This window comes from Mobula birostris, chromosome 5 (assembly GCF_030028105.1).
Source record: "Mobula birostris isolate sMobBir1 chromosome 5, sMobBir1.hap1, whole genome shotgun sequence".
NCBI lineage: Eukaryota > Metazoa > Chordata > Chondrichthyes > Myliobatiformes > Myliobatidae > Mobula > Mobula birostris.
In genome coordinates this window covers 153,655,530-153,727,618 of record NC_092374.1, presented here as the reverse complement: position 1 = coordinate 153,727,618, position 72,089 = coordinate 153,655,530, and the positions used below count along the sequence as shown (strand labels likewise).

Genomic DNA, 72,089 nt, shown 5'->3' with positions numbered 1-72,089 from the left:
TCACCCTCCTCATGGAATGCATGGGTTTCCTCCAGCTCTTCTGGTTTCTTCTCATAGACCAAAGATGTGCCGGGTTGGTTAGTTGGTCATTGTAAATTGTCCTGTGATTAGGTTAGGGTTAATCAGAGTTGTGGGGTTGCTGACGCAATGGACCTAATCCATGCTGTATTACTAACTACATTAAAAATTTTTAAAAAATAATTAAAATCCATTCCAAACTAGATGTGCTGCATAACTTTTCAGAGAGTTGGTTCGGAGATGAGTTCTGTCCGATCAATTGTAATTTTGATTTTTTTTTGTATTAGCTTCCTTTTGTTCACTAACAAATAATTAGCATCTATATAGAATCTTAAATACAGAAAATTGCCCTTGGATGTTTCTTAATGTGTAATTTTTCTGTTAGAGATTTAGCACAATAACAGGCCGATTCAGCCCGGTGAGGCACGCCACCCAGTTACACCCACCTGACCAATTAACCTCTTAACCTGTGCATATTCGGAACATGGAAGAAAACTGGATCACCCGGAGGAAACCCGTATGATCGGGGGAAAACGTACAAATTCCTGACAGACAGCAGCAGCAAAAAGAAGAACATTAGCCCCACAGATGATAATTTATCATAACATTTGAACGTGGAAAACTTTTGCAGGCTGACCTTAAGATGAAGGATTAGATGTTCATCAATGATTTGAACTGAGATTAGTTGGTAGGGTGTGTGAGGGAAAGGTCAAATGAAATGTGCGAGATGGGCGATTTAAATAGAGATTGGTGGGTGCCCAGTGTGAGCTACCAGTAGTGGCCGTGGAGGCATATACTCTTAGACAGGGGCATGAATATGTAGTGAATGGAGGATATGGACCATGTGCAGAGAGAAGGAGATGGGCAACATTAGCTTAATTAGTTTGGCTCAACATTATGGGCCAAAGGGCTTGTTCCTGTGCTGTATGTATCTATGATTTTTATGAATTCTCACATCTGGTTAACATCTGGCTGATTGGCTCTTTAGCCGATCACCTAGGGAACAGGAATTGTGTTACTTTCTGGGTGTAATTTCTAGACAGTGCCTTATTTAAGCTATCTAAACAAGGAGGTCTGATTTCTCTTTGAATGGAGTGTTCTGTAAGATTTAATAAGAGGATTTTTTTTCTAATATTTTCTGAAGTGGTTATTTACCTCCTCTGCGATCTCTCTGGAGCTCTAAGTGGAAGTGGTGAAGGCGGGGACTGGTACATTCTTTCCCACTGTGGTAGGAAGTTGGCGAAGACCGACAGAAAAAAAATCTGGGAAGAGGTGGCAGGAATTGTCAGCTCCAGAATGAGCAAATCCAAAATCCATGCAAAATTTGCTTTAATGGTGTAATGAGAATTGATAAAGATGACTACAGTTTATTATTTCTCTATTTAGCACATTAAGAGATAATCGTTTCCCTCAGCTCCGGTGCTCTGAGCAACTTTTTCCCCTGCATCCAAGAGTTCGTCACCCATCGCATGATCGTGCCATGTCATTATTATTTTAAATTTAATATTATTCCATCTCTTGTTTGTTACCTTCTGGTTGCCCACTAGCACCACGTTCATCACAGATGCTAAATGCAAAATTGCTTTTGGGTGAAACTTTCCCCACCTCACATTTCAGTCTATTGATTTCCATTTAACACCCCATCACCTGAATCTCATTTATTTTCCTTCTCTACACACACTCCGTGGCCATTTTATTAGGCAGTGGTCTCCAACCTCCGGACTGTGGACCGATACATTGCAGTGAAGAATGAAGTGGTGCAGCGGTAGTCGGAACGCACCCAGCACATCTTTTAAAAAAAAGCCGAAATAAACAAGCTAATTAATTAACAGACAGAAAGATGAACATGTACACTAAAAACAGAATACTGCAGTGCTACTTTTATTCTATCCTGACTTATGGAAGTGAATGCTGGACCATTTCCCCAACAATGGAAAAGAGACTAGAAGCAGCTGAATTATGGTTCTACAGGAGAACGTTAAAAATATCATGGACCACACACACATCAAATGAAGAAGTTCTCAGAAGAGCCCAAGCAGTTCGATCACTCATACCAACAATAAGAGAAAGACAACTCAGATTCCTAGGACACATCATGTGGAAAGCTGAACAGGAGTGGGAACCGGTGTGACCTTCTGCTGCTGTAGCTCATCCACTTCAAGGTTTAATGTGTTGTGCATTCAGAGATGCTGTTCTGTACACCACTACTGTAATGCATGGTTATTTGAGTTACTGTCACCTCCCTGTCAGCTTGAACCAGTCTGGCCATTCTCCTCTGGTTTCTCTCATTAGCAAGACAGTTTCACCCACAGAACTGTTGTTCACTGGATGCTTTTTCGTTTTTGTTCTTTTGTGTACCATTCTCTGTAAACTCTAGAGACCTTTGTGTGTGAAAATCCCTGGAGATCACAGGTTTCTGAGATACTCCAACCACCCCGTCTGGCACCAACAATCATTCTATAGTCGAAGTCACTTAGATGGCATTTCTTCCCCATTCTGATGCTTGCTCTGAACAACTGAACCTCCTGACCATGTCAGCATGCTTTTATTCACTGAGTTGTGCTGCATGATTAGCTGGTTATTTGATTTAGTGAGCAGGTACAGGTGTACATAGATAAAGCAGCCACCGAGTGTATGTACAAAGATCAGACAAGTGGATTTTCCTTCACACAAGACACTCACTCAAACCTTTTCTTTATGCAGCAAAGTATATTTGGACATGAGCAAGGCTGGAGAAAGTACAATGAGTGATAAGACCCTATCCAAATTGTAGATGTCTGCTCTTTTGATCAAAGGTCCTCTGCAGTTGAATACAGTGCAGGTTTCAAGACCATGGGGAATAATTCACAAATACTTTCAGGCAATTCTGAAAAAAAGTGCATCCCACTCTCTGTTGACATAACATTGGGCGTTTGATGGTCTTGTGAGGAGTTTTTCTTTAAATGGGTCCCAATGTGTTTCTTCATTTTGTGGCTGCCTGCAAGGAGGTGAATCCCAAAGTGTATACTGTATACATACTTTGATAATAAATGTACTTTGAACAGCAACAAGTTACATTCTGAAGCTTTCTTAAGGTAATAGCACACACTGTTAGTGCCAGGTAACTCTCTTTTTAATGTCCTCCACCCTTCTTGGTGACAAAAGCTTCCCAAGGAAGGTATGTCAGAGGACAGGGATGACACTGAAAATATTTGTCCTATTCAAGTGCACACACATAGCTTTGCAATCTAGCAAACCAGCCGTTGAGTAACAAAGATGGGCAACTATCTGAAATTATGAGGAGCAGGTTGTTGGGTAAACATTTGTGAATTAAGATATTCTCCTGGTTCTGCGGAAACCTCAGTACTTAAGTTATGAAAAGATAACTACTTGTCTCCTGTGAATAGATATACAATTTACCTAAAGACTCATCAAATATTTTAGCATAGTGGCTACACAGTAAGTAAGGAAGAATTACGTTCAGCCTATATACTGTTAACTAGCAAGGCATGCCCAGTCTGCACATACCCTCGGAGACTACTGCCACTTTCAGCAATATCTCTTGGAGCCTCTCAGTGTCTTGGTTTGCATCTTTCATAGGGACATCAAGAGTTCAACTACTTTTGTTTGTGCACCCATTTTTAACTTTCAGCTTTCATTCATTCCTATAATCACATTCATTTTACAGGCAATGCTATTCATCTCATTCTAATTATTCTCCCTAGAAGACCCCTTTCAATTGTTTATTGAAAGACTTTAGGATTTGTGCTTCCACTAATTTTTTCTGAAAACCTTGTTCATGGCTTTGATCTTAATTTTGAGCAATGATGTAAACCTGCAATCGTCAATCACCATCAGAATGGAAATAAGACTCAGGAAGGATGTAATCAGAATACAGACTTGATGTCAGCCACTTAGCAAAATTGCACAATCAAAATCTAGCTCCATATGTTGATGAAGAGCTTCCTGACAACAGTCCTGTGTGCTTCATGTCCCCTTTATCCCAGATTCAAGTACTCACAGTTCACTCTAAATTAGGTCATAACCATCTGTTAATATCAAGGCGTTGAGACGGGCACATAGCTACTAAATATGCATTAGCTCTGAAATTACTTGCAAACCTCAGTAAGTAAAAACTGGACACAATGTGAGCTCAATTGGACTCTTCACCTCTCATCAATAATGTAAAGATGGGAGGTGAGAAGTACTGATCTGAAGCAATTCTTCTTTGCCATTACGTAAGTGCCATTGCAAAGAAGGCCTGACAGTGCCTTTACTTTCTTCGAAGTTTATGCGGATTTGGCATGTCATCCAAAACTTCAATGCACCATGGAGAGTATTCTGACTAGTTGCATCATGGCCTCGTATGGAAATATCAATGTCCAAGAATGGAAAATCCTACAAAGAGTAATGGAGCACATCTACATGAGGTGCTGTCACAGGAAAGCAGCATCCATCATCAGGAACTCCCACCACCCGGGACATGCTCTCTTTCACTGCTGCCATCTATCTTCCTCCTGCGTTGTATTCCCTGCACAACACAATCCACTCCCTCCTCTGGCATCACCAACTCTCCTCCCTCCTCTGATCCCAGCTCTAATCCCTGTCATATCTTCACCAGTCCCTCAGACCTTCCCCTCGCTGAGGTGGAATGGTCTGTCCTCTGCAAGGGCCTCACCTTTGTCCCACTTTGCCTGTACCTCAGTGAGTTCCATACCCACCATAATGCCGAGCTCTTCTTCTGTCGTCTCTGTCTTTGAGCCTTCTTCTATGACAAAATTCCTCACCTCACATTGATGTCCCCTTCTCCCATCTCCATCCCTCCTCCTCTTCTTGACACTCCCCTTTGGATCTTTTCATCTCTAATTGCCAATGAAATGTCAATTGGCTCAACTTCAGCACTTGTCTCTCCTCCTTGAACCTCTGAACACACTGCCATCTACTCTCTCAGCATCAATCCCAACCTCACCATCAAACCCACAGACAAAAGGGATGCTGTTGTAGCGTGTGGGACTGACCTCTACCTTGCTGATGCCGGGTGGCAACTCTCAGACACATCTTCTTGTTTACCTTTGAAAAGAACCCCACTCTGGACCATCAGACCACTGTTTCCCACACCATTACTAACCTCACCAACTCTGGAGATCTCCCATCCACTGCCACCAAACTCAGTGTTCCCTTACCCTGTTTTGCTCGTTTCTACCTCTTGCCCAAGACGCACAAACCTGCCTGCCCAAATAGGCCCATTGTCTCTGCCTGCTCCTGCCCTACTGCCTCACCCTCAACAATTTCTCCTTCAGCTCCTCCCACCTTCTCCAAACTCAAGCAGCAGCCATGGGCACCTGCATGGGCCCCAGCTATGCCTGTTTTTCTCATTTGCTATGTGGAACAGTCCACGTTCCCTGCAAATAGTTCTCAACTAGTTCTCTGCTACATTTTATGGAGAACATAGAGGAACACATTTCTTCAAAATGCTGGGAGGTTGTGTGATGGTGATGGAGAGGAGTATGCTGGTGGATTTCATTGGATATGTCAAAGAATATGAAGTGGAATGTGAGAACGGGAAAAGGTCTATCATGTTTCTGAAAGGGAGGGGAATAAATACTAACAAAGGTCTGTTTCTCCTCCAGAACTAGGCAGAGAGTTGTGTCAAATTAGTGTAGAGAATCCTTTGTTGAGAGAAAAAGAGGCCACCCCCGAAGCATTGGTGGTAACACAGGGAGGATGTTTCCAATAGTGGGGAAGTACAGGACCAGAGGGCACCGCGTCAGAGTACAAGGATGTCTCTTTAGAACAGAGATGAGGAGGAATTTCTTTACCTGAGGGTGGTGAATCTATGGAATTCATTGTCACGGATGACCATGGAGGCCAAGTCATTGGTATAATTAATCAGAACGGAGATTGATAGGCTCTAGATTAGTAAAGGCATCAAAGGTTATGAGGAGAATTAAGGAGAAAGGGGTTGAGAGTGATAATTCTGCTATGTCTTATCGTCTCATGGCATTGTAAGAAGATTAAATAGCCATTGCAGGAGATTGGTGAGGGAGAAAACATAAACAAGGTGCTTTGGAAGTTGGGGGAGCTGGTAGTAAATGCTGGTTGTCAATCCATTCCCCAGGATCAGGGTAAGACAATTCCCTAAATGGAGGGGTTAGATCTAGACACCAAGAAGGTGGGGTATATTAGAAATTGACAGTGGAATGCCTGGAATGTTCCCATTTGTCATTGAGTACATTTAAAGTGGAGGTCAATAGGGTCTTGATTAATCAGGGCATCAAATGTAATGGGGAAAAGGCAGGAGAATGGGGGTTAATAAATCAGCCTTGATGGAATGGCGGAGCAGCCTCAATGGGTCAAACGGACTAATTCTGCCCTTATATCTTATTGTCTTCCAATGACAACTGCTTCATGCATCCACTCTGAGCTTGTCAATTTCATAAACTTTACCTCCAACTTACACCCTGCCCTTAACTTCATTTCTGACAGCTCTTTCCCATTTCTTGATGTCTCTTTCTCCATCTCCGGAGAGAAATTGTCTAACCTGCCAACATCTTTTCTAAACCTACCAATTTCCACGGCTATCTTGACTATACCTCTTCTTACCTTGTCTCCTGTAAAAATACTATTCCCTTTTCTCAGGTCTTTTGTCTCCACTGGATCTATTCCTAGGATGAGGCTTTTCTTCTTTCAAAGAATGGGGTTTCCCTTCCTCTACCACTGATGCTGCCCTCACTTGCACCTCCTTCATTTGCTTCACATCTATGCCTAACCCATCATCCCACCACCTCAACACGAATAGACTTCCTTTTGTCCTCACCTACCACTCACGAGCCTCTAGATCTAACATATGATTCTCTGCAACCTCCACCATCTTCGACAGGATCGTAGCACCAAACTCTTCTTTACTCCCCACTCCCCCTCTTCCAAAGGGATTGCTCCCTCCATGATACCCATGTCTATTTGTCCCTCCCCACTAATCTCCCTCCTGGCACCTAGTTCTGCAATTGACAGAAATGCTAAACCTGCTCTTTCACCTCCTCCTTCACCTCCATTCAGGGTCCCAGACAGTCCTTCCAGGTGAGGCAACACCTCATCTGTGAATCTGTTGTAGTCAGCTATTGTATCCAAGGCTCCCGATGCAACCCCCCTACACTGATGAGAAATGACATAAGTTGGCAGACTGCTTCGTTGAGCACCTCCGCTCCACCTGCCAAAAGCAGAATTTCCCAGTGGCCAACCATTTTAATTCCCATCCCCATTCACTTCCTGACGTGTTGGTCCATGGCCTCCTCTTCTGCCACGATGAGGCCACTCTCAGGGAGGAGCAACTCCCCATATTCCGTCTGGGTAGTCTTCAACCAGATGGCATGAACATTCATTTTTCCTACTAGTAAAATACCTTTTTTCCCTTCTCATTTTCTTCTCTTCCCCACTCAGGACTCTTACCTTTTCTCTTCACCTGTCTATCACCTCCCAACCCTCTACCACCCCTGGTGGCTCTCTTCCTTTCCTCTCTCCTATAGTCCACTCTCCTCTCCAATCAGACGCCTTCTTTTCCAGTCATTTGTCTTTTCCACATCTTGCCTCCCAGTCTCTTTCTTCATCCCCCTCACCCACCTGGCTTCCCCTATCATCTTCTAGCTTGTCCTCCTTCCCATCACCCTACCATTTTAATCTGGCATCTTCCTCCTTCCTTTCCAGTCCTGATGGAGAGTCGCCATCCAAAATGTTGTCTGTTTATTCTTTTCCACAGATGCTGCCTGACCCACTGAGTTCGTGAAGCATTTTGTGTGTGCTGCTCTCGATTTTTGGCATGAGCAGATCTCTCATCTTTATGGGTTGCAGATAGGGTTGCCAACTTTCTCACTCCCAAATAAGGGACAAAAGTAGCAGTCAAATACCAGACACTTGTGTTTATCCCGAGAAAGACTACCATGACCATGAAGCCTTGCGTGGGCACCTGTGTGCGCATGCATGACATGCGCATATGTGACGTGCGCATGCGTGTACGTGTCGATTTTTCTTTCACTGATCAGTTTTGGCTTAATCTTCCCAATTACACTGTACATACATTATTTCTACTTTATATAGGCTGTGTATTTATCATATCATGCTTTTACTATATGTTAGTGTTATTTGGTATGATTTGGTAGGTTTTTTTTTGGGTCTGGGAACGCTAAAAAATTTTCCCCATATAAATTAATGGTAACTGATTCTTCGCTTTACGCCTTTTCGGTACAAAAGGTTTCATAGGAACGCTCTACCTTAGCAGGGGAAATACGGGACAAGGGCTGTCCCGTATGGGGCAAACCAATTTAGCCGAATATACAGGATGTCCCGGCAAATACGGGACAGTTGGCAACCCTAGTTTTAGAGTCCTTGAATTGATGAATGTTTGAAATGCTACTCATTGTTTGAGAAGTAACATGGCTAGGCAGGTGGTAAACAAATGCATCTGTGTCTAAGATAATTGATGAAATAATGAAAAGGTTGCTAAGTAATCAAAATATTATGCAGTGAGTTACTATGATCTACCTACACTACTTGCAACGGTGATGTAACACTTTCATTAACTTTCAGTAGATAATTGGATTAACGTTTAGTTACAAAGCCACAGTAAAAGAGCAGAACATAGAACTAAAACTGTGCTGTATTATTGCATGATTCCTTGCTTCACTGGCATTTTAGCTTATGCCTTGCAACCCTGCAGTTATTTGACAGCAATCTGCAATCTAATTGTACAGCTGAAGCAGCTTCTTGATGAGTTTGTAGACCCTACTTATTTTTGCACTACCTATATAATTCAACTAGTAATATATACAGTATATATACTTACTGTAATTCACAGTTTATTTTTCTATTATTATGTGTTGCATTGTAGTGCTGCTGCAAAGACAACACGACATATGCTGGTGATATTAAACTTGATTTTGATTCTGAAACAGTGAGAAAGGGAGCACATTGAAAATTCTGCCTCGATAAAGTTACTTGGATACAAAGTATTACAGACTGCTCTGGTCCACTTCAGCTGCCGCTTCTCCCCAGTCAATATATTCGTCAAATGCTGAATCACTTTCCTTGGAAGACTGTACTCTGTTAAGGGTTTTTGCAGTGAATAGAGAAGATCACCATTTTGCTAGTTGCATTTCCCTGCTACTGACCTCCAGCTTTCATCACTGCTTTTGGCTTCTGTGATTGGCAGTCACCTAGGAATAAAGGGCAGAGGTCAGGAGCATGACAGCACAACCCCTGAATGTCCCAGAAATTAAACACCATGGCAAAACTTTAATTTCCTAAAAGCAGACTGGACATTGGAAGCTATTTTTTTTCAGTTTACCACTACCCATGATTCACTGATTTTTTGGAATGTCCTTTTATTTACAGTATTCTGTTGTTCTACAGCCCACTTTGGCCTAGTTTGGAAAATGCTCCACTTTGCAATTCAGGCCCTACGTAAGGGGAGTTGCAGACATACAAAACATAGCTTGAATCTGCTGCGGCTATAGTGTGATTAAAAAAAAAGTGCATGAAGAAGAATTTTTTAAAAAGACAATGAGATCATTTCCACCAAAACTAGAAAGGAATTAATATAAGTCTCTGAATCAAGGAGAAAATTTAAACATAGATGCAAATGAATTCTGCCAAAGTTTGAGACAGTTTCCTGCATTTCCTCCATTGTGTTCTTCCCACACATAATCCAAATAGTCTTGCACCTTTTCAGAAGCTGATTGATATTTGTATACATGCGTGGTCCCTTTGACATTGTGTTTGCTCACACCATCACTTTCACCTACTACCCCCATTTGGCAGCCTGCTGGAGTTCTTCTTGCCTTGAATACCGGATTCCCCAGTATTCATGCCCAGTCATTAGCACCCAGTCCCCCACTGAAATTATGAATGAAAAGGCTTGTTGTTCTTTACAAATAATGCAGGCTTCCTCTGTCAGTCAAATTCAAATGCCACTGGCTGCATGACAAAGGTCCTGTATGATGGACAGCTCTCTCAGCAAGCCATCAATGCACAGGATGTTTTGTTTTATTAGCACAATATAGGTAGACCCAGTTCAGCTATGTCTGCAGTCTGTCAAGGACCCCTTAAAAAAGGGCAGGGAAGGATCCAAAGTCAGTTCTGCCTGAGCAGCACTTATGAACTTTTTCTTTCCCCCATGGAGAGCCACGTATACCTTCAGCAAGGCAGCTCAGGGAAAGAAAAGGGCAGACACCATTTATTTGGTTTTGAATGCTGCGCTGTGCAAGAGAGTGGGTTATACACTTTGCAGCAACACAGGTCCCAGCTGGGAAGACCATTGTCCTTGGCTCCCTCTTCAAACTGGGGGAGGGAGGAGCAGGGGTAGGGGGGTGGGGCGGGGTGAAGAGGCAATTGACAAGTTTATTGTTCTGACTGGAGCCCCTGCTGCTTTAAAACACTCTGAGGGCTCAGTCACATGTTGTCAATAAAAGTTGTCAGAGCTGACGAGTGAAGAAATGCTGTTCAGGAAACAGCTTTTACCCCTCATGTGGACAGGCCTCAGTGACTTCTCCTGTAATCCGTCTGCCACAGCCACCCCGGCCAAAAATAACCTCGGAGCCATAATTTACGCTCGTTTCCTGAACCATACAAGTAACAGCTGGTTATCTTTCCACTTATACTTTCTCTAAGTGACACAGTCAGATTTACTTTGGGATCCAAAGAAAAGGCTTCTTACACCTTTGTGACATAACATTTAATACCCAACCCCTGTTTTAAAAACTATTTTGTGTTTTAGTTTGGATTTCGTCATTTAGAAATGCGCTTCAGTTTGAAATGTTTAGGACATACTGCATCGAGGCCCAAGCTTTGCATTTGCAAGGCAAAGTTCAGAATCGGAATCAAGTTCATTATCACTGACATCATGTTGGTTGTTTTGCAACAGGAGCACATACCATCATTGCTGCCCTAAATGCCAGAAACGGGCAGGCAGTAAGGAAGTAAGTAACAGTAGTACAGCCGAGGACATACACATATAAACATTTATGAACATAAATTATATGGAAGCCTTCTAAGTAAGACTAACTTACATAGCCAACTTCTTAGGAACAGCTTCTCCCCCTCAGCCATCAGATTTCTGAAGAGCCCATGAACCCTGAACACCACTCCACTATTCTACTTTTCCATTATTTCTTTTGGTATCCTAAAGCCATTTTTATGTCTTGCACTCTACTGCTAACGCAAAAGAATAACTTTTAAGACAACGATAAAGAATCTGATTCTGACCCTAATTGTCAACTCCCTTCTCATTCTCTAAAGTGCAAAGTTGAAACTTATCAGAGTACGTACCTGTCACTGCCCTGAGATTCTTTTTTAGCGGGCATAGCCTGTCATTCAGCTACGCTAGGGGCAATTTATAATCAGGCACCCTTTGAAACACCACGTGATACAGAGAGGACATGCAAACATTCTGCCGATAGCACCAGCGGTCAGCATCGAATATGGGTTCGTGAAGCTGTGATGCAGAAGCTTTACTGGCCAAGCCACTTGCTGAGATTTGGCTTATAACCATATAACCATGTACAATTACAGCACGGAAAGAGGCCATCTCAGCCCTTCTAGTCCGTGCCGAACGCATCCACGAGGATTCTCTCCATCTCTTACAGAAATCAGAATCAGATTTAATATCACTGACATATGTTGTGAAATTTGTTATTTTACAGGCACGGTACAATGCAATACATAAAATTTACTACAAAATAACAATAAGAATATATAAAGATAAATATATGGTGTCAAAAGAGAGCAAGATAGTAAGGTTGAGTTCATGGGTTTATGGATCATTCGGATATTTGATGGCAGAGGGGAAGAAGCGGTGGCTAAGACACTGAGTGTGTATCTTCAGGCTCTTGTGCCTCCTCCCTGAAGGTAGTAATGAGAAAAGGGCATGTTCTGGATGGTGGTAGTCATGAAGGATGCTGCTTTTTGAAGATGTCTTTGTTGGAGTGGAGGCTAGAGCCCCTGATGGAGCTGGCTAAGTCTACAACCCTCAGCAGGTTTTTACTTCTCTGAGCTTTGCAGCTTAGATATGCTATAGAAAGTGTTCTGATGGGCTGGTTTTCAGCCCGGTATGGCAATTTGAAATCCTAGAAGCTTGAAGGTCTTAAGACCAGCTTTATCCCAATTGCTATTGGACTGCCAATCACTTTTTTCACATGCCTTCTTCATGGTGCTACACGCACAAAACGCCAGAGGAACTCAGCGAGTCAGGAAGCATCTATGGTAATGAATAAACGGTCAGTGTTTCGGGGCAAGACCCTTTTTCAGGACTGAAAAGGAAGGGAGAAGATTCCAGAATAAAAAGGTGGGTGGTAGGGAAGGAGGATAGCTGGGTGGTGATTGGTGAAGCCTAGTGAGTAGGATAGATTAAGGGCTACAGCAGGCAGACACAATGGGCCTTTCCGGACAGTCAGGTTTGTGGATCTTTGGTAGGAGGCTGAAACGGGCAGCACAGGACAAGGGAACAATGAGATTGCTGGCAGTAGACGTGAGAACTTTAGAGTTGATGTGGTTGGTGATGGTGTTGGTGTGAAAGACAGTGGCCTGATAGCCCAGAGTAGATAGTCCAAAGGGTAGGTAAGAGGAGGTGTCTGAGCATTACCATTGGCCTCAGCAAGAATGAGGCCAGTTCACCTTACTACAACAGCACATACTTTGCCTGCGGGTTTGATGGTAAGTTTGGGATTGGTGCGGAGAGTGTGGAAGCCTCTGCTTTCAGAGGGGATAAGGTCTGAAGAGGGGACAGGAGTGCTGAAATCAAGTTGACTGATGTCTCAATGACGATTAGAGATGAAAAGATCCAGAGCAGGCAGAGAACCAGAGTGGGGTGTCAAGAAGAGGAGGAGGGTTCGAGACAGGAGAAGGGGCATTGGTGTGTGGTGGGAAATGCTTGCCAAAGAAGTGGGCTCAGAGATGGCAGCGATGGATGGAGAGCTTGGTGTTATAGCGGGCTTAGAACTCATGGAGGTGCAGGCCAAGGGTTACAAAGGTAAGGCCCTTGCTGAGAACAGAATGATATGCCTCAGAGAACAGAAAGTCAGAGGGAATGGTGAAGACAGGGAAGGGATTAGAGCCGGGATCAGAGAGGAGAACAGAGTATTTTTTTTCTCTCCCCCTTCACTCTTCTTCAATTCCCTACTCTGGTGTCTTACCTCTTCTCACCTGCCTATCACTTCCCCCTGGTGCCTCTCCTTCTTCCTTTTCTCCCATGGTCCACTCTCCTCTCCTATCAGATTTCTTCTTTGCCTGATCTTTACCTTTCCCTCTCACCTAGCTCGATTCACCTCTCACCTCTCACCTCTCACCACTAGTTGGTCCTCCTACCCACCATCCACCCTTTTTTTCTGACATCTTACCCCCTTCCTTTCCAGTCTTGGTAAGGGGTCTCGGCCCCACAACCTTGGCAGTTTACTCATTTTCATGGATGCTGCCTGACCTGCTGAGTTCCTCCAGCATTTTGTATGTGTTGCTCTGGAATTCCAGCATCTGCAAAACCTCTTGTGTTCATTCCTAGTAGTGCTGCTGTGCTCTCAGGCTCTTCACCCTACCTCTCTTGGTTATTCTGTTATTGTCACTTTAGCATTTCTTTTTCTACGACTTCAATGTTTCTGCAATCTTTGCATCATCCTGTTGTTTTGTGTTTGTCACTGTATTTATTGTTGTATGCAGTGGCCAAACCAAACCAAAACAATTACCATTGCCAAAGACCCTACAGATTTGTTATACTTGCATGACATCCCTCCAGCTCCAATAACGATTGTTTCAAAAGTTGAATCCTTCATTCCATCCTTTATTAACAATTAGCAAACATACAATCTTGAGGCAAAGGGACTTAAGCATACCCAAGTGTAAACTAATCGTAAACACGAGGAATTCTGCAGATGCTGGAAATTCAAGCAACACACATCAAAGTTGCTGGTGAACGCAGCAGGCCAGGCAGCATCTCTAGGAAGAGGTACAGTCGACGTTTCGGGCTGAGATCCTTCGTCAGGACTAACTGAAAGAAGAGATAGTAAGAGATTTGAAAGTGGGAGGGGGAGGGGGAGATCCAAAATGATAGGAGAAGACAGGAGAGGGAGGGATGGAGCCAAGAGCTGGGCAGGTGATTGGCAAAAGGGATATGAGAGGATCATGGGACAGGAGGCCCAGGGAGAAGGAAAAGGGGGAGGCGGAAAAAACCCAGAGGATGGGAAAGGGGTATAGTCAGAGGGACAGAGGGAGAAAAAGGAGAGAGTGAGAAAGAATGTGTGTATATAAATAAATAACGGATGGGGTATGAGGGGGAGGTAGGGCATTAGCAGAAGTTAGAGAAGTCGATGTTCATGCCATCAGGTTGGAGGCTACCCAGATGGAATATAAGGTGTTCCTCCAACCTGAGTGTGGCTTCATCTTTACAGTAGAGGAGGCCGTGGATAGACATACCGGAATGGGAATGGGATGTGAAATTAAAATGTGTGGCCACTGGGAGATCCTGCTTTCTCTGGCAGACAGAGCGTAGGTATTCAGCAAAATGACCTCCCAGTCTGCGTCGGGTCTCGCCAATATATAGAAGGTCACATTGGGAGCACCGGATGCAGTATATCACCCCAGCCGACTCACAGGTGAAGTGTCGCCTCACCTGGAAGGACTGTCTGGGGCCCTGAATGGTGGTGAGGGAGGAAGTGTAAGGGCATGTGTAGCACTTGTTCTGCTTACAAGAAAGCAGGATCTCCCAGTGGCCACACATCTTAATTCCATATCCCATTCCCATTCTGACATGTCTATACACGGCCTCCTCTACTGTAAAGATGAAGTCACACTCAGGTTGAAGGAACAACACCTTATATTTCATCTGGGTAGCCTCCAACCTGATGGCATGAAAATTGACTTTTCTAACTTCCGCTAATGCCCCACCTCCCCCGCGTACCCCATCCGTTATTTATATACACACATTCTTTCTCTCTCTCTCCTTTTTCTCCCTCTGTCCCTCTGACTATACCCCTTGCCCATCCTCTGCGTTTTTCCCCCCCTCCCCCTTTTCCTTCTCCCTGGGCCTCCTGTCCCATGATTCTCTCGTATCCCTTTTGCCAATCAACTGTCCAGCTCTTGGCTCCATCCCTCCCCCTCCCGTCTTCTCCTATCATTTTGGATCTCCCCCTCCCCCTCCCACTTTCAAATCTCTTACTAGCTCTTCCTTCAGTTAGTCCCGATGAAGGGTCTCGGCCTGAAACGTCGACTGTACCTCTTCCTATAGATGCTGCCTGGCCTGCTGGTTCACCAGCAACTTTGATGTGTGTTGTGTAAACTAATCGTAATTGAATGGCCAGAAAATGATACAACTTTCGTTGATCCCCAGCTACTACAAAGAGCAAAGAACAAAGCATGAAGAAGTAACTTACTCCCTTCACTTTTACCCTACCCCCACTCATGTGACTAATTACCATAATAGACATAATAAATGCGCAACACATGATAAAAAGCAGGTAGAGAGCAGATGCATGGCTCCTAACTGAGAATTTATTATTATCACCTACATTATTTACTCTGAGAGCTTCATGTATGCAAGGAATTTCATTGCACCATGGTGAGTATAGCAATAAACTAATCTGAATTTGAATACATTGTGCTGTTGCATAACTGGTCGTGGACAAACATTACCATATTAGTCAGAATCACAAACTCGTTTCTAAATCCAAACCCTTTATTTCAGTAAAATTTAATGCAATCACCAATAAACACAGAAATATAACTGAACCCCACTATAACCAGTTCTATTATCCAGTGTGCACTTATTAATAATATCACGTAATTCATTCCTGTTCATTGTTTCAAATAATTTCTATTTTAAGTTAATTAATAACTAATTATACTGTATCTTCATGATCTATCCTTTGCGTGTTCTAAAGGGCAAAATGATGTAATGCATTCTTTATCCTTATGAGACAGCAACATGACTGAAATATTCCTCCTGGTTATATATGTCAGGATCCCAAAGAATCTAGGATTAAGCAGAGCACTGGATAATGGGGATGATATTTACTGTATTAAAAATCCCACTATTTTTTGACTCATTTAAGAAAGGATTTTGTAAGCTGTAATCCATCTGTTTTAGACAGGAATATCAGAGCAGGAGAAAAATAAAGAGATAAAGAGAAAACTAAAAAATAATGAGAAAAGGATAATGGATAAGCTGAAGCCAAAATTCCAGAACAACACACTCAAAATAGTGGAGGAGATCAGCAGGTCAAGCGGCATCCATGGAGAGAAATAAACAGTTGATGTTTTGGACCATGACCCCTCATCAGGCCCAGAAAAGAAGGCTGAAAAAGCCAGAATAAGAAGTTTGGTGAGGGGAAGGGGGAAAGAAGTAAGGGAGGGAGGAGAAGATGGCGACACGACGCAGTGCGCATGGCCATTCCGAACGATATCTTATGTGTTATCTAGGATGCTGTGCACAATCCTGATTCGATGGAGACAGCCGTGAGAAGCACAGAGGAACATCTGGAGAAACTTCTGAGATGCCCACTTCGCTGCCGCTGCTACTGTGCGATGGAGAATCTCCGGAGGGGAAGGCCCCAAATCCTCGGCTTTGCCTATTGCCTGTTGCCGGGGCTGGGGTCGAAGCGCTTGGCAGAGATGGTGTTCGGTGCTCGGTGTCGGAGAACTGGTTGGAGACTTCCAGTTTTCGGACGGACTCAGAGTCGGACTGTGGTTGGGTGCTTCCAGGATGCTGCATCGGCAAGTTGGCGGTGCTGGAGGTTCACCGTCGGCGTGAGATGATGGGACTTTCGAGAGACTTTGAGACTTTTTACCGTGTCCACGGTCTGTTCTTTATCAAATTACGGTATTGCTTTGCACTGTTGTAACTATATGTTATAATTATGTGGTTTTTGTCAGTTTTTTAGTCGGTTTGTCATGTGTTTCTGTGTTATCATTCTGGAGAAACATTGTATCATTTCTTAATGCATGCATTATTAAATGACAATAAAAGAGGACTGCATGTCCTCATAATCTAAAAATCTCAAAAAGCTGGCAGGTGATACTTGAATCCAGGTGAATATGGTTTGGTGGGGGAAGGGGAGTGAAGTAAGAAGCAGAGAGGTGATAGGTGGAAGAGGTGAAGGACTGAAGAAGAAGGAATCTGATAGGAGAGACTAGTGGACCATGGTGGAAAAAGAAGTTGGAGGGGCACCAGAAGGAGCTGATGGACAATTCAGGAGAAGAGAAGAGGTAAGAGGGGATCCAGAATGGGGAATGGATAAAGAGAAAATGGTGAGTGGGGAGAAACTACCATAAGTTAGAGAAATCAAGATTCATGCCATTAAGTTAGAAGCTACCCAGATGGAATATGAGGTGTTGCTCCTCTTTTCTGAGTGTGATCTCATCATTGCAGTAGAGGAGACATTGGACTGATATGTCTGAATGTTAATGAAGAGCATCTTGGTATATGCATATCCACTATCCAGATGTTTCAGGGCTGAGTGAAAAGCAAATGTAATAGCATTTGTTGTTGACCTGTTCAGACGGTGCAAATCGGAGCTGATCGAAGTCATTCCTCAGGAGTTCAAATGTTTCTTGACCAACCTCTCAAAGCGCTTCATCTCAGTATATGTGAATACTACTTACAGTCGATGTTTTGGACTGAGACCCTTCATCAGGACTGGAGAGGAAGAGGGAAGCAGCCAGAATAAGAAGCTGGGGGTAGGGGAGTGGAAGGAGTACAAAGTGGCAGGTGATAGAAGACAAAGATCAGAGAATGGAACAGCGTTGCAAAGGCACTTTGGCTCATGATGTTGTGCCAACCTTTTAAAATACTCCAGGGTTAATCTAATCCTTCTCTCCCACATAGCTCTTCATTTTTCTTTCATCCATGTGCCTATCTCAGATGTCTCTAATGTATCCACCTTGACAACCAGCCTCGACAGTATATCCCATGTATCCTATAATGAGACAACTAGAAATAAACAGAATACTCCAAGTGTGGTGTAACCAGGGTTTTATAGAGCTGCAACGTTATCTTTTGCCTCTTGAACCCAATCCCCCAACTAGCAAAGACCAACACATCATACGCCTTCTTAACCACCCAATCAAATTTTGTGTCAACTTTGAGGGATCTATGGACTTGGACCACAAGGTTCCTCTGTTCCTCTAGACGCTAAGAATCCTGCCAACGCAAACAATATGCTGGAAATCTCAGCAGGCCTGCCGAAGGGTCTTGGCCTGAAATGTCGATTGTACTTTTTTCCATAGATGCTGCCTGGCCTGCTGAGTTCCTACAGTATTTTGTATGTGTTGTTTCAAATAACTTTGTAGTCTGCCATCACATTTGACCTTCCAAAGATGATCACTTCATACTTTCCCAGAATGAACTCCATCTACCACTTCTCCACCCGGATCTGCATCCAGTCAATGTCTCATTGTAACCTATGACAAAATTCTACACTATCCACAACACCACCAACCCTTGTGCCATCTGCAAACTTAGTAACTCACACTTCCACTTCCTCATCCAAGTCATTTATAAAAACCACAAAGAACAGGGGTCCCTGAACAAATCCCAGTGGTATATCACTAATTGTGGCCCTCCAGACAGAATGCACTCCACCTACTACCATCCTTTGTCTTCTGTTGACAAACCAGTTCTGAACCCACACGGCCAACTTTCCCTGGATCCCATATTTCTTGACCTTCAGAATGAGTCTTCTATGGGAAACTTAGTTGAATGCCTTGCTAAAATCCATATCTATCACAACTACTGCTCTATCTTCATTAATTTATTAAATTGACCCTTCATGTGAACTAGGTAAGTGGTCTCGATCTGAAATCTGAAATTTCTCTTCACAGATGTTGCCTGACCTGGTGATTTCCTCCATCATCTTGTTTGATGTGGTTTAAAGTAACATCTAGATTTCACAAAACCCTTGACAAGCCTAAGAGTTGTTTATCAACTAGGTTAAAACATTATATTAGAATGTCTTCAACACACTGGGCAAGCGGGTTTAAAGGAAGGGGAGAATAGCAATGTGTATGGGTGTGTTTACACAGAAGAAATGGATGATGGTTCACCTTTCTTCTTTTGCAGTGGCATTTTGCTCTGGATTATCTGGAGAACACAACTCAGACTGAATGATCTGTACCATTAAAAAAAACTGAAATAGGGAAGTGTGACAAGAATGGCTATCCCTGATGTTGAATTGTAGAAGCGGGATGGAGATCCACAGAATTCTAAATCCAAAGGCTGACCTGCTGATTTCCAGGAAGTCCATCTCTGAAGCTCGTTGTAGAGTTCTCACCAAATGACTGAATGCCTATAGTGCGGGGGTTCCCAAACCTTTTTTATGTGATGGAGCCTTATGATTAACCATAGACACCAGGTTGGGATCCCCTGCTTCAGAGCAAAAGTAGGGATTTATTTTACATTACAAATAGTGGAGTGGTTGGAGCAATATACCTGAGGCTTACTTCCCAGCTTATCGTTCTCTACTGCTGTGATGCGGATTGTCTGTCAGAGAACCTTAGGTCCCAACTTGTGTCTCTAAACTATCACCTCTGGTTCATAGATTTAAGCCGAGGGCTGATACTTTGTGTTGAAAACTCTACTTTAAGAGCTTCATCCTATGCAAAAGATTGTGTTTGTAAGTCTGCCCCTTCTCATGTGACCTCTGAAGTTTTTGTAGTGATTGTGTGCAACTGCAGATGAAGTCCAAAGAAGTACAAAGTCTACAGGCAATACTTTTTCCATGTTGTATGCAGTAGAAATGTACTCCATCGTGTCCTGATATTAAACTGAGGCAGGTGAAATGAATAGCACTATTTCAGCAAGCATTTTCACACATTATTCATTTTCTAACTTGTTGGATCTGTATAGTAAATGTATAAGACCTTCAGACCATAAGGTATAGGAGCAAAATTAGGCCATTTGGCCCATTGAGTCTGCTCCACCATTTCATCATGGCTGATCCATTTCCCCTCTCAGACCCAATCTCCAGCCTTCTCCCTGTATCATTTCATGTGCTAACTAATCAAGAATCTATCAACCTCTGCCTTATATATACACCCAAAGACATGGTCTCCACAGCCGCCTGTGGCAACAAATTCCACAGATTCACTGCTCTCTGGCTAAAGAAATTCCTACCCATCTCTGTTCCAAAACGATGCCCCTCTATTCTGCGACTATGTCCTCTGGTCCCAGACTCCCCCACCATAGAAAACATCCTCACCACATCCGCTCTATCGAGGCCTAAGCAGAAGCAATGAAAATTACATCTGGTTTATTCAGCACAGAACTAAAAACAGCCATGGTCACAGTGACCAGAGGTTAATATAATTCATGTTTTAATTCATCTACTGCATTTGCGGCAAGATGGAACAAGATTTCTGACCTCTTCTGGGCAGCTAACACAGGCATCTTCTGCGGGATCCTTGTTAAGTCTTTGCATCCAAAATTATGTCGCAATGACATCAAATATTAGAAACATATTTTGCATGGATAGAGATCTAATATCCAAATTTACTCCAGTCATGGACCTGACAATTACTGTGTGCTGTAAGGAGTTGTCTTTAAACAAGTATGATACCCTGTGGTACCAGAAACTCTGAATTTACAATCAAGAACTGTTAATAATTGAAGACAATGTTTTATTTGTATTAACTATTCTCCTCAAGAAAATTGAAATTAATACTCTCTATGAAGGTAGCCATGAGTGTGTAACTGTTTCAGCATTGGCTCTCGCCATAGAAAAGTTTACCTGGACTGGTTATATTTATTCATTGGCATGATATTTTTCACAGTTACAACATGCAGGGCAGAGAGAAGAGGATGAAAATTAATATTGCAAATAAAAGAATGAAGATCCTTCATAAAATCTTTATACACATGAAGAATTCTGCTGCCACATCTCCTGTGGCTGCAGAAAAAAATCTGGATTTAATTTGAATTCAATTCAAGAAAATAAATGGAAAATTCTTTTAAAGAAGTATTGTGGATGGAAAATATGCCAACTATCATTTCCCCAGTGTTAATAACTTACAACAACGCAAGCAACAAGGAAAGTATAACATTTTATACCAGAAAGTTATTGCTTCATGCTTCACGTGGGATCCTTAATGGTAAGCTTCAAAACTAAAAAGGTCAATGAAGGATAACTTTAAGATTACATTTTAAAAATTTATTTGTGAATATTTACGCTCTAATTTTTTTCTTCACCAAGTGTGAGCATACATCAACTTAGAACCATAGAACCATAGAAAACTACAACACAGAAAACAGGTCATTCGGCCTTTCTAGTCAGTGCTGAAACTTTATTCCGCTAGTCCCATTGACCTGCACCAAGTCCATAACCCTCCAGACCTCTCCCATCCGTGTATCTATCCAATTTATTCTTAAAACTTAAGAGTGAGCCTGCATTTACCACATCTGATGGCAGCTCGTTCCACACTCCCACCACTCTCTGAGTGAAGTTCACCCTAATGTTCCCCCTAAACCTTTCCTCTTTCACCCTAAAGCCATGTCCTCTTGCATATATATCTTCTAATCTAAGTGGAAAGAGCCTTCTTGCATTTACTCTGTCTATACCCCTCATAATTTTGTAAACCTCTATCAAATCCCCCCCACTCTTCCATGCTCCAAGGAATAAGGTCCTAACTTGTTCAATCTTTCCCTGTAACTCAACTCCTGAAGACCCGGCAACATCCTAGTAAATCTTCTCTGCACTCTTTCAATCTTACTGCTATCCTTCTTATAGTTAGGTCATCAGAACTGCACATAATACTCCAAATTTGGCCTCACTAATGTCTTATACAACCCCATCATAACATCCCAACTCCTACACTCAATACTTTGATTTATGAATGCCAGGATGCCAAAAGCCTTCTTTACAACCCTGTCTACCTGTGATGCCACTTTCAGGGAATTATGTATCTGAACTCCCAGATCCCTTTGTTCCTCTGCACTCCACAGTGCCCTACCATTTACTGTGTATGTACTACCTTGATTTGTCCTTCCAAAATGCAATACCTCACACTTGTCCGCATTAAATTCCATCTGCCATTTTCTGGCCCATTTTTCCAGTTGGTCCAGATCCCTCTGCAAGCTTTGAAAGCCTTCCTTGCTGTCCACAACACCTCCAGTCTTAGTGTCATCAGCAAACTTGTTGATCCAATTTACCACATTATCATCTAGATGATTGATATAGACAACAAACAACAATGGTCCCAGCACAGATCCCTGAGGCACACCACTAGTCACAGGGCTCCAGTCTGAGAAGCAATCATCCATTACCACTCTCTGTCTTCTCCCACACAGCCTATTTCGAATCCAGTTTACAACCTTTCCATGGATACCTAGTGTCTGAACCTTCTGAAACTAACCTTCCATGTGGGACCTTGTCAAAGGCCTTAGTAAAGTCCATGTAGACAACATCCACAGCCTTTCCTTCATCTACTTTCTTGGTAACCTCCTTGAAAAACTGTACAAGATTTGTTAAACACGATCTGCCACGCACCAAGCCACGCTGACTATCCTTAATCAGCCCTTGGCTGTCCAAATACTTGTATATCTGATCTCTCAGGACACCTTCCCATAATTTACCTACTACTGATGTCAGGCTCACCGGCCTGTAATTACCTGGTTTACTTTTGGAGCCTTTTTTTAAACAACGGAGCAACATGAGCTACCATCCAATCCTCCGGCACCTCACCCATGGCTAAGGACATTTTAAATATTTCTGCCAGGGCCCCTGCAATTTCTACACTAGTCTCTCTCAAGGTCCGAGGAAATATCATGTCAGGCCCAGGAGATTTGTCTACCTTTATTCACTGTAAAGCAGCAAGCATCTCCTCCTCTTTAATCTCTATATGTTCCATGACACTACTGCTTGTTTCCCTTCCTTCCATATACGCTATGGCAATTTCCTGAGTAAATACTGATGCGAAAAAACTGTTTAAGATCTCCCCCATCTCATGAGGCTCCACACATAGACAACCACTCTGATCTTCTAGGGGACCAGTTTCGTCCCTTACTATCCTTTTACTCCTAATGTACTTGTAGAAGCCCTTCGGGTATACCTTCACACTATCTGCCAAAGCAACCTCATGTCTTCTTTTTGCCTTCCTGATTTCCTTCATCAGTATTTCCTTGCATTTTCTATACTCTTCAAGTACCTCATTTGTTCCTTGTTGCCTATACCTGCTATACACCTCTCTCTTTTTCTTAACCAGATCGTCAATATCCCTTGAAAAGCAAAGTTCCCTTTGCCAGTTAACTTTGCCTTTAATTCTGGCAGGAACATGCAAACTCTGCACTCTCAAAATTTCACCTTTGAAGGCCTTCCATTCACTGAACACATCCTTTCCAGAAAACAACTTATCCCAATCCACTCTTCCTAGATCCTTTCTCATTTCCACAAAATTGGCCCTTCTCCAATTTAGAACCTCAACTCGAGGACCAGACCTATCCTTATCCATAATTAATTTGAAACTAATGACATTATGGTCACTGGACCCAAAATGTTTCCCTACACATACTTCTGTCACCTGACCTGTCTGGTTCCCTAATAGGAAATCAAGTATTGCATCTTCTCTTGTAGGTACCTATATATATTGATTTAGAAAGTTTCCTGAACACATCTGACAAACTCCAAGCCATCTAGACCTTTCACAGTGTGGGAGTCCCAGTCAATATGTGGAAGGTTAAAATCTCCTACTATTACAACTTTCTGTTTCTTACATCGCTCTGCTAGCTCTCTACAGATTCGCTCCTCCAATCCTTTCTGACTATTGGGCGGTCTATAATACAACCCTATTAGTGTGGTCACACGTTTTCTGTTCCTCAGCTCCACCCATATGGCCTCTGTAGATAAGCCCTCTGGGCTGTCCTGTCTATGCACAGCTGTGATATTCTCCCTGACTAGTAATGCCACTCCTCCCCCTTTCATCCCTCCCCCTCTATCAAATCTGAAACAACAGAACCCCGGAACATTAAGCTGCCAGTCCTGCCCCTACTGCAACCAAGTCTCAATAATAGCAATAATGTCATAATCTCATGTGCCAATCCACACCATAAACTCATCTGCCTTACCTACAATACTCCTTGCATTGAAATAGATGCATCTGAGAGCATTTCTGTCATGTACAAGCCTTTGATTTCTGTCTATACATGCAGTCCTTGCATGACCTTTATCCTCCTCTACCTCACTATTTTCTCTAACACTCTGGTTCCCCTCCCCCTGCAAATCTAGTTTAACCCCCCCACCCCAGAGCAGCACTAGCAAATCTACCCGCAAGGATGTTAGTCTCCCTCCAGTTCAGGTGCAAACCGTCCCGTCGGAACAGGTCCCACCTTCCCTGGAACAAAGCCCAATTGTCTAGAAACATGAAGCCCTCCCTCCTGCACCATCTCCTTAGCCACGTATTTAGCTGCATTATCTTCGTATTTCCAGCCTCACTAGCACATATCACGGTAGCAATCCTGAGAACGCAGCCCTGTCCTTCAGCTTTGCACCGAACTCCCTAAACTCCATTTGCAGGACCTCCTCCTCCTTCCTATCCATGTCATTGGTCCCTACATGGATCATCACATCTGGCTGCTCACCCTCCCCACCCTCCCTCCTTCTGAAAATTAGAGTAGGCTCATGTGTTAGCAAAAAGTATTGGTGTATAAGATTAAATTTTTGGGCATTTTTAGTTGAATGAGAAAGAGAAGTAACAACTGTGTGATTTATACACAAGTATGTACTGCTACTGAAGTAAGGATTGGTAAAATTTAGATTTTATTTTCCATGATACTTCATGTTTTATGAAACTTTACTTCACTTTATTACTTTATTGTCACCAAACAATTGATACTAGAGCCTACAATCATTACAGCGATATTTGATTCTGCGCTTTACGCTCCCTGGAGTACAAATCAATAGTAAATATCATTAAAAAAAATTATAAATCATAAATAGAAAATAGAAGAGGTAAAGTAAGGTAGTGCAAAAAAACCGAGAGGCAGGTCCGGATATTTGGAGGGTACGGCCCAGATCTGGGTCAGGATCCGTTCAGCAGTCTTATCACAGTTGGAAAGAAGCTGTTCCCAAATCTGGCCGTATGAGTCTTCAAGCTCCTGAGCCTTCTCCCGGAGGGGAGAGGGACGAGAAGTGTGTTGGCTGGGTGGGTTATGTCCTATTATCCTGGCAGCACTGCTCCGACAGCATGCAGCATCAAGTGAGTCCAAGGACGGAAGATTGGTTTGTGTGATGTGCTGCGCCATGTCCATGATCTTCTGCAGCTTCTTTCGGTCTTGGACAGGACAACTTCCATACCAGCTTGTGATGCACCCGAGAAGAATGCTTTCTACGGTGCATCTATAAAAATTAGTGAGGGGTTTAATTAAACTTTAATTGAAGTAATGAAATTGTAAAGCAAAAAACAGTTCATTATTAATAGAGTAAATATCTTTCTGTAAATGCTAACATGAAATTTAGAGCAGGATTGCTAAATACATAGTTCTGTGCAAAAGTCTTAGGCACTTATATATAGCGTGGAAGGCTAAGGTTTTTGCACAGTACTGTATTTGTCAACATGGAGTGGAGAACGAGTATGTAAATATGTGTGTTGGGAATGTTGGGAATGTTGGGAATGTTGAGGGTGGAGTGCCATGGCAGTGGTGTGGGACAGGTGGCAGAGAAGGAGAGCTTGGGATGGCGTGTGGTGTGAGTGCAGACACACCCAGCCCTGAGATGCCAGGCAAGGTAATTTGATTCCAAGCAATTGGTTTATTGATCTTTTCAGAATGTCTCTCTGGTGCTTCCCAATCCCTCCCCTCTCCCTTCCTCTTTTCCCAACCTTGATTCTCCTCTTCCTGCCCCTTTCCCAATCTCAGACCACAATAGAGAGCCATATCAGAATCAGCTTTATGTCATATGCCATGAAATTTGTTTTTTTGTGTGTGTGGGAGCTGTACAGTGTAATACATAACATTGCTACAGTGTTGTGCAAAGGTCTTAGGCACCATAGCTACTGTATATATATGTGCCTAAGACTTCTGCAAGTACTGTAATTTAAAACATTGAAAAAATGTTTCATGAACTGAAATTCATAAATCGGGAAGCAAGATATACATTTAATTTTATGAACTCAAAGTTTCTACATGCACTAAAATATGTGTTTAAAGTCCATTGTTCATGGGTCCTATATCAGTAACCTGTGTGCAAGAGGCCAACTGTAGAAGTCCTGTGACTCTGGACACACAGCACATAGTGTATATCCCAATGCACAAAATCAGGGATTGTTCGTGATGTGTGATGGAGAACACTTAAAAAACCATCTCCCTACTAAAGTACATGGATCGGGAGGATTGGATCAGAATTTGGAGTGGAGTTGATCTTGGAGTAGGTTTAAGGATTGGGACAACATTGTGGACCAAAAGGCCTACACTTTCCTGTACTGTTCTTTATTCTATGTTCTATATCCTCTGTTCTGTGTTCTATGTTGTATGTCCTTATCCTCTAAAAAAGGATATGGGTGGCATGGTAGTGTAGTAGCTAGCACAACACTTTACAGTACAGGCAATCCAGGTTCAATTCCTGTCACTGCCTGTAATGAATTTGTACATTCTCCTCATGACCGCGTGGGTTTCCTCCCACAGTCCAAAGACATACTGATTGGTAGGTTAATTGGTCATTGTAAATTGTCCCATGATTAGGCTAGGATTCTGGACAACGTGGCTCGAAGGGCTGGAAGAGCCTAGTCCGTGCTGTATCTCAATTTTTTTAAAAGTGCTGACGTGTGCGAGACCATGATTGGTTTAGATAGTAGCTAATAGGATTATCACCAAATAGTTCAAGAGAGAGAGCCTGTGGTATGTCGAATTACCGGGTGAATAAGTAATCTTTGGGCTACTGCAAGTCTGTGTCTTTACTGATGCTTTGCTGCACATTTGAGTTCTCGGTGGGGAGGGAGGGTGCCATTGCATTTTTCCTGGTGGGGGAGTGGGGGGCCATTGCTTTGTTGCTGTTTATGCGTGGGAGGGGAGAGTTGGGATGTGGTTTGGGGTTCTAACATTTAACAGTCATTCATTCTTTGGGACACTCCTCTGTTTTTGTGGATGTTTGTGAAGAAAAAGAATTTCAGGATGTATATTGTATATATTTCTCTGACATTAAATGTGCCTACTGACCTATTGAAGTACCCTGGTCAATGACTTCCAACTTTGAGCAAAATAGATGTGAGGAATGCTTGTTAACACTGACTAGTTATCACCTGAGATTAAACAAGGAATGATAAAAAAAGAAAATCAATCAGTGTCTTCAAAAAGGAATTGCGTAGCAGCACATCAGAAAATATTTTGCTATGACCAAGGATTGGAGAATGGAATAGCTGGTTTGCTTTACAAAGACAATATAAGCTTAGTCAGCTGAATGGCCCCCTCCTCAGCTGGAACAGTTCTGTGATTCTATGATATGGTCCAGGTCCTTTAATAAAGATTTGATATCTTGCTTCTGTGGTGGACTGTTTAACAGTGAGGTCTACTTCTTATAGACAAGGCTTATGCTGTTTCTTTAGCATATATGTAGATTCCAATTTCCCAGCCTATTGATTTTACATCTGGATTCCCCAAGTCCTCTCTGTGTGGAGGCATTATGTATATGGATTCCAGATGTTCTTTTGTCTGGACGGAAGCCACACTGAAACTCAGGTAGGAGATCTTCTGCCAGAGGTGAAAACTGGTCACTTAAAATTCAAGTGAGTACCTTTCCTGTTGCAGGGAGGAGGGAGATACCTCTGTAATTTCCACAGTTAGCTTTGTCACCCTTTTTGAAGAGTGTGACAATCAGGGTGTCCCTGAGTTCGGCTGGAATCTTCTCCTGGTCCCAGATCTTGACAAGTAGGTCACGAATATGTTTTAAACCTTCTGTGCCACCTTGCTTGAGAATTTCTGCTGGAATTCCATTAGGCCCACTGGTTTTGTTGTTCCTCAATTTCTTGCAAGCCATCTGCATCTCTTTGATACTAGGAGGATTCCTCATGTCCTACTTCATGGGTCGTTGTAGGAGCTGGTTGATGACTTCAATGTCAACAGTGGAGTTACGATTCAGTAGCTCCTGAAAGCGTTCCCTTCATTGAGAATTGATGATATCATTGTCCTTTAGCAAACTTTGTTCTTCTTTCAAGCAAAGGAGGTTGAGACTACAATGGTTTGGGTCATACATTGCTTTGGTGGCAATAAAGACCCCCCTGCTATCACCAGAGTCAGCAAGCTGCTGTAATTTTAGGGCCCTCACAGTCCACCACTGCTTCTTTATTTCCCTTACTCTACAGAAGACTACCGCTTTAACTTTGGAGTGGGCTTCTCTTTTTGCCTTGCAGTTGATGTCCTTCTGCCAGGCACAGAAAATTTTCCTTTTGACCTGATTTTCACTGCACTTCAATTGCACGCGAAAGCCCAGGAATAAAACCTCCCACTTTATATGGCCTTCATAGACCTGACAAAAGCTGTTGACTCTGTAAATCATCCTGTCCCTTGGCAGGTACTGTCCAAAACTGGGTGCTTGGAAATACCTCAAGATCCTGCAGCTCTTACACAATGATATGTGTGCAACAGTCATCGGCAACAGAGGCTCGGAAACAGCTCCTTTCAAGATTGAGACCGGGATCAAGCAGGGGTGCATCATTGCCCCAACTCTGTTTGCCATTTACATTGAAACCATTCTTCACCTCATAGGCCAAGACCTCACACAAGGATGCTAGATTTTCTAAAGAACAGATGGGGGTGGGTTCTTTAGCCTTAACAGGTTCAAGGCAAAGAACAAGGTGACAACTACTTCCATCGTGGAGCTCCAATATGCAGACAACAACACTATGGTAGATCACTCTAAGGAGGATCTGTAGTGGTTAATGGATCCTTTTGTCAGAGTATGCAAGTTCCTGGGGCTTGATCTAAACATCAAGAAAACCCAAGTCCTGCACCAATCTGCTCCAGATCAAACTCCTAAACTTCCAACCATCCAAGGTGACAACATCCCTCTGGAGAACACTGATCATTTTCCATATCTTGGCAGCCTTCTTTCTTCAAGAGCCAATGTTGACCTTGAAATAAATTGAAGAACAGGTTGTGCAAGTGGAGCTTTTGCCAGGATGAGAAAGTGGGTTTTTGAAGATAGTAATGTCAAGACCAACACTAACCTTCTGGTCCATAAATCTATAATCCTCCCCTCCTTGCTATATGGAGTGGAGTCATGGACAACATACAGCAGCATATAAAATCCCTAGAACCTTACCATCAAAGATGCTTCTGAAAGATTCTGAAAGTTAGCTGGAAGAACAGGCATACTAACTCCAACATTCTGGAGGAAGCTAATATTAACTCCATAGCCACAATTGTGACTCAACACCAATTGCGATGGCTTGGCCACATCATGCCTGATTCCCGCCTCCTTAAACAACCCCAGTTCAGCCAACTCAAGAATGTAAAGCGCACTCCTGGAGGGCAGAAAAAGCAATTCAAGGACAATTTGAAGACCCACCTGAGGAAGTGCCACATCAATCTGAATGGATGGGAGAACTTAGCACAGGATAGGAAAAGCAGGAGAAGGATTCTCTATGAGGGGACTACACAGCTTGAAGAATACCTCCACTGTGCTGCTGAGACTAAGCGGGATTAATGTAAGGAGAGACTGGGAAAGGCCCAACGAACTACATCCACTACCCTTTCGATGACCTAGACCTGCTAACACTGCAATAGGACTTGTGGATCACAGGTATGCCTCTTCGGTCATCTCAAGACCCACAAGTGACCAGATCAACCAAAACAGAAGAAGCATACTCAACTACGAGTGAGAGTTGATGATGATGATGGATGCCATTGATACAACTTGCCAATATTGCAGTTCAAGATAAGAGCGCAGTGCATATAATTTCATGCTCCTTAGATGAATTCTAATACAGTAACCATTAGTGACAATCCTAAATAGGAACTTCAATGATATTCTGACTGTTTTCATCAATAAATTCAATGCCAGCTCTCTGTGTGAATAACAGATTAAGACAATGTCCATCTTAGCTGTATGGGACTCCATGATGGAATGGTTTTCCTGTGATCCCTCTTCAAAAGGAGAGATCATTTTTATTGAGATAAGAGGATAATGACGTTTGTTCCTTTGTAACATTAGCCATTGAATTGGTTGGAAAAGGGAGCCAATAGTTTCAAATGCATTGTATAGCATTGTACCGAGATTAAATCATGAAGTATGGAGCATGTAGTTAGAAGCTCTAAACAATTGGTCACCACTAGATGGCTGGAATATTGGTTGTGTTCCATTTCAAGCTGTTTGGCTAGGTCATGTTGTACATTTAAAGTTTGAATTTCATCTTAACTTGGAACTGTTCACATTATGATGTACAGAGTAACTTGGCTATAAAAATGATTTTGTGATCTGAGTGGAGCATTAGATGATGATACCAACTTTTCATAACTAGGATTCTGGGCTCTGAAAAGCGTGGGTATCATCCAGTTCCTCGCAAAGCAACCCCTTGTGACTGCCTCTACTGTTGCCAGAAGTCATTGGGCAGTCAAACATTTGGAATAGGTAGACACGAGAGAATGCATATGCTAGACTCCACAGCAATAAATAATACGTGGTGTGTACTGCCTGTACATGATGCTACATCTGCATGACAATCCAGAATGAGAAAAAATAAATCCATGCAAGATAGTCCCCTACGTGGCATAACTTATCTGTCAATGTACATGCTCCTCAGCCCACCAGCTTCTTTTCTCACCAATTCCCTTCCCCTCTTTATATTGGCTATCTTGCCTATATCAGTCCTGGTGCAGGTTTTTGACCGGAAATATCGATAAACCCTTTCTTCCCACAGGCGCTGTTCAAACCATCGAATTCCTCCAGAACGCAAACACGAGGAATTCTGCAGATGCTGGAAACTCAAGCAACACACATCGAAGTTGCTGGTGAACGCAGCAGGCCAGGCAGCATCTACAAAGCCCTGACGAAGGGTCTCGGCCCAAAACGTCGACTGTACCTCTTCCTAGAGATGCTGCCTGGCCTGCTGCGAATTCCTCCAGAAGATAGTTTGATGGCCCCAGGTTCCTGCATCTGCAGTCTCTGGTGTCTCCAGTTAATCTATTTCACTGATGCTGACAGAGGAGTAAATTTTAGCCATGACGAGGGGGATAAGAGCTCTGATCTAGCCTGTCCACACCTAAGGGAGCAGGTACTGTCAGAGAATGTGACATCCAATTGAAATGACGTTCATCCAAGAGTACAATTGTCACGCAATGTAACACTGACACATCAACTACGTCGGCTTCCACTCAAGTCATTGGAATGGGACTTGAACCACAAGCCTTTGGATTAAATGTGGGAGTTTTACTAAGTCCCATCTGAGTTAATGACTTGCATATACTTTATTTCTACATTAATGTACTAAAAAATTGATTTTTAACCTCAATCCAGTCCCTCCTTATGGGTGGCTAAAAAACATCACATCATACATGGCAGGAAGAAGTTAAAGGGAAAAGGCTAATCTAACCAACAGGTTTGGTAGAGCAGAAATGGAAAAAAAGCCTTTCTGAGCCTTGAAAAATCAAATGCAAAATAGGTAGCAAAAGAACAATTAAAGCTAACAAACTGCTAGAGGAACTCAATGGGTTAGGTAGCCTTGGTGGAGCTAAAAGGATAGTCAGCAGAGTGTTGGTTATGACCCTGCATCAGGACTGTGAGTGTAAAGGAGAAATAGTGAGTATAAAGTAGGAAGGATGAGGTAAGTGATAGGTGGATCCAAGTGAGGAATGGTTGAGAATCTGATCTTCAATCCCTCCTCATCACAGCGTTACCTCATTAAGAGCTTGAGATTTGGAATAAAATTTCAATAGACATAAAGTGGAGATCAATCTAACTGTTTGTATTACCACTTCAATGCATAGGATGGCAAGATTGTAGAGGATTGTAGACTCAGTCAGTTCCAACTTCAACCAAACTTCTTTAAGAGGAAGTGCATGAAAATGGCAGCATCCATCACGAAGGACTATCACTGTCCATGACATGCCCTCTTCTCGTTAGTACCATCTAGGAGAAGGTACAAGGGCAGAAGACCCACTGTCAATGATTCAAGAAGGGCCTCTTCCACTCTGCCATCATATTTCAGTACAGTACATGAACTCATGAATTCTACATTATTATTTCTTTTACTTTTTTGCAATATTTCTTCATTTTTGCAACTTATTTCAACTTTATGTTTTTGCACTGTACTGCTGAGACAAAATAATACACTTCATGTCATATAAGTCAGCAATTTGGATTCTAACCCATCTATCACTTGCCAGCAGCCACCTCATCATGACCCTCCTCTTTAAATTGCCCATCTCCCCTTTACACTCCAGTCCTGATGCAGGTTGTTGCCCCAAAGCTTTGATTATCACTTTTCCTTCACTGAAGCCACCTGATCTGCTGAATTCCTCCAATGCTTTGTTGTTTGCTCCTGATTCCAGCCTCAGCTGTGTCTTGTATCACTAACACCAAATAAAAATCACAGACCTAATATGCCACGTAGACAGCCAACGTTTTAATGTAATATAACTAGCAAAGTATAGCATCGGTCATATCTATGAGCACGTACATTCTGCACTGATGGAACATTGTAACAAGGTAATTATTAAGTGCTTGAGGTTGTCAGTTATGATATACACCCTACAAATTCCTCAGCATCACCTGACAGGCTAAGCTTCAAGGTCTTAATTATACTCAATTGATTCTCTTGGGTAGGCCACATCAGTCAAGTTCCAGAAACCAGACTCTCAAAACAGGCTCTCTCTTCTATGCTCTTCTTAAAAATTACAAAGCAGATAAAAATAAAATAGTCCATAGATGTTCTCAAAGCTCTTTGAAAAACTGTAACTCCCTCACTAACTCACGTGACGATTTAACTGCTCAAGATGGAAAGGCACTTTCAGGATTGCTTTGAGAGCCCTGATTCTGTTAGTCAGTAGCACTAGGAATGATTGCTATAGTCATAGAATAATAGAGCTAAAGTATATAGCAGGGAAGCATACCCTTCATCATTTGTGCTCATTTCTGCGAACCAAGTTGCCAAACCGAGCTCATCCTGTTTTCCTGCCTTTGACCTCTAAAGCAGGGAATCCCAACCCGAGGTACGTGGACCACCTACTTAATGGTATTGGTCCATGGCATAAAAAAAGTTGGGAACCCCTGCTCTGAACCCTCCCTATCCATGTAACTGCCCAATGCCTTTCAGATGCCATAATTGTACTCGCCTCTAGCAACTTGTTTCACATACTCACTGCCCTTTATGTGAACTAGTTATAAGATCCTTTTTAAATCTTACCCCTTTTGCATTAAACCTGCCCTCTCTTGTTTTGGGTGCTTGTATCCTGGCTTTGACTTAGCACTTTCTCTGTGTCTCTCATAATTTTATTAATCTCAATAAGGTCAGCAGAGGACTAGCATTAAGAGCAGAGAAAACAAGAGCTGTGGGTGGAGATAAAGTGATGCCAAGTGGGCGGAGATAAAATGGCGCCAAGTGGGCTGTCTCATCGAGCTCATTTGTGGAAACAGCTTAAGTCCTTCTCTTCAATGTCTCTTTATTCCTTTTCAAGGTGGCTGGGGTTCTATCGAGGTCCCTGATCTGCAATGGCACTCAAAAGCTGTGATTTTTCACGGCTCGCTGGCCTGCCGTTTTCTGACATTCCCCAGGAGCAGCTTGGAAGATGGCGGGGCCCCGTGGATGATCGATTCCAGTTTGCTGTTGTCCACTGAGGCACCACGGGAAAAAGAACACCAAGATCCCACTGAAGCGGATGTGCAGATGGAGGGCTCTCTCTGCTGTCAACTCTCGAGTCGGAGAACCTCAGAATAAAGAGCGACGCGGCAGACCGTCACCATAACAGCGATTGTTAAACTCCCCTTTTGCTGTGAAATTGGTGACATCTCTCTGTCTCTTGTTAGTGCGAGAGAGAGAGCCTGTGGCATGTTGAACTGTTGGGTAAACAATAGTTTTTGTTGAGTGCAGTTCATAGTCTCTCTTTGCATGCTCTGCTGTTGCCGGGTGGGTGCTGGGCGCTGATGCTTTTTGCTGAAACAGGCGGGGAGGGAGGGGAAGGTTCATGCACTGATTCTTGCTGCTGCTTGTGCTGGGAGGGGAGAAAGGAGGCTTTGGGGTTCTAACGGTTTTCGGTTGTTCATTCTTTTGGGGTTCTTCTGCTTCTGTGGATGTCTTCAAAGACAAGTATTTCAGGTTATACACTGTATACATTCTCTGATAATAAATGGAACCATCTGAACTATTTGAAAAGCTGGCCACTGACCACCTCATTTAGCATACCTTGCTCCACTGGTGGCAGGAAATGTGAATCCCACATTTGGTTCAACACTCATCTTGGAATCCACTGAACAGAAGAGGAAGCAATCCATTCTCAACCCCAAGAAACTGATTTAAATTGTGATTAATTAGATTATAAAAAATATTAAAGCTATCTTATTATATCTTTTACAGAGACATATAGCATGAAATATGTTTTATTACCCATTGTATCTCTGCTGACTATTAAGCATCCACTTCAAATAATTCTAAACAAATTTTATTCTCTACACATTTCCATCACTCTCACACTCCTTACTACTTAGGATTCAGGATTCAAGACTGTTCATTGCCATTCTTCAATACTCAAGTTTAAAGGAGAACGAATGATTGTTACTCTGGATATGATGCAGCATAAGAAACACAATAAGCATAGTTAACACAATAAAAAACACAATAAATATAAATGTAGAAATAATCCTATAAAACACAATGTAGAAGTAACAGTTCAAAAATTCAAAGATTCGAAATACATTTATTATCAAAGTATGTATGCTGTATACAACCCTGAGCTTTGTCTTCCCACAAGCAGCCACGAAACCAAGAAACACCAGGGAACCCATTCAAAGAAAACATCAGAGATCGATTGCATGAAAAGAAGAACAAATCATGCAAGCAGCAAAAATATGAGCCAATAACACATGTAGACTGATTGTATGTACATAAAATGACACCAGGTAATGTCTATCTAGTGGTAGCAAGGGATGTTGGGGGGTGGTGGTTAATGGGTGGAAGTGTTGATTAGCTTGACGGCTTGGAGGAAATAACTGTAAAACTTTTGTAGCACTGGTCTTATCACATGAGACTAGTTGCTGCATTCTGAGAAAATCAAATTACACTAGGTGCTAGTAGGCCATCAGAAGGTTCTCGGTATCAGAAGGAGGAAGTGAATAAAAGTCACACACTTCTGGAAACAAGGTTTTTTTATAAGAAAAAAAACAATATGTACAAAATATTTACACGAGCAAGAACAATGCAAAATTCCAACATTCTGTTTAGGTTCCAAATCTCAGATATCAACAAAAGCCAAATTCCTGTTTAGTTAGAATCAGTGATATTCATTAGAATAACCTTTGTTACTCCAATTTCTCTAACTAATTAGATCTAGTGTTATTCCCTTTTTTAAAGTTTACGGGCTAAACTTTCCTTTTTACTTATCCCTAGTTAGGTAGAAAACAAAATACAATTTCTATTTTCAAGTATTCTAGTTAACTTCAGTTTCAGTTCCAGGCAGTATATCTACAAATTTATATTCAAATTCAAAAAAATATATATCCACAGTTTAACACTTTTCACAACAATTCTCCAACATCACAACTTTTAAACATAGCAAATCCCATTCAGTAACTTATCAAAGTTTGCAAAAATAATCAGTTCTTGCAGAAAATCAAATTTGGATTCTTTGAATGAAAATAAGCTTATACATCCAACCGTATTGAACCAGTTGCGTCATTACACATTTCGTTCCCACGCCGGTTCTTCATCTTGGGGGGCTTGCCATTTTGTTTCTTGGTTCGTTGGAATGAAATAGTTTATCATCCACAGAAAGTCAATTTGCAGACTTGAACCAAAACTTGACCAAATCCCTTGGTATGAATTTACAGAACTAATTCTCGACTACACGGTAGGGATTTTGGACACTGGTCTCTGCCGATATTGACTTGTTAAATCTGCTGCATGTTATAGCTGTAGCTTCAATCAATCTTTTTTCGCCATTGTCTCTCCTCCGGGGGTTTCACTCTGAGGGTTTCAAGTTAGTAGGGTAAAGATACTGACTACTAATTTCACTCATAACAGTTCATGTCTTCAGCTTCTGATCGTTGCTGCGTTTCTCTCCTTGACTGTCCTGTGTCCAGCCTGCACCCTCCCCCCACCCCTTTGCATAGTGTTTTTTTTCAAATTCTCTTTTTTTCAAATCGGCAAACCTCGTTTCCATCCCTCCGCAGGTAGAACTTTCTAACATCACAACTTTGAGTTTAATTAACCTGGGTTACATAACTGTTTATGGGTCTAGTAGGTCTGGTGTGGATGCCTCTTCCATAATGGGAATAGGACTATCAGTCCGTACCGATGGGGGTGGGATACTTTATGACATTGCTGGCCTTTTTCCAGCACTTTTCAGTATATACGTTCTTGTTGGTGGGAAGGCTAATGCCTGTGATGCATTGGGTAGTTTTAACTACTCATTGTAGAGCCCTTCTGCCTGCTGACTGCAGTTTCTGTCACCACACAGTGATGCAGCATGTTAGAATGCTCTCCACTACACATCTGTAGAAGGACGTGAGTACTGGGGTACATAGACCAGCTCTCTTCATACTCCTCTGAAAATAGAGGAAGTTTCTTAGAAATTTATTCATATACACAGTAAGGGCAACTTACAACTGAAAGCACAGGGGATAAAATTTGTGAGACACACACATTAGTTGCCTCACAAGTGCTAAGAAGATCAATACAACAATGGTTTCCTTAAAAGGTTAGGCTCAATGATTGGAAATATGTGAGGCCAGGAACTACTCAGATCCAAATAGGACCTCTCATATGGTTTATAGTCCAAATGAGCCTTAGATAGAAGATAAGCAGAAATTAGGGATCAGGAAGATTAGGGATCAGAAAGGTGGGCACGGCTTACTCAGTCATCACCCTCCTGTTGAAGCCCACAACATTCACACCACTGTCTGTAAGGAGTGTGTACGTTTTTCCTGTGACCCCGTGGGTTTCCTCCAGGTGCTCCAATTTCCTCCCACAGTCAAAAGATGTATCGGTTGGTAGATCATTGTAAATTGTCCAGTGATTAGGCTAGGGTTAGGTCAGGGTTGCTGGGCGACGTGGCTCGAAGGGCCGGAAGTGCCTATTTGCATGCTGTATGTCAATAACTCAATCAGTAAGTAAATAAATAAACATTCCAACTGGGTTGTTAGTTCTAGGTGTGTCAGATCATACTGAAACCTGGACATAAGTATTCCAAGTGCTCTTCCTGCGTAACAACTGGGCTCCTTCCATTTTTCAGTTGTTCTCCGGTGGAGACAAGGCAAGTAACTAGGGGAATGTTCCGGAATGACGTTCCTACTTCTCCACAGTAGAGTTACACAGATAGAAGCCCTCCAATGCCTTACCTAAGTACTTTTCATTTAGCACAATGTTGCAAGTGCTTTGCAGGTGGGTTAATTTGCAGATATGAACACCAAGCCAAATAAGATAATACTGGGGTTCAGACACAGGAACCGGTCTTGAGATATGCTTGAAAACAAATTAGAGAAATTGCAGGTCAGAGTGGTTTCGAGAAGGAATCCAAAGTTTGGGGCCTAGGTGAGGCAGGCACAACCACCAGCAATGGACTAATTGAAATCAGGTATGCTAGAATTGCCAAAGATATCACAGACGTTTCTAAGGATGAAATAATTCTTCAGACTTTTTTAGATTCATTCTTAATTTCACGCATTTTATAAAGCCAGCATTTATCACCCTCTTGAGAACATGGTGTAGCTGCTGTGATCCATCTGGTAAGAGAATTCTTCCTTGATATTAGTATTGGTTTATTATTGTCACATGTGCCAAGATACGATGAAAAGCTTCTCTTGCATACTGTTTATAGCAATCAAATCATTATATAATTCATTGAGCTAGAATAAGCTAATACAATAATAGTGCAGAATAAAGTGTAAAAGCTACTGAAAAAGTGGAGTGCAAGTAAACGATAACGTGTAAGATCATGACGAGGTAGATTGTGCGGCCAAGAGTCCACCTTATCATACAAGAGGTTCATTTAAGAATCAGATAGCAGTGGGATAGAAGCTGTCCTTGACGCTGGTGGTATGTGCCTTCAGGCTTTTGTATCTTCTGTCCAATGGGAGAAGGAGAATGTCCAGGATCTTTAATTATGATGGCTGCTTAACTGAGGCAGCAAGAAGTATAGACAGAGTCCATTGAAGGGAGATTGCTTTCCGCGATGTACTGGGATCTATTTCCAACTTCCTGCAGTTTGATTGTGGTCGTGTGCAGAAGAGTTGCTATATCAAGTTATTATGCATCCAGATGGATTGTTCTTTAATGGTGCATTGATAAAAATGGGTAAGAGTAGATTGGGGCCTGACAAATTTCTTTAGCCTCCTGATGAAGCAGGGGCATTGCTGAGATTTCTTGCCCGTGACGTCAGTGTGGTCAGACCAGGACTTGCTTTTGGTGACATTCACACCAGAGATCTTGAAACTCTCAATCCTCTCAACCTCAGCACCACTGATGTAGAAAGGAGCATGTGCACTGTCCCCTTTCTGAAGTCAAAGACCAGCTCATTTGTTTTGCTGACTTTGAAGGCAACGTTGATTCTCATACCACCATGTCACTAAGCTCTCTAACTTCTTCCTCTACCCCAACTCATTATTTGAGATATGGCCTACTACGGTATTGTCAGTGTTTCAAGTTACAACATTGTTACAAATTGTAGCAGTAAACATAGAATGGAAGTCGGTAACTCTTTGTTAATAAATCACTGGCCTGCTGAGCTGATGCCATCTATAAAATAAAACATTTAACGTGCTTCACAGTTTTCAGGGTGCGAAAAAATTTCCTGCAATAGTTGGTTCACATAGCTGCAAAAAAAGAATTAGAAGGAACATTGCTGAGGATGCAACCTTGTGGAGCACCAGGCGACAGATATTGCTGCCTGTCCTTACTGATAGTGGTCTGTTGGTCAGAAAGTTATGAATCCAGTTGCAGAGGGAAGCATTAACTTCCAGGTTCTGCAGTTTGCTGACCAGTTTGCATGGAATAATTGTATTGAAAGGAGAACTTACTAAATAAACAATAGTTTTATGTAGGTGCTTTTACCGTCCAGATGCTCCAGAGATGAGTGTAGGACCTTGGAGATGGTATCTGCCATGGACCTGTGTTGGCCATGTGTAAACTGCAGTGAACTGAGATTGACTGGAAAACTAGTGTTGATACATGCCGTGACCAGCTTCTCAAAGCACTTCATGATTACAGATGTTAGAATCTCTGGATAGTAGTCATCAAGACATGTTATCTTGTTTTTCTTGGGTACTGGGATGATAGCAGTCTTCTTAAAGCAGAAGGGAACCATAGCCTCAAGTAGGGAGTTCCAGAATTTTTGGCCACTGACCAGGGATGATGACGCACATGCAAGTTGGGGTATGACTTATCTATGAATAAGGTACAGATGCATGGAGTCGGAGGAAGTGCATTGGCACGGATAGTGGATCGGTTAACCAATAGAAGGCAGAGAGTTGGTATAAATGGGTGTTTCTCCAGTTGGCAGTCAGTGGTGAGTGGGGTGCCACAGGGGTCGGTGCTGGGCCCGCACCTGTTACCATTTACATTGATGATTTGGAAGAGGGGACTGAGTGCAGGGTAGCAAAATTTGCTGATGACACTAAACTGAGTGGAAAAACAAATTGTACAGAGGATGTGGAGAGTTTGCAGAGGGATATAGGTAGGTTAAGTGAGTGGGCCAAGGTCTAGCATATGGAATACAATGTTGGTAAATGCAAGATCACCCACTTTGGAAGGAATAATAGAAGAGCAGATTAATATTTAAATAGTGAAAGATTGCAGCATGCTGTTGTGCAGAGGGACTTGGGAGTGCTTGTGCATGAATCGCAAAATGTTGGCTTGCAGGTACATCAGGTTATTAAGAAGGCAAACGGAATGTTGGCCTTTATTGCTAGAGGGATTAAATTCAAGAGCAGGGAGGTCATGCTGCAACTATACAGGGTACTTGGTGAGGCCGCACCTGGAGTACTATATGGAGTTCTGGTCTCCATATTTGAGGAAGGATATACTGGCTTTGGAGGCAGTGCAGAGGAGGTTCACCAGGTTGATTCCAGAGATAAAGGGGTTAACCTATGAAGAGAGATTGAATCGTCTGGGACTATACTCTTTGGAATTCAGAAGAATGAGAGGGGATCTTATAGAAACAAACACAATTTTGAAAGGGATAGATAAGACCGAAGTAGGAAAGTTGTTTCCATTGGTAGGGAGACTAGAACTAGGGGACATTGCCTCAAGATTTAGACGAGAAGATTTAGGACGGAGATGAGGAGAAACTGTTTTTCCCAGAGAGTGGTGAATCTGTGGAATTCTCTGCCCAGAGAAGCAGTTGAGGCTTCTTCACTTAATATATTTAAGATAGAGTTAGATAGATTTTTACATAGTAGGGGAATTAAAGGTTATGGGGAAAAGGCAGGTAGTTGGAGCTGAGTTTACAGATGGATCAGCCATGATTGAATGGCAAGGCAGGCTCGATGGGCCAGATGGCCTACTCCTCCTCCTATTTCTTATGTTCTTATGACTTGGAAAGGACCCTTCAGTTGCTGTTATTTCTATGTAGCTATTTCTCATGTAGATCTTGTGGTCTTTGGGGATGCCATTGAAGTAGCTTTGGTATCTGCAGTTCCTCTTGTAGATGGCATTCGCAGAGGGCATGGTACTGCTTAGCAAGATGGATTAAGTCATCATCAAGAAAGTTTCTATGTCTTTAGTGATGCTAATCTTCTAATGTTCTAATGTGTTGTTCTAACTTCATTCATCCAGACAAGGAGAGATTATTATATCACACACTTGTCCTGTGAATTGTGGACAAATTCTGTGGTGTCACAAGATGAATCAGTCACTCACCACAGGGATTATGACCTATTCTTGTCTCACAGGATTTGTCAATAGTACTCCTTTGACAAACTTCTATAGATGTGCAGTGGAGACTATATTGACGGGCTGCATCACAGCCTGGTATGGAAACACCTTTGAATGGCAAATCCTGCAAAAAAATTGTGGTTTTCGCTCAGTGCATCATGGGTAAAGGCTTCTGCACCATTGAGCATGTCTACATGAAACACTGTTGTAGGAAAGCAGCATCCATCATCAGGGATCCCCACCATCCAGATCATGCACTCTTCACACTGCTGCCGTCAGATAGAAGATACAAGAGCCTCAGGACTCACACCACCAGGTTCAAGAACAGTCTCTACCCCTGAGCCATCAGGCTGTTGAATAAAAAGGGTTAACTACACTCATTTTCATTCGCCCCATCAATGAAATGCTCCCACAACAAATGATCTCACTTTATCACAATATCTCATTTTTTTGTTATTTATTGCTGCTTATTTATACTTGCATTTGCACAGTTTGTTATCTTTGGCACGCTGGTTGATCTTTCATTGATCCTGTTATAATTACTATTTTATAGCTTGATGGGTATGCCCACAAGAAAATGAATCTTAGGGTTGTAAATGTATACCTTAATAATGAAATTTACTTCGAACTTTGAACTTTTCAGGATTTTAATGGTGGGAAAACTCGGGAAATGTTAATGCTAATGTAGTTGAATGTAGAGAATAAGTAGTTAAAAAACAATCTCCTGTTGCCTGGCACCAGTATTTCATGAACGTTATTTGACACTTGAATATTATCCAGTTCTTGCTGTGTGCTGTGCAGGCAGGGACTGTTTTGTTATCTGAGGAGCCGTGAATGGAATAGAGTATTGCGCAATCAGCCGCAGATTGAGTGGGTGAGACCTAGGAGGGATTCAAAAATAAAATTTAGGAATTCAAAACGGAAGCATTGCACAACCAGGAGGCAGTGCAGTTCAGCAAGCACAGGGGCCATGAATGAACAGGTTCTGAAGCATGTTGGGATACGGATGGCTGAGCTTTGACTGATTTGAGGTACGTGAAATGTGAAGGATAGGAGATCAGCCAGCAGTACATTGGAATGGTCACATGTAGAGGTAGCAAATTAGAAAGGGCACCAGGTGTAATCTGTTCAGATAGGATGCTTGTTGATGCCCACTTGAAAACTGTTCCTTTCAGAGGTACCAGTCAGCAAACAGAGAGGGAAATAGAATTGTTTCTCAGCTGTCCAGCCTCAGCACCAGTAGGAATCTGGAGCCACTGGTCAACGCTACCAAAGATAACATCCTCAAGATGGGTCATGGAGCAACTCCTTTCACTTGTTTTACGTCCTCTTTTCACTTCAGACATGGTTTTGCTCCTGTTGGAGCCTGTTATCTACATTCTGGCAGTTAGATTTTGGGTGATCTGGTGCTTTGCTGTCTCCCAGAGGGTTCCACAAGGGTACAAGCAAAGCGTGTGGCATGGAGGCCAGGAAACCTGGAGCCCATGATCGACTCCATCTCTCGCCGATATCATTGATTAAAGCGCTGAGGAAGATTGAAAACAACGAGGCAGATGCCGAGAGCAGGTGAGCATTCAGCGCTATCACCCTTTCACTTGCTGCTGCCAAAGTGTGGTGTCTGTGTGTGGAGGTTCCTCTCTTCCTCTCGCTTGCTGCTCCCAAGGGAAGATTCTTGCCTTCAAATGATCCCTCTCTCTCTCCATTGTAGTTCGGTGCCAGAACAAGGTTTAATCGACACGGTTTGTAGATTGGACTCTAATTCATGTTATGATGTGTTTTAGCTTCTGGTCAATCCTTTTCTTGTTGCTTTTTTTTAGGTGATATTTGAATTGGGATGGCCTACGAATAATAAACACTGAGCTGAGCTGAAGTATGAGTTTTTGAGTTTTATATTCCGTGTTTTTGCTCGTTTTTTTGTTGTTAACATGATTTGTTTTTTTCTTGCATGTGGTGGGGGGGGTGGCAGAAGGAGATTTGATGCTTTTCTGTGAATGGGTTCCATAGTTTTCTTTGTTTTGTGGCTTTCTATAGGGAAGACAAATCTCAGTGTTGTATACTGCATATGCGCTTTGATAATAAATGCACTTTGAATCATTTTAAACTTTAACCATATTGCAGTCTGTGTCACTACACAGCAATCACAGTGTAGCATTGAAAACTGTCAGTTCATTACAATGAATGTAAGTTGGGGAGACATGCAGAGGCAACTATTTTTACTAAATCTTATTTTGCTTTTGTATTACAGAAGTAAATGACTGAAGATCCAAGAGTTCTTTTAAAAACATAAGAGAAAGAAGGTAGAAAAGGCCATTTATCCATTGTGTCTGTCCTTCTGGCCCAGTTAGCCAGGCCACCTAGCATCCCACCTAACTTAGGTAGGCAGCTGTCGATCCCAGGGGATCACTGGTTTGCGCCTCTGGTGGACTGTTTCCTCTCCAGGGCACAAACCTGAGCAGGAAGATTTGAAGATCCGGTTGTTGCCCGTGCTGTGGGTTCTCCCTCTCCACGTCACTGATGTAGTCCAAGGGAAGGGCAAGCACCGATACAGCTTGGCACCAGTGTCATTGCACAGGTTGCCAGAGTGAAGTTGTAAACAACATCAAACTGCCCTAGGGACCCCGACTCCGGATTTCTTCCTCGGGGTTTACTCCCGAAACTTCTCCCATGGGTGGGTATGGCCGCAAGGCAGCGGTGGTTTAAAATCAGTTTTCCTCCTCTTTGGCGGGCTGCCCTCCAAGGCTGACGAGCCCCACCTGCCTGAAGCAACTGGTTTTGAGGCACCAGTAATCCGCATTTCCCCCTTCTCTTGTCAGTAGAGACAGTTCCACTGGGCCTAGTAGCTAAGCCACACGTGAAAGCCAAAAGTTTGACTTGGTTGTCAGAGGCTGTTAGACTTGCATGTCATTTGGAGCACTTTATAGGTAGTGGGAGATTGGAACTTGAATGTTGAAACAGTGTTAACTGTAGGGTTGGTGACGATGTGTGGGTGGAGAGGTGACTCTTAAGAGGAGAATTCCAAAGATTCATTGGACCCCGTTGAAGAAATCTCATCTCAGTTTAGAATGGACGGCCCCTTATTTTGAAACTGTAACCGCCAACAACCCTGCCCCCCCACCCCAGGTCTAGACTCCTCTTGGCCAAAGGAAAAAAAAACCCTGTGTTTTTCCCATTTTGTATGCTTAAAATTAAAATGTCACCCCTCTTTTTTCTCGAATTTAGAGGGCAGAGGCCCAGTTTTCTTAATCATTATAGAACTGTCTTCCCTATCCCAGTAATCAATCCGGGGAACCTCCATTGTTCTCTCTTTATTTTATGTATATTGCTTCTTCTGTAAAAAGTCCAGCTATTCCAATAGCAGTCTCATCAGAGCCCTTTCATATAATTTTATAATATAACACATGCCTTAGCTACAAGGACCTGCATTTCAGACTGATAGGTATGGGCATGTTTATTGCTGTGTGTCTAAGGGGTGTGGCCCAGTTTGGACCCACCGAGGATCCCAGGACTCTGCATTTGATTGAGTGCTTCTCCCTTCAATTTCTATCACTACCTTCTCTACTTTGCAGGGATTTATTTATTTTATTTACTTAGAGATACAGCGCAGAATAGGCCCGACCAGATATTTGAGGCATACTACTCAGTAATCCCAGGATTTAACTCTAGTCTAATTATGGGATAATTTACAAGGATCAATAAGCCTACAAACTGGTACATCTTTGGACTTTGGGAGGAAGCTGGAGCACCTGGAGAAAATCCGAACATTCCACGGGGAGGACGTATCAACTCCTTATAGGAGGACGCCAGGATTGAACTATGAACTCCAAAGCCTTGAGCTGTTATAGCTGTAATAGTTAGTATAGAGATCCTGAAGCCTCTGTCACAGCCTCAGGCCTCTCTCTCCACTGCCTGCCATGGATCTCTCTGTCATTTCGTCTTCTGTTGGATCCATGCTTTCAACTGCCAGTTCTTCACTTTTCTCACATCCAGGAAGACCAACCATCTGCAGACTGCGGATTCTGCCGACTCCAACTCTGGTTCTGATTACTCTGGATGCCTCCAGACCACAGACCCTGCCACCCCTTGCTCAGACCCTGATTCCATTGATCATCTCCACTCCGCAGATCCCATCGTCTCCAACACCGAGTCTGACAGCCTGGGACTACTCCTGACTGTGGATTCCACCATTGCCAACTCTGACCCCAGATGCCTTCAAGCACAAGTCTGACACCACCAGCGTCAAACATGGCTGCCACCATACCCAGCCTGACACTTTCTTCACTGTTGCTGGGTCCCCAGGCTCCCCTTCTCCCACCACTACTCTCTAGCCCCAGGTATCTCAGACTCTCGCGTCTTCTCTTGGGTTTCCAAAGCCTCCATGTTCCTCACACTCTACCTTCCCTGAACATCCCAAACCTCCCTCCACTCTTCTGACGCTATCAACCCTACCCCCTCCTCTGACACCACCAACTCTCCTTCCCCCTCTGATCCCAGCTCTAATCCTTGCTATGTCTTTACCATTCCCTCTGACCATCCCCTCTCTGCGGCAGAACAATTTTTCTCAGCAATGGCCTTACCTTTGCTCCCTTTTGCCTGTACCTCAGTGAGTTCTGTGCCTGCCATGATGCCGAGCTCTTCTTCCATCACCTCCATCTCCAAGCCCACTTCTTTGGAAAGAACCTCTCCACCCCACACCGATAACTCCTTCTCCTGTCTCCAACCCTTCTCATCTGATTTGACACTCCACTCTGTTTCTCTGTCTACTCTGGATCTATTCCTCTTGAATTACCGATGAGGCATTAACCGGCTCGACTTCAGCACACTTCTCTCCTCCTCGAATCTTACCCCTTCAGAAGGCACTGCCTTCCATTCTCACTGAACCAATCCCTAACATACAATCAAACCCACAGACAAAGGGGGTGCTGTTGCAGTGCGGAGGACTGACCTCTTCCTTACTGAGACCGTCTGGCAGAACGGGTCCTCACCCTAAACAATTTCTCCTTCAGCTCCTCCCACTTTCTCCAAACTCAAAGGGGAGCCATGTGCTCCTGCATGGGCCACATCTATACCTGCCTATTTATTGGCTATGTGGAACAGTCGATGTTCCATGTCTTCACTGGTAATGATCCTCAACTCTTTCTGTGCTATAATGACAGCTACATCAGTGCTGCTTCATGCATCCATGCTGAGCTCATCAATTTTATCAGCTTTGCCCTCAGCTTTCACCTGCCCTTAAATTCACTTGGACTATTTCTGACACCCCTCTCTCCTTTCTTGATTCCTCTGTCTCCATCTCTGGAGACAAACTGTCTACTGCCATTTTTAATAAACCTATTGATTCCCAAGGCAATCTTGACTCTGTTCTCACCATGCCTCCTGTAAAAATGCTGTCCCCTTTTCTCAGTTCCTTCACATCTGCCATATCTGTTTCCAGGATGGGGCTTTCCTTTCCAGGACATCAGAGATGTTTTTCTTCTTCAAAGAGCAGGGTTTCCCTTCCTTCACCATTGATGCTGACCTCACATGTATCTCCTCTATTTCCTGGACATCCGTGCTCACCCCTTCCTGCCATCTGAATAGGAATAGAGTTCCTCTTGCCCTTGCCTATCATTCAACGAGCCTCTACATCCAACACATCACCCTCTGCAACTTCTGCCATCTTCAAGGGAATACTAGCGCCAAACAAATCTTTATTCCTATCTCTATTCTTGTTCCAACATAGCAGCCTCCTCCTGTTGTATCTCATTCCTCTCCTTCTCCCATGGTCTACGGTCCTCTCCTATCAGATTCCTACTTATCCAACTCTTTACCTTTCCCACTCCCCTGGCTTCACCTATCACCTTTTAGCTAGTACTCCTTCCCTTCACCCTATCTTTTCATTTTGGCGTCTTCCCCTTTCCTTTCCAGTCCTGGTATAGGGTTTCAGTCCAAAATGTTGACTGGTTATTCATTTTCATTTTTGCTATCCCCCAGTATTTTGCGTGTGTTGCTCTGGATTTCCAGCATCTGCAGAATCTCTTGTGTTTAGAATGTGGGCCAGGTTTTAGACAAGGGCTTTATTATGGCTTATCAGGCAGTGTTACAGTGAAGGGGGCAACAATAGCTTGAGATAAGTAGTATGCTGTATTCTCCAACTCCCTTGGAAGAGACTATGCCGGCTGTCATCAGAACTGCCATTGCCAAGGTTGTGACTGACAGTGAAACTGATGATACTGTGGTAAAAATGACAGCATATGCCTATTTAAAACTGCTTCTCATTTCCCACAAACCAGAATTCATTGCCAAAGTTGGCCACGTCACTGTGTATATTTAAAGGGCATGTTGATAGTTGTTGATCAGTATAGGCATCAAAGGTTATGTGGAGGTGTCAGGAGAGTGGTGTTGAGAGGGATAATAAATCAGCTGAATGGCCAAATTCTGCTCCTATGGCTTATGATCTTATGGTTTCTTCTCTCCTCTTCTCAAAACCTTGACAGATGGTAGAAGTCAGGCAATGGCAGAAAACCAAAGAGAAATTGGCACTGCAGACACACCTTCATACTGTCCAAGGGTATTCTGGGTTATGTGAATGTAGCAGGTATTAATGTAACACTTATGTTTTCACTCTTGCTGTTATCAGGTTGGACATTATCATTGTGCCTCTCTTAGAGGGCAGTAGGGAGGTAGAGTCTATATGTGGGGAGAGTAGGAAAGGTTCAAGGAGCAAGAGTAGAGCTCAAGTTTAGTCAAAGTGAGCTTGGAAGTGGATGTTGATGAACTTGGGCACTGAAGTATGCTGTTGGGTGAACGAAACGAGTTCAGCTTCAGTTTAAAGGTAAACAGAGTCTGAGATGCATTGACAAGCATGGAAGTGTTGTGAATCTAATTAAAGCAAAGTTCCTGAGTATAGTGAAGTGAAAACAGCCAGTGGTTGATACTCTTGCACACCTTTACCACTGGTGTTTGATAAATTTCTCTTCCTGTATGTATGAGTGGTAATCAATGCATTCTGCACTCTGTGGATATCAAAGAACAATGTGCACATACCCTCAGTCACAATCAACTTCTGCTGATTTATAATGTGGAAATATACTGTGTTTTGATTGGATGAGGGGATCATATGATATACATCAAGTGTGACCTCCTAGCACATAGATAATGTAGCTGTTAATTTTTTGGTCATTTGAAGGCTATTACTGTATTCTATGATACCCATTGATACCTGTTGTGTGTCCATGTCTGTATGTTAATACCACATATAGAAGTCATGACAGTGACTTTTTCAGGATGTGGGAAAAATATGGTATGTAACCACAGAAAAGAAGAGCTTATATGATTGACAAAGGGTCCTGATGAAGGGTCTTGGCCTGAAACGTCGACTGTACCTCTTCCTAGAGATGCTGCCTGGCCTGCTGCGTTCACCAGCAACTTTTATGTGTGTTGCTTGAAATTCCAGCATCTCCAGATTTCCTCGTTGTTGCCAGAGACCTGATTTGCCCAATGATTCTATGGTTAACTACATCCCCTGACCTTTCCACCTGCCCGTTTATGTGCTACTTTAATCATTTTATTTTCTCTCATCTTAGGGACACAGATTTTCCTCCCTTATTTTTTCCTTCTTCATATTTGAAAACTGTTGAGCCCAAAGCTGACAAAAGACAAGTCTTACCCCATGTTTTACCATTTTGGTAAACAAAGCCAGATCTAGGATTCTCAAGCAATGAGTTAAGAGTGGAAAAAAAATCACAACCTCCCAGATTTCCATAGGTTTTAATCTAAGCCAGCTGTTAACTGAATATGAGTAGTCTTCATCATCATTTACGATATATAACCTTAAACTGGCAGTAAACAATGACATTTATCATCAGTAAAATAACCTCTAATCAGAGTATTGATGTTCTTCTCGAGATTATTTTTTGTTATTGCAGACCACCAAGCCTTTAAGAAATGATTCCTGAACTCCCTATTTATTACTGTATGAAGAACAAAGGAGATGAAATGAGCTAAATTATGTAAAATAATATATCTATCAATGGCTAAATACAGGTTGTAGATTTAGGAAAGTTTCCTTGGACATGGACCACAGGCTAACCAGCCAATATTAAATCCACAATTACAAAAGTTATTCTTACTCATTAAACAACTATTCTTCTTTATCAATCCCTTGGAAAGAGGCCGACTTACGCTGGATTCTGAGGTGACTGACGTGGAAATGGCCGACTCTTTCACAGATGGGGCAGAAGCTGCCTGAAGGAGTGGATGAGTGAGTAGATTTTTTTGGTGGACTGTTCCTTCCTCCACTTCCTCAAGGCCTCTGTCAGCTGCCACGAAGCATTTAATACATTAACGATGAGCAGTGACATTCTTCAATACCATCATGGAAGCACAACAGCAGCTTGCGCCGGTAGACCATTCACCATCTATTTGAAACTTATGGCTAAAGTATTACTCTAAACAGGATATAAACACTCCCATAACCTTTAACATTTGTTTCATAAAAGTAATATATTTCCTGGGGATGACTTCATGATAACAGACCAAAATAACTCATTGTCCTAATCACAGGAATGGGTATCCTAATAATGTACTCTGAAAACATTAATGCAATTATTTGGCTTGAACATACAAATGTAAGACATGTATTTGTTTATCAACACTATGCAATCTTTGCAAAATGAGACTAACATAAAACAAAGTAATATTTAGAGCAACAGAGAGAAGGAATTTTACAGTTAATGTCAACACAGCTAATATTCAAAACAAATAACACTGATTAAACTCCAAATACAAAACTTTAGATTTTATGTTTAGAAATCAGTTAGTGTTATTTAATTTGAGAAAAAGCTGAGTTTGCTTCACAAAGTCTGAAGGATTGACACTGTAGTGTATGCTGTATTCTGAATTTGCCCGTAGATGGTCATAATATGTTGCTGAGAACAAATTTAGAGACATTTGTGGCACGTAACTGAAATATCATTCCAATATAAGTTAAATATAGCTGGTCTATAAATATAATACCATATATTACTCTAAAACCAGTTTTCTGAGTGTATATTTTCCATTACTTTTTATTTAACTGTATGCAGACACAAATTGTTTTTTTAACTTTTTCATTTTGGTCAGCACCAAAACAACCACTCTCCAAAAAGAATGATGCACTATATGGCAAATGTTTAAGTACACTACATTTTTGTAGTTGTTGTAATCTTTGGTACCTTTGCATTTTCCCCAGGCACTCCAAATAAATTGGAGGATTACTGTTTCAGTTTCCAATTGATTCCGATACAGTGCATGATGCAAGTTTGAAGGTTTGCACTCTGTCTGGAAAAGCATCCTCTTGTTTACATCTAATGATGCCATTCGACGTGTGCTGCTAATTGGACCCCAGTACTGGTAACTTGAACCTCAATGATACTGCTAACATAACACAGTAACTTCATTCTTTTGAATACGCAATCAACAGCCGGAAGGACCTTCCCCTATACGACTTTAAGAGTGATCAATTAGACTTAGTTGCTGATTGATTTTGACAGAATGGTGGTTTTAGTAAAGAAATGTTTGATATTCCCTCATGGGGTTGTAACAGCTACAGGAGACCTCTGCCAATGGAAAAATGTTTGCGCTGTCTTCAAGTATTACTCCAGCTTCCCCCCAGATAACGGTCTTTTTTGGAGCTAATGTTTCTGCAAAGCATGTGATCAAGAGAATAAGGAGTGGACACGCAGAGCAGGAACACCTCTGAGAAGGAGGAGGAGGAATTGCAGAAGAGTCCTCACTAGTTCATTTAGGAGCAGTCCTACCTCCACCTCAGTGAGGTGCTTGGGGTTAGTATGGAGCTAAACACTGAGATAAGCCATAGTCACCAGCTAATAACGTGAAGACCATTTGCCAAAGGAAATGATGTTGAAATTTGTCATCAAGTACCAAGAGGTGTCAGCCTTCTTCCAGACTGGACCTACTTGCAACATAACTTAAATTGTTACTCACAGTTGATCACAAGTGCTCTCAGTTCAAAAATATACATTTAATCCCCTTTTCTCTTCAACAGAGTTACAGGCAGCATGAGATAATGATTTTTCCAGGATTATGTGATTCATGAAAGAGCAAGTTACCTTTGACTGTCCTCAAGTGTTGCCGAGGGCACCACACATCAACACAGTAATATACCATGCTTCTGTTCACTTCCATGAGTGCAGCAACTATGTAATCTCACTTATCCTGCCAGTACCCTGGGAAGCTTTTGCAGAGAGGACGTTGGTGATACACCTGTAGTGTCCTGAGGTGTCTTTTTATTGTTAGTCCATGTTTCCAAGACATGCAAAAAGCATTCTAGAGGGAAGGAATTACTGACCAAATTTGTACCTGTTCTGAAGTTTTTTTTCAGACAGCCAAAGATCCTGCTGAAGTAGTAGAGGCAGTGGCGAAATGTTATCATTCACGCCGGCTTCACTGGAAGGGTGGGTGTCACAACCATGGATTCAGCAGCACAGCAGAAATGGCAATTGTGCTCGTGAATATGCATGAGTCAGCTAATTATTATTTCATTGTGATGGTATTTAACTCCATTCTTTTCGTCGTAGCACTTGTTGAGACTTCAGCAAAGCACAGCAACATTTTGCTGCCTGCTTGCTTCAGCCTTCCTAAGAAATTGGACTGTTCAGTCAACTGACTTCTGAAGACTAACAGTATTTGTTTTATACTGAGTTATTCCTTTCAGCCGCAAATTTGGCTTTGTTTACCATTTGAGAGTTTTAGTTAACGGCTCTGTTTGGCCTAGCGTTTATTGTTTTCTTTTCTCTCTAACTCTGTTCACATTAAAGTCTGTGAACTATTGACCCACTTCAGTGTCTCTCACTCATCACTTGGGCCGTATCTGAAGATATCGAGAGTGGGTCCTGAGAAAATGGAAGCTGTCCACTTTTCCCGGGATCTCATTGAGGAAATTTGTTGCTGAATGAGCATGCAGTGCAGTGGAAGCAGGCTGATAGAGAACCATTGTTTGACCAGTATTGATAAATCTACTTCTCTCAACCTCTTCAGTAAATGAGTCAATAGCGAACACATGGACAACAGGTTTAGCACAAAGACCATGCCAATGTAGAGAACACCATAGAATGACTACTGGAGTTCTCAGAAAAAAACAGATTCTATGACTGGAATCATTCTTGGAAAGCCCTTAATAATTCCCAGACCCAGCCTTGAGATTTGCTTTGGTGCAGAGTGCATCACACAAGTTTACTGTTAAAATGATTCATCCCTTCCCATTTGTACAGCAGGCAACTGTCAGACAGGTAGACGAGAAGCAGAAGAAGCAAGAGAAAGAAGCAAAGAGAAGGAGGGGAATTGAATTAGTCAGCATCTTTCTCAGTGGGCCGTTCAACAGCAATAATCTACTGGTGCTACCAATGAACACAACAACAGAGCTCCAACTGTCTAATGCCCCATGTTATTTTACCTCTGTTCTGTTTGTCACCTCCATATAAGTAGAAAAACCACCATTATTGGTAGAGAGCCTTTCCTCAAAGTTTGGAGCACAGATGGAGAGAGGTAGTTGACGCAGTGGAGATGACTGTACGTGCCTTCATGAGCTCTACAGTCTATTTCAGTGTCAGGCGGCATTGCCTTTGTTGTCCTGCAGACAAGCTGTTAAAGTTGTTGGGTATGCTTTATACTTATACCTAATAATTCAATGTAATGTTATTTCCAATGCAATTTATCAGCGACTGCAAAGATCACTTTAATATTACTTTAAAATTGTGATTTTTTTCAACCAAAGGTTTATGTAAGTGATTTGTTTGAGTCACCTAACTAAACTTAACTTCAGTTTAAATAGTTGAAGGGGAAAAATATCAAATGTGTGAGTGTAACTTGCAGTTTCTGTTTCCCTGTCAGTTGATATTCTCTATGGGATGGAGGGTGCTTCATGTGAAATGAGTGTACTTTACAGGAAGTGTTTTTGTACACCTGACATTTTTATCCTGATCCAATATAGCAGGATATGTGATTGAACAGTTTGACTGTAGTTTCCGGAAAACAGCTGAACAAGCCTCTTTCCTCCCTCCCATCTACCCAGACACTCACACACAAACAGACAGGCCTCAAAATTCAGGATAGGCCACCTCTGGGGCTCCAGCTTCCAGACTCCCAGACACTGGGCCTCCGACTTCCAGGCACGCCGACCCAGAGCTTCAACTATCAGGCATCAACTGTTAGAATCACTGACATTGTCTTCGACTTTTGGACTTTGATCTTCATTATCAACCCCAGAACTCACCAATCATGGAATGTCAAATTCCATGCCTCAGTCTCAGACTCTCATGAACCTCCAAATTTGGGACTCGCTGATGTGGGGGGAAGAGTGGTGTCATTAGTCTTCAAGTCTCCTGTCCACATGGACCTCCGATCCTGGAACCTATCAATCTTGGGGAATCCGTGGGCCCAGCGACCTGACAACTGTCCACGGGGATCACTGACCTTCTACTGTGGAGCACTCCGAGCTGGACTCTGGCCTGCCTCTAACTCTCAGTGCTGCCACCAGAACTGTCCCTGTGAACCTAAAAGACAACCAACTCTGACATCGACAGACATTGTAACTCAGCACCATCTTGACCGGAACCTTCCACATCTTAAAGATACAAAGTTTGACAGGTTAATTAATCATTGTAGATTTCCCCTAGAGTAGAATGGGGGGTGAGCTGATGGGAATATTGGGGAGATAGAATGGGACTAGTGTAAGATTAGTGCATAAATGGATGTTTGATGATTGGTGTAGTCTCAGTGGGCCAAAAGGCCTGTATCCATGCCCTATGAATTGATGACTTTGAAATTTATTTATTGTTCCTCAAGATGAGGCATGCTAGCATGTAACAACATCACATTTTCTGAATCAAACTGCAGACTCCTAATACATTGTTCATCAGATCACCAGTAGCTTATGTTTCACTCTGTTGTGTCCCACATCTGTGAGTAATTGTACATATGCAGTATGTGAGAGAGTCTGGAAGTGATGCCTTAACTCAGTTCATGGTAAACTGGTGCCAAAGATGTTACTTTCTATAGCTTTTGATTGTGGGCTTGTATGTAGCTACTTAGTTGATGATTTAGCTTAAAATACCAGCTGTGGGAAACTAGGTGGCCTAGTGGATCCTGATCTGGCCAAACTGACAGTCTGTTGACTCCACGGATCTCTAACAAAGGTTAAACTATCTCATTTTCAATCCAAGAAAGCATGAAATATCACATGAAAATATCCCCATTTTGGCCCCCATTGACAATCTCCTCTATCGTACAGCAGGAGATAACCCCAAGAATCTTTATGGGACAACGTTGAAGGAGCTGCACTTTACACTTGGCTTCTAACTCTGTAAAAATCATTCTGATGGAGCTGAAAAATTAGTGGGAAAAATAGTCTAATTTTGGCTTTAGAACATCTTTTAGAACAAACCTTTCTTTGCCACACAGAGAAATCCAGAGCTTAGAGTTTTGGTAACTGAAGCTATGCCAACAACAGTATGATGCTTAAGCTTTCAGATGATCACAAGACCAAAATAGGAGGAACAGAGAAGAAGAGGAGATACAGAAAATGGGAAGGGTAAGATTCACAGAGGAATATGAAAATAAGGATATGAACTCCAACTGTAGTAAAACTAGTTAGATGTTGGAGGAAATCTACAGATCAGGCAGGATCTGAGGAAGGAAACGGACAGTCAGTGTTTTGGGTAAAAAGGAGACAACCAATATAAAGAGGTGAGGGGTGAAGACTGACAAATGATAGGTGGATCCAAATGGGGATGGGTTGATTTGCAAATGAAGTCAGAGGGGGAATGAAAGGGTAATGATAGAGGCTGGGAGAAGATAGGTGGAGATTTTGGAGAATTAATCAGAATCAGAATCAGATTTAATATCACTGGCAAATGGCAAGAAATTTGTTGCCTTTGTGGCAGCTGTACAATGCAATACATAATAATAGAGAAAGCATGAATTACAGTGAATTAAATAGCTGAAGTAAATAAAAATCGAGACGTAGTGAGGTAGTGTCATGGGTTCAATGTCCATTCGGAAATCTGATGGCAGGTGAGAAGAAACTGCTCCTAAATCATTGAGTATGTGTCTTCAGGCTCTACCTCCTCCCTGATGGTCGCCATGAAAAGAGGGTATGTCCTGGGTGATGGGGGTCCAAAATGATGGACACTGCCTTTTTCAGGTGTTGCTCTTTCAGAGTGAAAGGTGGAGCCAGATAAGGGAAGGTAGGAACAGTAGAGGAAGGGGACCCTGTTGGAGAATTATGTGGATGATGCCTAGATGGCATAGGTGTTGGAAGAAAAGAAACTAGGTGATCCTGGGTCTGGGGGGTTCGGGTGGAAATAAGGCTCGTGTGGGAGAACCTAATCAGGTAATGGTCAATATAGTCAGGATGTACAGGGATAAAGGTGAGGGTTGCCTCACCACATCCTTGAATGTGTTGATTGCTAATGAAAACAACACATATCACAATATGTTTTAATGTACATGCAATAAATAAATTTGAATCTATTGAAGGGTGAGTGGAGTTTGCTGCAAGATCAGACAAAGGAAAAAGAGTTTTGCCTGACTGCAAGTTTAAGGAAGGAGAGAGGACAAGAAGAAAGTGCATTGCAATAGTCAAATCTTGATGTAATATAAAGACATGATTGAGGGGTTTCAGCAGAAGATTAATTAAAGGTGGAGTAGGCAATGTTAAAGCAATGGAAATAGGTTGAACTGTTAGAAGTGGAAAAGATAAATGTTTAAATCTCAGTGTGCATGCTGACATGTGAACAATATGCATGTGGAAACCATTAGATGAAGTTGGCAACAAGTAGGCTACAGATGAAAAATGGGCGGGAGCCAATAAATAAACCTAAAGGGCACTAGAGTGAATGGTGCATGAGTGGCAGCGTGCTTGGAAAGATCTGGATAAACCCAGGCAAACACATTCCCCGCTGGATGATGGTGGAGAGGTGTTGGAAGAGGCTGGATATCGATGCAAAAGGCTGCAGACTGGTGATAGAGGATGCAAGGGAACCTTTCCATAGGGTGTCAATAGTCACTGTGCGAGATCCATTTCTGTATTACGGAATATAAAGAATCCTGAATGGAAGATTTCTGGAAAAGATGAGAGTTGTATCCGTGCACAGCTACATATATATTAAATGAAAGCACGTACATGGGAGATGGTTTTAACTGGTGCATTCATATTGCAGTGACAGCAGAACGAGAGATTAAGGCCATGTGTAGATAACAGTGCATGCGCAGACAACAGTTCAATACATAGTGCTAAGGCGGGGGGGGGGTGATGTGGACATTGCTCTAAAAGAAATAGATCCATACATTACACATCCTCCCCCTTTAGAGTAATGAAACATAAAACTGTATATGTACAAAACATTCAATTTCCCCTTCCATAAACCCATATTCCAAATAAACATGCTTTCACAATAGCAATCCATAACAAACTTCACTGTCCTAAAGATTCATTCTTTTGGGTGGCGCTCTGTTTCTTTCAGGATAGTGCCTCTGGACCTGTGGAGTGGCATTAGGTTTGGTAGGTATCTTGTCACGTTCTCAGTTTCCGGTGTCATGTTGTTGTCAGTGACATGATCATCACTGAGAGGTAAGTCCTGTGACTGTAATGTGTCCATCTTGTTGGATGAAGTTGTCTCAGGAGTGTTTTTTGGTTGAGCATCCAGTATCTGGTCCAAATGACGTCTCCGTGTCTGATCTCCAACATCCACTGTGTACATCAGTGGTCCAGTTCTTGTAGCTATCCTACTGGGGGTCCACTTTTCTTCTTGGTAATCATGTGCTAGGACTTCCTGTCCAGTCTCGAAGCTCCTTGCTGCTTCACTTGGCAACTGGTGAACTGTTTATTCTGCACTTCTTCCCTCCATAAATTTGGTTTCAGGAGGTCGATATGAGATCTCAGATTCCTGTCCACGAACAGCATTGCAGGTGTTTGATTTCTCGTCGCTTGAAAGGAATTCTGATACACAAAGAGGAAGTTGACCACCTTGTGCTGTAGAGAAATGTCCTCTTTGTCCATCACTTTAATGGACTCCTTGAAGATTTGGATAAACCTTTCAGCTAGCCCATTCGTTGCTGGGTGGTGTGGAGATGACTTGAAATGTCTGGTGCCATTTTTCTTCATGAACAGTCACTCATAATTTGTTCTGTAAGTCATTTCCGGTGAAGATAGTCCTCAGAGTGGAGACAGTCTTTGCTGAGGTGGTTGCTTCATTGGTATAACCTTTGGCCATTTCGAATGAGCATCCACAGCAATCAGAAACATGGAGTCCATGAATTGCCCAGCAGAGTTAATATGTATGCTTTGCCATGGTGACGATGGCCACTCCCTTGGGTGTAACGGTGCCTGTGGGGGTGCATCTTGAACTTTTTGGCATCCTGAACAGCTTTTGACCAGGTCTTCAATCTGTCTATCTATTCACGGCCACCACACATACATAGCTCTGAGTGAGACTCTTCATCTTGACTGTACCCACATGTCCTTCATGCAGGTTTTCCTACATTCTGGTGCCCAGGTTAGAAGGAACCACAACATGAGATCCACACATCAGCTTTGACACACTGACAGTTGGGCTCATCTTGCTGAGAACTCTGGAAACATAGGGTTACCATGAACTGGCCATCCTTACATCCTTACATCATGATTTCGTAGGCTTTTGACAACATCGGGTCAATGTCAGAACACTTCTGCTGGGTCACAGTATGAAGACTTTTCTTCTTCAGTTGTCAATAGTGGAATACATGACAAGCCATCAGTGCTGCTGTTTTGTTTGGTACCCTTGTCATAAGAGTGGGCTCCTAGGAATAGTGCCTAACGTTGTAACTGGGTCGCAGTCATCACTGGAATTCCCTTCCAGGGATTGAAAATGGACACCAGGGGCTGGTGACCTGTCACTAGTGTAAACTTCTAGCTGGGGAGGTTGTGGTGTAACTTCTTTATTCTCCATACTAGACAAAGGGCCTCTTAGTCAATCTGTGCGTGGTTGCATTCTGTACTCATCAGTGCTCTTAAAGCAAATGCATTTGGGTGTCCAGATCCATCTTTCATAACATGTGACAAAATGGTTCCAATGGCATAAAGAGAATCATTGCACGCCAGTCTGATGGGCAGGGATGAGTTATAATGGGTGAGCAGTTCATTGGATGTTATTAGTCTCTTTGTTTCCTTGAATGTTTTTTGACATCTTTCTGACTATTCCCACTTCGCTCCTGTCTAATGGATGCAGCACTGTAGCAATGTTTGGGAGAAACTGGTGGTAGCTTGCGTCATACACCGGGGTGATCTCTGCCGTTACCTGATGAAGTAACTGTACCCTTTGGCCAGGAGCAGATGTGGTCTGGTGGTGCCCAGCCTTCACAGAGTGCTTCAACCCTTAACCACTACACTCTCCAGTTGGCGGGTCAGCAGTGGTGGCCAAGTCACTGCCCATCTGCTCCTGATTTCCAGCTCAACTCCCCCTGCCTGCTCCATATCCAGCAAGAGTCTCTTTCTGCTTCCTCGCCCATCCTGTGATCTGCTTGGTTCTTGCTCTTTTCAAGGCCCAGTGCAGATAACAACCTCCATGCTGACCTTACCAGGAACCCTTTATTGCCGATCTCCATGAGGAATAGCCACATCAGCCATTCTTTGTCCATGCCCTCCTGGACTAAGGACAGGTACCTCAGGGCCTTCCTCTTGTGAGCCTCCTCGCATCCTTCCTCCCATGGTACTGTGAGTCCACCAGGATGATTTTCTTGTCTTCGGTGGACCACAGTACAATGTCTGATTGAAGTGTGGTTTGTACCACCTCCAGGAACTGCAGCTTCCTCCCCACATCGACCCTCATTTCCCATGATTTGTTGGTTTGAACAGACTGGATTTAGGCCTCTTTGATATGACTGACATGGCCCTCTCCTTGATAAAAATGACTGCCCCTTTTGCCTCTCTGCCTGCTGGTCTCTTTTCACACCTCTCCCGCTCCAGTATAACAGCAAGGGAGAGCAGGATCTTGTCGTGGTGCCCCTATACCGTCCTTGTGTTAAAGCTGTTTTGCATCCTGACAGTATGTGTGCCAGTGAACCCCACTGACCACAAAGCTTGCAGTTAGAGTCCTCTCTCAGCCCCCATGTGTGCAGCAGTGATGATGTAGGGAGAGTGTCATACACAGACCTCAGGAAGGAAGAAATGTGGAAGGGCTCCAGTCTCCAAAGCTCTGCCCAAGTGAACTTGTGCTTGGGAAGATCCCAATTCATCCAGGTTCCTTGTGACCCCAACTCCACAGGCTTTGATACCCTCCTTTCATCCTCACAGTTCCATACCTCTGCCTGGACCATGTCATGCCTAATCCTTGCACTTGCACTCCCTCATCATTGGAAGTATGCTGAGCCAAGGCCTTTCCATCCCAGGCATGGGCTGCTATTGATGTCTCTCAATTGCAGGGAGTTCGCTGCCTGATCTATGGCCGAGTTGACAGCCCACTTTTGGCCTGATCTTGTTATGACTTCTACTTGGTTTATTAGCTTGTTATCAGAGCCCTTCTATGTTAACACTGCTCTACACACCCTGAACTCCTCCATTATCAGTGACAACAGGAGCTGTAGGTGGCCTGATCTTAGGTAGAGCCCCACTGAAGAAAATCTCGGTAGGATCCCAAACAGCTACGCAGCTGTTTGTTGACTTTCCTCTCAATGCCTTCTACAGTGGTCATGGGGAACTTGTACACCGTGAAAAGCCAGAGCAATCTCGGTAGAAGATCATGTTGGTACAACCATGTCTTAAATTTACCAGGGAGTCTGGTTTTGTCAATCTTCTTCAGCCACTCTTAAGTCTTCTTTACAGCATTGCTGATGCTGGTGCTGTCCATCATTGCTGAATGAAACCACTTTCCAAGACACTTTACTGGGTTGTCCTCTATGGATGGAACAACTTCTCCCTGTATTTGAAGACTGAACTTGCTAGTAACCTGCCCTTTTTGATCACCATGCATCTGGACTTCCTGGCCTTGATGGTCATCCTAGCACAGGTAGCTACATTGTCTAGGGTTGCAATACCCATCTTGCTCGGATGTGTGTTACAGTGGTTACTGTGATGTCATCCATGAACTACCATATTGCAGGTTGTCGGATGCTGGGTTCCTGCACTGGGCCTTGGGGTACGCTTGCCGTTGCTGATATGAGGAGGTTCATACCCATGACCAACACAATGGAGGAGATGGTACAGCGACCTCTTTGTGCACAGACCATACTCACTCAGCCTGGTTCACATTTTACCATGGTTCTGGAGGTGATCTTCATTTTTGCCCATCACTATGATGTCATCAATGGACCGTTGTGTTCCTGGGATATCTAGGAGTACTTGGTCTATTGTTCTTTTCCAAATTGCTGGAGCTAATGCCTAGCAGTCAATTGCGAGTGTTGAGTGTGAGGAACTTTCTTTTTGACTCTTCAGTCTCCATTTGCAGATAGGCTTGTGACAAGTCAATCTTTGAAAACCTTTCCCCACCTGTCAAAAAAGCAAAAATGTCTTCTATTCATGGCAGGGGATACTGCACAGTACACTGCACAGGGTTGAAGCTCACCTTGAAATCCCACATATATATGAAAGGCTCCGATCTTCCCTATTTTGATCACCAGGACAATGGGCATGGCCCAATCAGTCCACACAGCCTTAGAGAGAATTCCAGATGCCTCCAAGCTCTGCAGTTCAACATCCACTTTAGGATGTAGTGCGTAAGGCACTGGATGTTCTTTATGGAATCTTGGAGTAACTGTTCAGTCCAGTTCAACTCTGGCCTTCATGCTTTTGAGTTTACCAATCTCCTTCTCAAACACCTTCTCATTAGCATTAAACTGTTGTGTCAATCTCTTATTAGTGCTACCATTTGTTCTGCCATTGCCTGTTGACGTAACATTAAGAGCTTTGATTGAGTGCCAGTTTAGTTGGATTTTTCTCAACCACTTATGTATGAAAAGTGCTGGCCCTCCCCATTTCAATGCATAATACTCTAACTGTTATGTTTGTTCTCCATACGTCACATATACTTTCAGTTTGCCTTTGGGAGACGATTTTTCATCTGTGTAAATCTTTAGCATCACTGAGATCTTCTCTAATGGCATCTTAGAAAACAGTCTGTTGTAGTCACCCTCTGGAATTATGGACAAAGCTGACCCTGTATCCAGCTCCATTTTCAGTTTTACACCAGACACATCGATTGTAATCCAAATGATTTTGTGATCTGCTTCAGTTATACTATGCAGTTCCAGGCATGAGAATTCACCACTGTCAGACTCTATGTTGTCTGATTCTGTTTTACATTCATTAACTTTATGCATTTGCTTAGTTTTGTGTTTGAGACTTTTCACTCAGTTGTGCTTTTTGTCTGCCTTGCACACTCTCTCTATATGGCCTTGTCTGTGACACTTTCTGCACATTTTTCCTTGAACCAACAGCCATTTACATCATGGGAGGATTTGCCACCTCGATAACATTTTTGGCTTTTTGCACCATTCAGGGACATTTTGTGTATTTCACATCCTAACCTACTTTTCTATATTTCTGTTGCATCCTTTGCTGCAGTCTCTAGTGATATTGCAGTGGACAATGCCTGTTCTAAAGTTAGGTCTCTTTTGGACAATAGCCTTGTTTGTGTGCTTTGACTATGCATGCCACATACATGCATGTCCCTCAGTGTATCAGAAAGTCCATCTCTAAGGTTGCAGTACTGGGAAAGTTTGCACAGTTTTGCAATGTATTCAGAAAGGCTTTCATTTTTTAACTGGTTCCTTTTATAAAATCTATATCACTCAGCTATTACCAGCAGCTTAGGGCTCAAGTGATTATGTAAAGTTGTAACAATTCCATCAAATGTCTTGCTTGCTGGCTTTTCAGGGGTTACCAGGTTACATAAGGGACTGTATGTTCTTGGGCCCATTAAGCTAAGAAGTGTAGGGACTTTCTTTTGCTCCTCCATGGTTTTTTGCATTACCATCCTGTTCGGCCTTCTCAATGTACGATCCCAGCCCTCATTAGTATTATCAAATCCGTCAACCTCCCCGACTGAAGCCATCGCCATGTTATTTTCACTTTAAATTCAGCATGTCTTTCACTGTAACTATGCACTGCACTCACTCATTTGTTAGTGTCTGTGATGGCCTTCTCATGCTGTTTAACTCATGCTGTTTCATCCCATAATCATGCCATAACTGTTGGTGCGGCTCAAGATGCTTTCTGGTATACTCATCACCAATTGGTTGTGTCTGTGCACAACTACATATATATTAAATAAAAGCATGCACGCGGTAGATGGCTTTAACAGGTGAATTCACAATGCAGTGAGAGCGAGAGAGCAATGCACAGGTGTAGGCACCAACGCATGAGCAGACAATGCGTAATGCTAAGGGGGGAGGGGGAATTCATTGCTCTAAAAGATGTAGATCCATACATTACAATGGGTGTCCATTTTAAAGTTGAATCACAGAACATAGAACAGTACAGCACAGAAACAGATCCTTCTGCCCCTGATGTCTGTGTTGAACATGATGTCATATTAAACTAGCTCTTTCCTGCATATGCTGATCTATATTCCTGCATTTCCTGCATACTCATGTCTCTATTCAAAGGATTCTAAACCACCACTATCATGTGCCCAAGGAATCAAAAGGAAAAAATGAGTTCAGGAGCACTTGCACTACTCACATCCCTCTTTACATTGTTGGCACGGCAGTGAAAACTGCCAGTAGTTTCACACTCCTGGGAGTGTGCATCTTGCACAACCTCTCATGGGCCTAGAACACATTCTACACAATCAGGAACACTTTCCGATGCCTCTACTTTCTGATGAGGCTGAAGAAACCTGGACTATGAACATCCTACAGAAATGCAGTAGAGAGCATCCTTAAATGCTGCATCACTGTCTGGTGTGGAAACTGAACTGCAGTGTACTGGAGGGCGCTACAAATTGTCAAAGCTGCCCCATGCTTCACTGGCACTGGCCTACCTGCCATCAAGGACACATACTCAAAAAGGTACCAGAAGAGGGTTAGTAACTTCATGAAGGATCCCACCCACCCTGTTCATGGGCTGTTTATCACACTTCTTTCAGGGAGAGGAGTACCCATATCAGGACCACCAGACTCAAAAACAGCTACTTGCCCCAAGCACTAACACCTCTACCCACCTTTACCAACTAACCTACCCCACCACACACCTTTGTCACCACTACTTTATCATTTTCAGTCAGTCATCTTAGGTACAGACATTTCTGTGCCAAGGGTCAATTTATGGACATTCAATCAATCTATGTATATAAGCCACTTTATGTATTTATATCTGTAGCCAAACCAGAAGTTACATATCTATTCTGTTTTTTAATTATCATTGTGTCCTTTGTCTTGTGTTTCTCTTTGGGTGTGGCATAGGATCTGGAATAACAATGATTTTGTTCTCCTTTACACTTGTGTACTGGAGATGATATTAAAAAAATCATGATCTTGATCTTGATCGTGAAGAGGCTGGAGGAGGTTGCTGACTGTAACAAGGATCAAGGAAAATCACTGGAATTTTTGTGTTTAGCTGTCATTGAGACAACAGGAAAAACAAAATCATATTATCATCAATAATCTGTAGTCATTCCCTGTTTCAGGAAGACATTGAAGGAGACAAACCAACAATTAATCTCGTATTCCCTTTGAATGTGGTGGTGGATGGGCATTTGTGACTATCTTTATCACCTCCTGCTTGTACTCCATGCAGAAGCAGAAGATCATTTGAGTATTACATACAGTGATGATTACTAATCTTGAATATGCAATCAAAGACACCTATATAACTTCACAAGAGACTTCAGCTTCATTTTTCTCCACCAATTGAAGTTTTAATTCCTGTATTGGTGCGTGGAGTGCTAGAAGATGTTTGACAAATTTTAGTAATGATCAGTGTCAGAAAAAGATCTTAGAAATTCCTACTGATTATGATGTGTCTTTGGTATTCATTTCCAGAAGTTCTTCAAATAGCTGATTCACTGTTTCAACTGGAGCAAATCATGAGGAATCTAACTTTAAGAAGGATGTGGAAATGTGGATGTGGAAATGTGGATGCCAGAAATATTTTAAGGTACTTGAAGTTGATCGATATTCCTTCAGGGACCTCAATAATCTGAGCTGTTTCTTTCAGAATTGGATCTTGGATTGGTGAGGTGTGAGCAGGTGATGCTAAGAATAATTTCGTCGCAGCGCAGGTATACTTTACCTTTCTTATGTGAAATTGCTTTGATTGCAATGCAGACATCTAAGAACAACCGCTTCAGAACTGGCTATCATGCAACTCAAGGCTGTATTGTTTAAGCAATAAATATTACCACCTTTGTATCATAAAACATAGAACAGTACAGCACATGAACAGGCCCTTTGGCCAAGCTGACTAAAAAGCAAATTAAAAACATCCAAACACTAATCCCTTCTACCTACATAATGTCCATCTCTCCATCTTCTTCACATTCATGTGCCTATCTAAACATTTCTTAAAAGCCTCTAATGTATTTGTTGCATTTCAGGCATTCACCACTCTCTCAGTAAAAACTTTCCCCCTCACATGCCTTTTAAACCTAACCCCTCTCATTTTCAACGCATGCCCTCTGCTATTAGACATTTCTACCCTGGATAAAAGTTCCTCCCTGCCTACTCTATCCATGCCCCTCATAATCTTATAAACATCTCTCAGATCTCCCATCAGTCTCTGCCGCTCCAGAGAAAGCAACCCAAGTTTGTCCAGCCTCTCCTGATAGGACATGCCCTCTAAACCAGTGGTCTCCAAACATCAGGACGCAAGGAAATGATATGATTTTGTGATATGAAACGATATGATTCAGCTGCATCTTTCCTCATTCCCTGCCACACACTGTTGAACTTGAACACCCCCCCCCCCCCACCCACTGTCAGCCAGTTCGCAAGAATATCATCAATATTAAACCGGTCCACGGTGCACAAAAGGTTGAGGACCCCTGCTCTAAACCAGGCAGCATTCTGGTAAACTTCTGCACCCTCTTCAAAGCCTCAACATCTTTCCTATAATGGGGCGGGGGGGGGGAGGGAGACCAGAAATACATGCAGTACTCCAGATGAGACCTAACCAGAGTTTTATAAAGTTGGAACAAAACCTCTTGATTTTTGAACTCATGCCTCAACTATTAAAACAAGCTTTCCATAAGCCTTTAACCACTCTTTTGAACTATATAGCCACTTTCAAGGAGCTATGAACTTGGATCCCAAGATCTCTTTGCTCAGTAACACTGTTAAGGATCTTCCCCTTAACAGTGTACTCTTTCCTTGCATTTGCCCTACCAAGGTGCAACCTCACATTTACCTGGGTTAAACTCCATCCGCCATATCTGTGACTGATCTATATCTTGCTGTACTCTTTGCCAGTCTTCTACACTATTCACAACTCTTGGTATCATCTGCAAACTTACTAACCCACCCATCTACATTTTCAGCCAGGTCATTTATATACATCACAAACAGCAGAGGTCCCAGCACAGATCCCTGTGGAGCACTAGTAATTACAGACCCCCAGCTCGAATAAGTCCTTTTTGCCACTATCCTCTGTCTTCTATGCAAAAGCCAGCTCTGAATCCAAACAGCCAGTTCACCATGGACCCCATGCATCTTGATCTTCTGGATTAGCCTCCCATGAGGGACTTCATCAAACACCTTTCATGTAGACAGCATTCACTGCTCTATCCTCATCAACCATGGATTTCCAAATGCTCATATGTCCTATCCTTAAGAATTTTCTCCAGCCATTTCCTTACAACTGCCGTGAGACTCACTGGTCTCAAGTTCCCAGGATTCTCTCTTGTTCCTTTCTTAAATATTGGTAAAACATGGAGGTAGCCACTCGCCCGTCCTCCGGGATCTCACCTGCACCTATAGAGGACACAAAACTACTGGTCAGAGGCCCAACAATCTTGTCTCTTGCCTCATTCAATAACCTGGGGTAAATCCCATCAGGCCCTAGGAACTTACCCACCTTCTGAAGCTTTACATACTTTTCCTTTTTCCTCTTGACTAAATTCAGTACCTCTCTGGGCATCCAAGGTTCTCTTACCTTCTCATCTCCATCCTTCCTCCTAACAGGAACATACCTTTCCAGTACTCCGTGCAAAAATTGATCTTAAAACACCCTCCACATGTCTGATGTGGATTTGCCAGAAAAAAAGAAAGCTATAGAGTAATTCTGATATTCAATTTGCCTAAGGAATGAAGCTGAAGATGCTGTAAACCTCCTCAGGAAAACATTTGTTAGCAGATCCCTGGGAAATTGAAGCACTGTATCAAGACAATGCCAGTACAAGAGACCAGCATAAGAGACAGCCAGCACTGCTGCAGTCTCACGGTGCCAAAGACCCAGGTTTAATTTTGACCTCATTTGCTGTCTGTGTACAGATTACAGGTTCTCCTTGTGACCATGTTGGTTTTGTCTGGGTGCTCCTGTTTCCTCCGCTATCCCAAAAACTTTTAGACTGGTAGTTTAATTGGGCCATTGTAAATTGCCCCCAAATATGCTGGCGTGTGGTAGAACCTGGGGAAGATGGTAAGAATGTGGGGGAAATAAAAAATGGAAATAATGTAGGATTAGTGTAAAATGCATTTTTGTTAGTGAGCTCAGACTCCAATGAAGCAAAGAGCCTGTTTTTGAGCTGTAGCTCTCTGTGACTGTATTACTCAATAGAAGTGAAATACAATGTGCTTGCATATCTCACATTCTTCCTCATGAAATCTGATGCACCAATTAATCATACAGCTGAGCTATTGTGTGCTCAGAAATGTTTTGATTCAGTATTATCAGACAGAAATAAGAATGAAAACCTTTATTGAATATTTCCCTTGACCTATGTTACGTCTGTAGTTGAACATCTAAATCAGGGGTTCCCAACCTGGGCTCTATGAACCCCTTGCTTAATGATACAGGTCCATAGCATAAAAATGTTGGGATCCCCTAATCTAAATGATGAACTGTTGCAACACCTATATACATGGCCTTATCATGTTAGGGGAGAGGACAATTGAAAAGTCGGGTTGGTGCTCCATGTGCTGAGCTTGCAATCCTTTGAGCTTTTCAAGAACAGACTCAGGAGCCTGCCAACCTAAATAATGCCAAGAAGAAGTGGCGCAGATCTGATGATGTGCCACAAAACATTTTCCGCTGAAAACAAAGCAGAAGTGTTTTCCCACAAAAGAATTTCTGTCCATCTTGGGATAAATGCCAAGCACCATCACAAAATATATTTAATCTTCTAAAGTTAAGTACATTAAATCCAATGAAAACAATTCTCAGTGAATGAAGAAGCTTCCGTTTTTGAATGAAAATACACAGCAGGTCAAATTTAGGATTAGCATTATTCATAAAAGCAAAATTTTAGTTATAATTCAAAGAAAACGAGTTTGTGCATTCTTCCTGTGACTGCATGGGTTTCCTCTGGGTACTCTGGTTTCTTACCGCAGTCCAGAGGCCTACCGATTGGAAAGTTAATTGGTCATTGAAAATTGTCTTGTGATTAGGCTAGGATTAATTCGGGCACTGCTGCACGCTTGGCTTGAAGGATGGCTTGCACGCTGTATCGCAAAAATAAATAAATAAATAAATAGACTTCTGCTCAAGAAATAATGATTAAAACATCATGAAATTGCAGATGGAGGTAATGCTATGCCAATGTTTTTCCCTACAACAACTTCCTTGATTATGACAAAATTATGTTTGGTGATATTTTTAATAATTTGAACCACAGCAAATATGTAGATACTTTGTTTTGAAATGTACATCTGCTTTTCTTATTTGCATTTCTTTATAGTTGGTTTGCTCCCCACATGCCTTTAAGACACCAGTCTCCCCTCATACAGTGGCTGAGGTAATCTTTGTTTAATGTGAGTTGGTGGTTGTAAAGTATTCAGTTTAAGAAACTTCCTTTTCATATTCATGTGCAGGGCTGCAGTTGGGAGATACATGTCAAGCTAATTTTCCCAACTAAAGGCAAGGAAGAGTGAGTGTGATTACATTGACACAGGATTGGCTCAGTGAATGTTCTCTCATTGTTTAGTTAGCAGATGTTGGTTGAAATTTCATTCCAATGGTGTAGTTTGATACTTTCATTCAATATTGAGGGAACGTTGCACTGTTGGTTTTTGGATGAAGGCATGACTGCCTATTTGTTGACTGACCCTGCAGACACCTGTTCCAATAACTCTTCCCTGACTTTGGTGTCAATTTAGTGTCTGATTACACACCTGCAAAGCATTTTCATGGCATTTTAAATTTTCAATAGGAATGCAAGTTACTGTAGACAAATAAAAATTGATTTCAATTTCCCAAGCAACAAAATGGACATTCACGTCAGATACACCTGTGAAATTTGTTTTTTTTGTTTCTTCTCTTTGCAATTTAACTCAATAATTTGTTCAATATTAAAAATAGAGATGGAATGTCATGTTCAGGCTTTGTTCCTCTGCCCAATTTTCATAGAGGTGACTCTTGCCAAGTTGTGCTACGTTTTCAGTTAATCACTTAAGTATCTTTTCATCAATTAGAGTTAGATTTTCAGTGTTATTTGTAGCTGAAGAAAAGTAGGGTGGTGAGTGATGGGCAATGCAGGGGTGGCAATTGGTAGTTTAAATGTAGAAAGGAGGCTGCATCCCGGATGATGATACCATTGCCTAACTTTAGGCCTAATGTGTTGCCCTTAAGGCACTTATTTGACTTTGTTGGGTCTATGCTTTAAATGATTTGTTTGTAACTATTTTCTAGTTAAAGTTAAAGGTTGATAATTATGTTACAGTATAACAAAGGTAAGTTCATTGTCTATGGTATATCGCGGCATGTGTTGACGTCACCTCCGGTTTCGCCGCGTCTTATGTGTAACCTCCGGTTCAGGAAGGTGTGAAGGTGGGTGCCATGCGTGCAGCATGATCTTGAAGAGCTCCGTGTCTACCCACAAAGAAACATTATAGAAGCAACGCCGTAAGTTCCTATGAAAGTGGAAGTGGAGTGGAGAAGATAGCGGCGCGATGGCAGCGCGCGCGGCCTCTCCAGTGACGAATATCTGTTATCTGTCAAGTAGCGGACCGTGCACAATTCTGATTTGATGGAGATAGACATAAGAGTACGGAGGAACAGCTGGAAAAATTCTGAAACACCCGCTTACCTGCTGCTGCTATTGTGTGGTAACCGGAATTTCCGGAGCAGAAGGCCCCAAAATCCTCGGCTTTGCCTGTTTCAGCGGCCAGGGTGAGGTCAAAGGTGCTCGGCAGAGGATGGCGCTCGGGAGGCTGTATCGCAGGGGCTGGTCGGAGGCTTGAAGTTTTCGGATGGATGGACTCAGTGTCGGCTGTGGTCGGCTGCTTCCAAGGCATCGGCAAGTTGACGGTGCCTGGAGATTTATGGCAGGGAGTTTCTCCCTTTTGCCGCCTGCTATCAGGGACTCGGGAGTCGATCAACTCAGGAACTTTCGAGACTTTTTTTTTACCATGCCCATGGTTTGTTCTTCATCAAATTATGGTATTGCTTTGCACTGCAGTAACTATATGTTATAATTAGTGGTTCTGTCAGTGTTAGTCTTTGGTTTGTCCTGTTTTCTGTGATATCATTCCGGAGAAACATTATATCATCTCTTAATGCATGTATGTATTTCTAAATGACAATAAACGTGGACTGAGTGTTCTCATAATCTAAACAGGAAGTATTTGAAGTAAAAATATTAACGCGGTTCCTGTTAAGGAAGCGGCGGTTTGGGTGGCGTGCATGTCGGCTTTTCAATTTCAAACGTGGGGTGGGCTTGGGCCCAGCGGCGGTTTGACGCGACCCCCCCCCCCTTGCCCGCTACTCGGGGTGGCTGGAGACACTTGTTAAAAGAAGAGAGCACGCGTGGTCTCCAGAATGAAACAGATGCTGTAGATGTTTGTGTATTTTTTTTCAACAGTTTTCACCATAGACGTTAATGTGGAAGAGTGAACAGTAAATGGTTAACCTTACTACGACTCTGTCTTCATTGGCTCCGGTTTAACTTGGCGTTTAATCAGAGTTTCAACACACTACACGAGAACACTGCACCTAACATATAAAGTATTCTCCTGCAGAGAACTCTGGATACAATTTAACGTACAATCTCAACATGGGTAAATCTAAGTATTTATTTATTTTAGTTTTCTTTATTGACATAGAGCATGGAGTAGGCTCTTCTGGCTGTGCTGGACAGCAATCCCTCAAATTTAATCATGGCCTAATCATGGGACAATTTATAATGACCAATTAACCTAACAACAACTACATCCTTGGAATGTGGGAGGAAACCAGAGCACCCGGAGGAAACATCAATGACTCTGCAACACAATCACATTATAATTTTTCTATTAGCTAGCAGTCTCCAATAATTTATTTCATTAAATAGGTGCTAGATGTTTGAAATATGGAGGAAGTTGTTATGGATGAGAACTCCCAGGGTAGAACCCCTTGAGATGAAAACTTTGTTAACAATGTGGCTGAGGTGATCAATGTTCTTTAGAAAATGTTCTGAGTAGTCTGTGCACCTGAGTTCGCAAAGTGGGTTGCAGTTGCACGGAGCTCGGTACCAAGGACATCCATTCATAAAGGGTGTTCCTAAATACAAGACTTGTTTTCAATGTCCCTCGCTCTCTTCAATCAGTGGAAGTAGAAATTAGGATGGCCAACTGGTTAAGGTAAGTGTCCATCCTCTTTGGATCCAAACCAAGGTGTAATTGTTTGTCCTTTATGTCTTTTTACAATTGCAGGACTCTGCTGGATGTTAAGAACATCAAGTACTGGAGGTTCAGCTGCTAGTGAGTTGCTCGATAGCAGTGAAGCTGGACATGTTCCGTACCTTGTTGTCGCTTGGACTTATTGTGTACTGTTGTTGTGTGGAGGTGGTGCGCTGTGCAACAAATGGAGCAAATAGTTGTCTTGGACGTTTTTATTCTGACTGTAAGACCCTGTTGGACATTGGTAAGGTAGTGGAAGTCCATGTTGGCTTGGGGTTGGCCCCTCTCGTCGGTCTACCCTCCAGTGTTTGCTTGGTGGAAGACGAGATGGATTGCCTTCACCTGTGGCTGCATTAGTGCAGGATGAGGAACTGCTACAGCTTGTTCTTGCAGAAACATGACTCCAGGACTACGTCCCATGCACCATCAATCTATGGACCATGACACTCAGGGACATGGGCTATATATATTTTCTGAGACTGTATGTTTTTCTGCTATCATAATTATATATACTGTATGTGCCTTCTGCTGCATGTGGTTGTTGGTAATGAGATTTGTACCTTGGCCTCACAGGAATGCTGTTTCACTTGATTGTATTCATGTGTATGGTCAAAAGACAATTACACTTGAATTATTGTAACTTGGTGCACTTTTCACTAAAGAAGTTGTGCTGTGATGAACCATGATGGAATTTTCATTTCCATTGATTATATTTCTGTCTTCAGACTTTGTTTGAGATTTATCTATTCCCTACCTCGGAATATCCAATACTTATCCCTCAATTAACCTTTTAAAATGTGATTATCTGGTCCTTATTATAATACAATTTTTGAGAGCTTGCTGTGCATAAAGTGGTTGCTAGCAGTGACTACATTTCGAAGCTCTTCCTGGGCGTGAAGCAGTTTAGGATGTTGCAGAAGGAACAATAACAAGGAACTTTCCATTCCTTGCACTTTCCTTCTGCTTGTTTGCTCCACTGTCTTCTGAACTTTAATATTTCTCTTTTCTATGAAATGTTTGACCTCTTCAAGATTCAAGAATGTTTACTATCATTTCCAGTACACAAGTGTGAAGTAGAACAAAATAATTGCTACTCTGGATCCAATGCAGTGCAAAAAACACAATAAGATAATGAACATTATAAGATAAAGAGCATAATAATAAAATCATAATAAATATAAATACATAAGGTAGCCTATATACATAGATTGATTGTATGTCCAGAAAGTGGCACTAGGCACAGGAGTGTCTTTACATAAGGTTACTGACAGGAAGTGATAAAGTAGTGGTGGTGTGGGTTAGTGGGT

At 42.5% G+C, this 72,089-nt stretch overlaps 1 long non-coding RNA gene across 1 annotated transcript; it reads left to right on the top strand.

Annotated features, from left to right (window-relative positions):
* Nucleotides 1-41,897: 41,897 nt before the first annotated feature.
* Nucleotides 41,898-42,891, top strand: LOC140197344 (uncharacterized). Its single transcript, XR_011885920.1, has 3 exons — nucleotides 41,898-42,053; nucleotides 42,448-42,588; nucleotides 42,840-42,891. It is a non-coding gene; the product is annotated as an uncharacterized lncRNA (long non-coding RNA).
* The last annotated feature ends 29,198 nt before the right edge of the window (nucleotides 42,892-72,089 follow it).